We start from the raw sequence: 72,089 nt of genomic DNA, 5'->3' as shown, positions 1-72,089 counted from the left end.
TAAGCAACCAAGAAACACCAAAAGCAAGTTCAAAGAACTATAGCAACTAATGTACCTGAAAACAATCTAATTCAATCAGTATACAACTCAAAGAGCCAAACAGACAAACTAATGGTCAACAGTTAACTGTACACAGTCAAACAAACAAGCAAGCTATGCATCAAGGCAAAGCACAAGCTCAACTCAAAGGAGTTAATCCACCTACAAAACAACTCAATGTTAATCAACATCAATCAAATAGGCAACTCAAACCAATGAATCAATTCCTCAAGGCCATATGCTTCTTAACCTGCAAACCAAGCTCAAACATGAGAAGCAAACCACTAGGACAAGGCCTAGGGTCAAAGTGGGAGAAATAATTCAAAACAGAACATGAAAATTGGCAAGAATCAAATTCAATCAATTAAGAACATCATCCAAGTGGTCTCATGTTCATAGCATCAACCAATTTCATTTCACAAAGCAAATAAGGCAAAGCATGCAAGTTGAAAGCTCATTGAAGCAAACAGAATGAACCAATCCACATCAACTCAAAAATGATTCAATAAATCCCAAGAAAAATCATGGCTAAACAGCACACATCACATGATCATCATACCAAAAATCAAGGCATTTGGACAAGTGGAAGCATGGCAAATAAATTTCATAAGGCAAGGCAAGGCAAAACAAGCTCAAATGAGGCACAATTTCATACATCAACTTCACACAAGCCTAAAACAGAATTGACAAATGATAAATGTCTCAAACCAAAGCCATAATGAACTTCAATGTGCCTAGAAACAATGTACAAAATTTCAAGTTCATATGATAAACATCCATCATTTCACAAATCATCTAAGTTCATGACTCATCAAAAGGTCCACAAATGGTCAACCAGAAAGGAAAATCTCAAACAAATCCAAATTGAATCCAAAAATTCCACAAAAATTCACAAGCAATCCTAACATCCAGAAGTAGCATCATGCAAAAATTCACATCAATTGGCATTGAATTGGCATGGTAAAGAAATCCACAAGTTGGACAAGCAATGGTGTGACACACATTGTCACACCTACATTCAACAGATCATATCTCATCAACCAGAAATGGTAAAAATGCAAACTCTATACCAAAATGACCATTAGGATGTCTATTTTAAGCATGCAAAATTTCATAATCATTGGAGCAATATCCATCATTTTATGAAGCAAATGGAAAACAAGGTGCAAATTGGATACACATGAACAAACCCTAGGCAAGTTTAAAATTCAACCGTGCACAAATCATGGAAAAATAGCCAAAAAATTCTAGAGATCATGAGGAGAATAATTCAAAAAACCACAACTCAATTGGATCATTAATCATGGAGATATGAATTTTGGAATGAATGAAAAAAATAAAAAAAAACACATGAAGGCATGTACATGAATGGCATGGTGTATGGAATAAAATGAAACAAGGCAATGTGTGGCAATGTCCAAGCCAAGTATCGAACTGTGCACGAATTTAAACTAGGGCGTGCTTAAGTGAAACTTTGCGTTTCACTTAAGTCTACATGGCAGCGAAAATGAATCCTGGCCAATCAAATAGCCACGCTGGTTTCCATGCAACCAACACATGAGCTTAAACAGAAAAACACATGCAATAGGCGCGCTACAAGATCAAATGCCAATTCTGGAAAAAACCTAGTGTAGCACCTCAAATTTGCACCTATCATTGTACATACATTTTCATGTTAGGTCATAGCATATCATGGTCCATTGCATAGCATTGCATTGCCTCTTTTGCCTCAAGTGCAAGCCAATCAAGGAATTAGGTCAAACTGATCAGGAGATCAGTCAATCAAGCAAGCAAGCACAATTTTCATTGAGCCAAGGCCTTAGGGTTTGTACAACAAGTTCACATGACTTGGGGGTCCATTTGAAGTGTTTTGGTCAAAGATTGGATGTTCAGAAGTCATCAGTTCATGCACAGTCAGGCAAAAAACCCTAGACAGTCAACAGTCAGTCAAAGCAGTGGATGGTGGTCATTCTTGTGGAATTTGGGCACCATGATCAATGATCAAGAGTTCATACAACTTGGGACATCATTTGAAGTCAAGTTCTCAAGGAATTAGGGTTTGGAAGTCATCAGTCAATGCACAATCAGTCAGAAACCCTAAAAGTCAACTGTTGGTCAACTGTCCATTTAATCAGTGATTGGATGATTGGAATTGGTTTGTGAGAGTTCATTCATGATCTCTACTTTTTTATCATTATTTTTCCAGAATTTTTGGATGAGTGGTTTTTAAATGGCCTTAGGGTTTATGACATGTGACCAATTTTTGTACACTTTGCCAAATCAATTGTGAAATGATGAGAATGTATCCAATGACTCCCAAATTTTTTGTGCTTAAACTAGACACATTCATGGTGATTTTGGTGTAGAGTTTGTGCATTTATCATTTGTGGTTTGTGAGTTATGATTGTTTGAATTAGGGTGTGACAATTTGTGTCACACCATTGATGTCCAACTTCATGATTTTCATTACCATGCTTCCTTACATCCAAATGACCCCAAATTTTGCATGAACCTGCTCTTGTATGTCTAGTTGACTTGTGAATTTTCTTGGATTTAATTGAACTATTTTCCATTTGTTTGAGATTTTTATTCCCTGCCTAGTCAAATGTTGACTTTGTGTGACACATGTTCCCATTTCATTTGTGAAATTCTCATACTTTATTAGATGGACATGAAAATTTGCATGAGATAACTAGACATCCTCATCTTTGCCATGGTTTTGATCCCATTCATTTATCATACACCATCTTTGACTTATGATTTTTCTAAGTTGATGCATGTTTGGTTGACTTCTATGAGCATGTTCAAAATTGCTTTGACTTTCTGATTTTCATTGACTGCCTTCCACTTGTCCAAATGAGATGAAATTTGACATTCTTACCATGCTATGTGTTAGGTTTGATCATGATTTATTTGGTGATTTTTGGAAAATGTTTAGATTGCTTTTGATGCAAGTCTTGCTGTTGACTTCTATGAGCTTCTGTTTGCCATGTTTTGACCTAAATGGTTCATGAAATGATGATGATGATTGATATGAGTGTGAATCCAATTGGTTGTGTTTCCTAATTGTTTGAACATGATTTGGGATGCTTGCCCTTTGCTGTTTTAACTTTCTCATTCACTTTTGACCCTAGGCTTGCCCTAGTGGTCCTGTTACTCACCTTTGAGCTTGTGTTTTCAGGTTGACCATCAAATGGCCATTAAGACCAATTCTTTTGATTGAGCTTACTCAAGTATCATTGTCTAACCTCTTTGTTTTGTAGGTGGCTTGGCTCACAAGCCTTGAGCCTTGTGTCTTGCACATTCATTTGCTTCTGATTAACTGTTAATGTCTGTTTCCTTTTGCTTTGATTTGAAGTTGCATACTAACATCTGCTTGACTGTCTCAGGTACTTTAGTTGCTTAGTTCCTTGTGAACTTTTTGCTTTGCTTTGCTTGTATAAGCAATTTGCATTGAGGTATGTCCCTTTTACTTCATGTAGTCTGGAAGACCTGGCCTGTTACTTGGCCAGGCAACTGTCTGAAGTCCTCCTTAAGAGGCAATGTTTGTGGATGTTTAACTTTGTCCTTGCATAGAGTCAAAGTCCTCCTAAGTGAAGAGGCAATTGGTGGAAGGTAGGGATATGCAATCTATCCCCCACTATTCAGTGTGTCATCTGCTTTTGCTCACACCACTGTGTTGATGCATTGCGGATACAAACCCAAGATCTTGTACAATTGTACAGTTGAGTCAGTTTTAAATGTGTAGAAGGGTTCCCACTTTCTGAACCCACACATTCTTGTCTTGAGCTCTCCCAGGCCAGGGATAAGAGCTGTGAGGTCTCATCCTCACTTCATCCTTTCATCTGCTTCACCTTAGCCCCTCAATGGCAAGGTTAAGAGCAACACTCACCCCATTCCAGAGGTTTGTCTGTTGAGGTTGATATGACCCCTCGACTAAAACCTAACCCTTGTTTGAGCCACTTGTTTGTGCATAGCGTGTGTTATCTGTGCTTATAGGATTGTTTGACTTGCTTCATGTGCAAGTTAGGATTAGTTTAGACTTGCTTCCTGTGCAAGTTAGGTTTCGCTTGGCTTGCTTCCTGTGCAAGTTAAGTGTGTGTGGCTTGCTTCCTGTGTGAGCCATGCTTAGGATAGGTTGGCCCTTGTGCCATTTAGCTAGAAACCTTAACTTAGGGATGATTTGCATGATAACATCTAGGCTCGAGTCGTAGTCTCCCTAGAGTTGTGTCTCCCTCTGTTATCTGGTTAGGCTAGATCCTTTGTCCCTGCGTAGGGGAACTACATCGCCCTGATCTTCATACCAGATGAAGTATGTAGGCAGGAGATTGAGCTGATCTCTCCGGGCGCCCTTTTTCTTTTTGTGTGTGTTGTTTGACATTTGCTAGGCTCGAGTGCCTGACTCCTTAGCAATTTGTTGTCTGTTTGTTTGAGTGTGTGCTTGACAGTTATAGGCTCGAGTCCCCGACTCCCTATTAACTTGTTGTGTTGTTGTGTGCTTGGAAGCTGATATAAGTCCATCGAGTGGCATTTGGGTTCCAGTGTGCGTGTGTTTGGTTCGGATGCTGATGTAAGTCCAGCAATTGGCATTCAGGCTCCATGTTTGCCTTCTTGAGTGCGTTTTGGTTCGGATGCTGATGTAAGTCCAGTGATTGGCATTCAGGCTCCACGTTTGCCTTTGCCTGTTTTTGTTCGTATGCGTGTCAGCCGAGCTACGAATGCTCTGATTCTTCTCTCGTCCGAGAAGATACGTATGCATAGGATGCGATATCCTAGCGAGCATGTGTCGTTTCCCCAGTCCGAACTACTTCGACTCTGATGTCTATGCCTGATAGACTAAGTAGGCCCAGGATGCGACATCCTGCCGAGTCAGTTTTAGTCAGTTTCTTTTGTCTCTTTCAGCCAGTGTGTGTGAGTATTTGAGCAGTGTTTAGCAACCAATTTATCCTTCCTTTTGTGCGTGGATCCCGTAGAGTACTACGGATGCGTAGGGGTGCTAATACCTTCCCTTCGCATAACCGACTCCCGAACCCATTCTCTTTGGTCGCGAGACCATGTTCTTTCCAGGTTTACTCTGAGCGTTTCCTTTCCCTCTTTTGGGATAAATAACGCACGGTGGCGGCTCTGTTGTTTCTTTCTTTTCCCGCCGGTTTTTCGCGCGATGCGACAGCTGGCGACTCTGCTGGGGAATTAAGAGAAGTTGACCTATGCTGGTCCATCTTCCCTGAGCGAGTCTCTCCTAGCGCTCTCTAGGTTAGGGTTTTGGTTGCTTTGTGCTGTTATTTATTGCATTCGTTGTATATATGTGCATTTATTGTTTGCATTTATGGTTTGCATTAATGTTTGCATTCATTCATATTCATTTGCTGGCTGTGCTGTGTTTCTCTGTTTGGGGTGGGAGTTACTCGAGGTAAAAGGCCCAATACCCAGGCTATGAGTGAAATCTAGGAAACCTAGGAATAGAGTGATTCATGGGAAGCGGGTGGTGTACGCCACTTAGCGGAACATTGATATCACGAGCAGTTCAGACCCTGGTGGGATATTATCAGTGCATACATCGGGTGTGCACAGGATGATATTCTGCGAAAGGTTATTTATGCTGCGTTTCTTTCGACCTTACCCTGGCCTAGACGACACCCGTGAGTGGGGAAGGGTTTGATCATTTTAACAGGTACAGTTGGTGACTCCTGGTACTGATGGTGACTACGAGTTATATTTCTGGACGCCGGAGGTTTGACCCTGGTATTGATCAGAGGGTTCCGTTTATTTCGGATCCCTGGGCTGAATCTGTGGGTGCTCACTCAGATGGTGGCTCAGTTCTTCAGACTTGGGTTCAGATGCCAGCTCCTCAGATGACTTTGGGGTTTCAGATGGTTCCTCAGATGCCAGTTCCTGCCAGTCTTGGCTCCATCATTTGCATCATAGCATGTTTATTTTCAAAAAAATAGTAATGCATGAAAAAGTTAACTGGCATACACATATCCTTTATCAGGATCATTCATGACAAAATAGTACCCATATCATGCATATCACACATATCATGCACATAACATCCTTGCATTGCAGACATGGTTGGAAAGACTCCTCACTTTGGTTCCTGACTGAGAGAGGATTGCTGATTGTCGTCCACACCGCTACTCAACCAGACTCAATCATCAGAGGATTATGGACCAGGTTCAGACAGAGTTGGCTGAGATGAGGGCTAACATGGCCCATTTTATGACGATGATGCAAGGAGTTGTTCAGGGGCAAGAGGAGCTGCGTGCCTTAGCCCAGAGACTGGAAGCCGTGATTCCACCAGTCCACCGTGCTCCACCGGTGGATGTACCCGTTCATGAGAATGCTGCTGTCACTATTCTCGTCAATGATTATGCCGTGGGTGATGAATTGAAGAGGATCAGAATCAGAGAACATCCTCTTGCTGCAGAGACTGTTAATATCAGAGCAACCCGCGCTCCGGTTCGCCGTCCTGGCTCTTCAAGTTCTTCCGGTTCTAAGAAGACATACTCTGGGGCACCCAAAAGGGAAGAGATTGAAACAAATGTTGTGCACCATCGGAGGAGCGCAGACAGAGGACAGTACCGTCAGGCTGCTGCTGTGACTATTCCAGCAACTCAACCTCAACAACAGCAGAGAAGGCCAACTCAGCAATATCAGCATCAGCAACATCATCCTCAGCAGCAGGCTTCCCAGCCTCACAATGGTAATCAAGCCAATACAAGTAATGAGAGGAAGAAGATCCTTTTTGATCCAATCCCCATGTCCTACGCCGAGCTGTATCCCTCGTTGATAGAGCGGAACTTGATTACTCCCAGAGACCCGCCACCCATACCCGTCAACCCTCGGTGACGGTATAGGCCTGAACAACATTGTGTGTATCACTCGGGTGCTCCTGGTCATGATGTGGACAGTTGTTTCCAGCTGAAGATGAAGGTTCAAGACCTCGTGAGGTCAGGTATTTCGAACTTTGAAGACTTGGGTCCCTGTGATAATCAAGTCTGAAGATAACAAGTCCTGGGCTGGCGCCGACTTTGTCTTCAGAAGGGTTGTTCAGAAAACAGAAGCTGCTGATGCAAAGGATACTGACAGTTGTCATCCTCGGTGGGATCTATCACAATTGGGTCACTGTGGGCTTTCCTACAGTTGTTCATAAGTCAGAGTAATAATCACTTTGTTTAAAAAACCCTTCTCCCATGCCAAAAGGAGAAGTGATGACATTGTTGGCAGCATTTTGTGCAATGATATTTTCATTCAAATAATTCATGTTAAAACTTTTGTTTTTCCATTTGTTTTCCCTTTTCGCTTTTTGCATGAAATTGGTGATCACAAAAAACCTTTAAAAACAGGAATAAAAGCAGTCTTTTCATCTGCATAACGATTGTCTTGTTTGATTTTCAAAGAGCTTTTCATATCAAATCATTATGCAGGTTGTTTCTCAAACCCATTGAACATAGTGATCGGACGTCATCTCCCAATTTTGAATTCCCTGTATTCGAAGCGGACGAAGATGATGTTGAAGGGATTCCTGACGAGATTTCCCGACTTCTTGAGCAAGAGAAGAAGATCACTCAGCTGCATCTCGAGAATCAGCAGAACAGCCAACTGGGGCATTATCAAAAACAAAAAAGGAAGAAAAAAAAAGAAAAAAAAAAGAGGAGGGTGCAAAATCAAAAAAAGAAATCAAAAGAAATCAAAAGAAATCAAAAGAAAGAAAAAGAAAGGAAAGAAATAAAAGAAAATAGCACCCTCAAAGTCCCAAGTTGACTGATGCTGAATTCGATCGAAAAGAAGAGATCAACTGCCATGTGTTATGGTCAGTCATATCAGCAAAGAGTGAAAAAGCATTTGATAAGAAGGTCAAGCCTCGTGTGTTCTGAGAAGGTGACCTTGTGCTCAAGAAAGTCTTGTCTTTTGTGCCCGATTCCAGGGGCAAGTGGACTCCAAGCTATGAACGTCCATACGTTTTCAAGAGAGCCTTTTCAGGCGGTGCTTTGACACTTACAACAATGGATGAATAAGTTCACTCGTCCTGTGAATTCTGATGCAGTCAAGAAATACTTCGCCTAAAACGAAAAAAATCAAAAGCTCGCTAAGTCGAACACCCCAAAGGGCGACTTAGGCAAAAAGGAGCGTCTCGGTGGATTGAAAACCCGAAAGGGCGATCCGGGCAAAAGTTAGAGACATTGAAAAAAAGAGAGAGAATTTGCATCCCGCTAGATTGAACACCTCACACTGGGGCAATCTAGGCAAAAATTAGGGATTTGGCAAGTAACTGCATCTTGACAAGACTGTGCTCTATATCTGTCGTCCGTCAGGGATTCTAGATTCGTCATCGACTGAAGCTCTGAATACATCGAAAATTCAGAATGGTAGAGGAAAGGTCATTATGTTCAATGTAGCCCTCTCCAATATATATCACCGATTTCAAATTTGTACAGATCTATGGAGTCTCGCCCTTTGCAGACTACCATTCCATCACATCAATTTGAGCTTTTATCCAATTATTTGCACTCTTATTTTGTTTCAACTCAACAGATGTTTTGCATGTTTTAATTGATAAAGTATCATTGTTTTCAAAATAAACAAATTTTTCCCAAAATTGTTCTTAAACAAAGTGAACCTTCACAATGATGGAAAGATACTGAGGAGACCCACAGTGCTCTCCCGGGGGTGGTATGATTACCAACAGGTAAGACAATTGTTCGCATCTCAAGCGTGACTGTATCTTTGTCCTACAGAACCTCGTATGGTCTCTCCTCAGTGAAGTTGCCCGACGCGGTGTTGTTTGAAGATGTTCATCTTCATGTCCCCAGTAGTGCAACATTTCTCCCTCCAAGTCCCTATTAGCTCTATTGTGGGGCATCCCCAGTAGAGTGCTGTTTGAGCCTTATCATGGGGCATACCTGGGGCACGTTTTTATCTAACAATCTCTTGTACAAGTACTGTTGGATATATTCATTCGCTTGTCAGTGATGATGTGAAGCCTTTATGACAAGAAATCCCGGTAGAGCCTGATCAGGGGCAAGGGACAGTTGAACGGTGAAAAGACAGTGAAGGATTACGACGACGGTCCTGGAAAATTAATCAAGAAGACTCTTCAAAGTCTGATGATTGGAAAGTTTGTATGAATACCAGGAGTTCGATCCCCGTGGAGTACGGACGAGATTTGGAATACAAGATGATGGAGCAGAAAAGTCCAGAAGCGTCTGGGAGTTCGTAAAAGAGGAAAGCCGACACTGTGGGTGGACGATGGATGCCGATGTTCGGCGACTCGACAGGTGTTCCGTGTCTAATAAGTTGTATTTCCCCAGTAGGTGTGAGAGCATTACCTCCATAACAGATTCGAGATCAGTGTCTCCTCAGCAAGCCTAAAGGTGGCCGTATCCCCAGCGGAGTTGTGACTGTTTCCCAAGTCTGAAGTTGTCTTCACAGCAGAGGTTGTGTTGATGGTTTTTCCCCAGCAAGGTTTGTCTTTCCCCAGCAGAATGGAAGTTGACATGGTTATAGGATCCTCAGCACAGTTCCTGGAATTCCCCGGTGTTGTCTCTGAAGGAGACGTGTGTTTATGCATTCATCATTTAGATAAGCATAGCATATTGCATCATTAGTGCATAGCATTTCCATGATCATGGGGCATTGTGTAAAACAAGAAAAAACTCATGCATCAACGTTGCAAGCATATCCATTAGCCCTAGGCCGTGGTGACCAGCCGAGGTTAGGTTGTTGGAAAGAGTTTAGCATCGCGCCATTGGATCGGCTTCAGGATTGGGTTCATCAGCATGGTTGAGAGGTTGGTGTTTTCCCAACAAGTGATTCCTCAGTCGAGTGGGTATCCCCAGCAGTGTTGCTCCCTAATTGTTAGCGTCTTGCCAGCTTGGGTCTTTTTCCTTAAGCAGATATGGGTGTGTCTGATCTCTCCATGTAGAGTCTACCCCTTAAGCAGAAAGTGTCAATCTTTTCCTGCCATTTCCCCACTGAGATACTTCCTCGTGGATGACGGTTGCTTCCGTTCCCTCCCTAAGAGGATGGGTTTTCCCTATTGAGTTCTTTCCTCATTAGGATGGGTCTTGATTTAGTCTGCCTTTTTGGATCGATCCTAAATTGGCTTCTTGTTGACTATCTCTTGTGCTGCCCTGGGGCATAAATGAATAGTCGCTCACTAACCGACACTCATTCATCTTATCCTCGGCGGAATTTGTTTGGCTTCTACCATCAAACCGGTAGTTGTAAGTCCTATCTTTGTGGTTTTCTACCCACTAGCTGGAAGTTGTAAAATCCCACTTTCATCCCCTTGTTGGAGTTGACCGTTTGTGCTCATCCTATGGATGACTGGTTATTTTTCCGTGGTTTTCTGCCTACAAACCGGTAGATGTAATCCCCTCTTTGTGGTATTAATGGTCTTGTCCCCTTTGGATACTTGCCTTGATCAAGCAGTATTGTCCCCATTGGGTCTTCCCCTTCCTTTTGGATACTTGCTCCGAGTTAGCAGCTTTATCCCCTGTTGATTGGTCATCTTTTGCATACCTAGTCTGGTACCCAGATGCCTTTCTTTTCGGTCGATTATTCATTTAACAACCTACAACCCGGTTATGGATAATCTTCCATGCGAGTGTATTATCTACGTTTTGACGGCTATAGATAATATGTCTCACGTTTTTCCGGTATTCAGACCGAAGGAGTTTCCGACGATCAGGTCGATGTACTCATGGCACAAGGCCAATTTTCCGGTATTCAGACCGAAGGAGTTTCCGACGATCAGGTCGATGTACTCATGGCACAAGGCCAATTTTCCGGTATTCAGACCGAAGGAGTTTCCGACGATCAGGTCGATGTACTCATGGCACAAGGCCAATTTTCCGGTATTCAGACCGAAGGAGTTTCCGACGATCAGGTCGATGTACTCATGGCACAAGGCCAATTTTCCGGTATTCAGACCGAAGAAGTATCCTCCTCTCCGTTGGTGTCGATAAACGTCGAGTTTTTCCCGATCATCCGTTGATGATTTGGTTGTGTCCTTCTTCCCTAGTGAAGTATTCCTCCTCTCCGTTGGTGTCGATAAACGTCGAGTTTTTCCCGATCATCCGTTGATGATTTGGTTGTGTTCACTCTCCCCAGTAGAGTTTCCTCCTCTCCGTTGGTGTCGATAAACGTCGAGTTTTTCCCGATCATCCGTTGATGATTTGGTTGTGTCCTCCTTCCCAAGTGAAGTATTCTCCTCTCCGTTGGTGTCGATAAACGTCGAGTTTTTCCCAAACATCCGTTGATGATTTGGTTGTGTTCACTCTCTCCAGTAGAGTTTTCTCCTCTCTGTTGGTGTCGATAAACGTCGAGTTTTTCCTATTCGTCCTATGACGTCTAGTTGTACCTGTCCCCATGTGGATTTACCTCTCCGTTGGTCTTGGTAAACGTTGAGTTTTTCCCATTTCGTCCGTTGACGTATGGTTGTATCCCTTCCATTCATTCATTAATGTTTGGTTACCTCTCCGTTGGTCTTGGTAAACGTTGAGTTTTTCCCATTTCGTCCGTTGACGTATGGTTGTATCCCTTCCATTCATTCATTAATGTTTGGTTACCTCTCCGTTGGTCTTGGTAAACGTTGAGTTTTTCCCATTTCGTCCGTTGACGTATGGTTGTATCCCTCCCAGTTATTCAATAGCGTCTGGTTACCTCTCCGTTGGTCCCGATAAACGTCGAGTTTTTCCTAGTTGTCCGTTGGCATCTAGTTGTGATTTCTATTCCCATTCGTCATCGTTGTGATGTCTGGATGTGGCCATACCCTTTGAAAACCAAAAAACAAAACAAAATACCCAGTAATAAATATCAAATCCCAGTGGACGTTTCCATTAGTGGATCACTGTATTGTGCAAATTCTACGGTTCTTGGTATTCAATCCCTGTTTACCCTGAAAGTCTGACAGCCGTTGCTCTCATCCATTCGGGTTCCCAGCTGATTGAATAGGGGCAGCTGTAGCACCTCAAATTTGCACCTATCATTGTACATACATTTTCATGTTAGGTCATAGCATATCATGGTCCATTGCATAGCATTGCATTGCCTCTTTTGCCTCAAGTGCAAGCCAATCAAGGAATTAGGTCAAACTGATCAGGAGATCAGTCAATCAAGCAAGCAAGCACAATTTTCATTGAGCCAAGGCCTTAGGGTTTGTACAACAAGTTCACATGACTTGGGGGTCCATTTGAAGTGTTTTGGTCAAAGATTGGATGTTCAGAAGTCATCAGTTCATGCACAGTCAGGCAAAAAACCCTAGACAGTCAACAGTCAGTCAAAGCAGTGGATGGTGGTCATTCTTGTGGAATTTGGGCACCATGATCAATGATCAAGAGTTCATACAACTTGGGACATCATTTGAAGTCAAGTTCTCAAGGAATTAGGGTTTGGAAGTCATCAGTCAATGCACAATCAGTCAGAAACCCTAAAAGTCAACTGTTGGTCAACTGTCCATTTAATCAGTGATTGGATGATTGGAATTGGTTTGTGAGAGTTCATTCATGATCTCTACTTTTTTATCATTATTTTTCCAGAATTTTTGGATGAGTGGTTTTTAAATGGCCTTAGGGTTTATGACATGTGACCAATTTTTGTACACTTTGCCAAATCAATTGTGAAATGATGAGAATGTATCCAATGACTCCCAAATTTTTTGTGCTTAAACTAGACACATTCATGGTGATTTTGGTGTAGAGTTTGTGCATTTATCATTTGTGGTTTGTGAGTTATGATTGTTTGAATTAGGGTGTGACAATTTGTGTCACACCATTGATGTCCAACTTCATGATTTTCATTACCATGCTTCCTTACATCCAAATGACCCCAAATTTTGCATGAACCTGCTCTTGTATGTCTAGTTGACTTGTGAATTTTCTTGGATTTAATTGAACTATTTTCCATTTGTTTGAGATTTTTATTCCCTGCCTAGTCAAATGTTGACTTTGTGTGACACATGTTCCCATTTCATTTGTGAAATTCTCATACTTTATTAGATGGACATGAAAATTTGCATGAGATAACTAGACATCCTCATCTTTGCCATGGTTTTGATCCCATTCATTTATCATACACCATCTTTGACTTATGATTTTTCTAAGTTGATGCATGTTTGGTTGACTTCTATGAGCATGTTCAAAATTGCTTTGACTTTCTGATTTTCATTGACTGCCTTCCACTTGTCCAAATGAGATGAAATTTGACATTCTTACCATGCTATGTGTTAGGTTTGATCATGATTTATTTGGTGATTTTTGGAAAATGTTTAGATTGCTTTTGATGCAAGTCTTGCTGTTGACTTCTATGAGCTTCTGTTTGCCATGTTTTGACCTAAATGGTTCATGAAATGATGATGATGATTGATATGAGTGTGAATCCAATTGGTTGTGTTTCCTAATTGTTTGAACATGATTTGGGATGCTTGCCCTTTGCTGTTTTAACTTTCTCATTCACTTTTGACCCTAGGCTTGCCCTAGTGGTCCTGTTACTCACCTTTGAGCTTGTGTTTTCAGGTTGACCATCAAATGGCCATTAAGACCAATTCTTTTGATTGAGCTTACTCAAGTATCATTGTCTAACCTCTTTGTTTTGTAGGTGGCTTGGCTCACAAGCCTTGAGCCTTGTGTCTTGCACATTCATTTGCTTCTGATTAACTGTTAATGTCTGTTTCCTTTTGCTTTGATTTGAAGTTGCATACTAACATCTGCTTGACTGTCTCAGGTACTTTAGTTGCTTAGTTCCTTGTGAACTTTTTGCTTTGCTTTGCTTGTATAAGCAATTTGCATTGAGGTATGTCCCTTTTACTTCATGTAGTCTGGAAGACCTGGCCTGTTACTTGGCCAGGCAACTGTCTGAAGTCCTCCTTAAGAGGCAATGTTTGTGGATGTTTAACTTTGTCCTTGCATAGAGTCAAAGTCCTCCTAAGTGAAGAGGCAATTGGTGGAAGGTAGGGATATGCAATCTATCCCCCACTATTCAGTGTGTCATCTGCTTTTGCTCACACCACTGTGTTGATGCATTGCGGATACAAACCCAAGATCTTGTACAATTGTACAGTTGAGTCAGTTTTAAATGTGTAGAAGGGTTCCCACTTTCTGAACCCACACATTCTTGTCTTGAGCTCTCCCAGGCCAGGGATAAGAGCTGTGAGGTCTCATCCTCACTTCATCCTTTCATCTGCTTCACCTTAGCCCCTCAATGGCAAGGTTAAGAGCAACACTCACCCCATTCCAGAGGTTTGTCTGTTGAGGTTGATATGACCCCTCGACTAAAACCTAACCCTTGTTTGAGCCACTTGTTTGTGCATAGCGTGTGTTATCTGTGCTTATAGGATTGTTTGACTTGCTTCCTGTGCAAGTTAGGATTAGTTTAGACTTGCTTCCTGTGCAAGTTAGGTTTCGCTTGGCTTGCTTCCTGTGCAAGTTAAGTGTGTGTGGCTTGCTTCCTGTGTGAGCCATGCTTAGGATAGGTTGGCCCTTGTGCCATTTAGCTAGAAACCTTAACTTAGGGATGATTTGCATGATAACATCTAGGCTCGAGTCGTAGTCTCCCTAGAGTTGTGTCTCCCTTTGTTATCTGGTTAGGCTAGATCCTTTGTCCCTGCGTAGGGGAACTACATCGCCCTGATCTTCATACCAGATGAAGTATGTAGGCAGGAGATTGAGCTGATCTCTCCGGGCGCCCTTTTTCTTTTTGTGTGTGTTGTTTGACATTTGCTAGGCTCGAGTGCCTGACTCCTTAGCAATTTGTTGTCTGTTTGTTTGAGTGTGTGCTTGACAGTTATAGGCTCGAGTCCCCGACTCCCTATTAACTTGTTGTGTTGTTGTGTGCTTGGAAGCTGATATAAGTCCATCGAGTGGCATTTGGGTTCCAGTGTGCGTGTGTTTGGTTCGGATGCTGATGTAAGTCCAGCAATTGGCATTCAGGCTCCATGTTTGCCTTCTTGAGTGCGTTTTGGTTCGGATGCTGATGTAAGTCCAGTGATTGGCATTCAGGCTCCACGTTTGCCTTTGCCTGTTTTTGTTCGTGTGCGTGTCAGCCGAGCTACGAATGCTCTGATTCTTCTCTCGTCCGAGAAGATACGTATGCATAGGATGCGATATCCTAGCGAGCATGTGTCGTTTCCCCAGTCCGAACTACTTCGACTCTGATGTCTATGCCTGATAGACTAAGTAGGCCCAGGATGCGACATCCTGCCGAGTCAGTTTCAGTCAGTTTCTTTTGTCTCTTTCAGCCAGTGTGTGTGAGTATTTGAGCAGTGTTTAGCAACCAATTTATCCTTCCTTTTGTGCGTGGATCCCGTAGAGTACTACGGATGCGTAGGGGTGCTAATACCTTCCCTTCGCATAACCGACTCCCGAACCCATTCTCTTTGGTCGCGAGACCATGTTCTTTCCAGGTTTACTCTGAGCGTTTCCTTTCCCTCTTTTGGGATAAATAACGCACGGTGGCGGCTCTGTTGTTTCTTTCTTTTCCCGCCGGTTTTTCGCGCGATGCGACACCTAGCATGTTCTTCATGTTCATCAACATGTTCATAGGTTCAAGAACAAAGTTGCACAGAAATTCACAAAATTCATATCATTGGATAGATCCTTCCATGCACAACACGAATCAAAGCTTGGATTAACCTAATTCTCATTATATCACAAGATTCGATCAAAAGAAAGTTCATGCCTCAAACTTAGATTCAACATATCTCGCTCAGTTCTTGATGGAATTCCACGATACAAAGCTCAGTGCACTCTACATTCAAAGATCTACCACATGCATATCCTAATTTCAAGAATCTTGACATTCGAAATCTTACCTTCAAGCAAGTGCAGAACTGGAATCGTGGATTTCAGGCCTTGTAATGTCCAAACAGGTGTTCTCCAATGCTCATGTGAATGAATGGATGAATGTTGATAGCTCAATTGTGCTTGATGCAGCTCAAATCCTCAACTGCCATTGATGAATGCTTGTTTCAACAGTTCCCAAAACAGCTCAAAAATGGATGGATCTTGCTTCCAACACACTCAATTATGCTTGTAGATCAAGGATTGATCAAGAACAAAGCAATGTTTGTGAAGATTTTTGATGAAAAAGTGAGAGGAAAAATTGTGAAGATTTTTGAAACTAGATCTAGATCTGAGAATTATGCAATGTTAATCCAATTTATGTTATGCTTAGGCTATATATATGTGTTGTTAATGATTCTCTTAATCACAATTAGGCAAATGCAAGTGTATTAAGCTAAAACCAAGTGTAAGTGCAAATTGTGCAATTCACCTCATGTGCATGAAAGCAATGGAACCGTGCATGTTTTCTAAGTTAAATCCACTTGAAATGATATTTGGAGGCAAATGTAATTGGTGGAAAGTGAAAATAAAGCATACTTTTCAAATTACCATTTTCCCTCCAAAATTCAAATGGAAATTCAAATATTTTTGTGATCAAAATGCATGATATGTGATGCATGTTTTGGATAGCTCATGTCAAGATAGAAATGTTGCAAAAAGAACCACTTCAATTGGCCTTATGGTTCAAAAGTTATGCAGTTGTGAAGTTCAAATTTGCTTGACCAAGATTTGACCATAGCTTCTCAACCATACATGAGAAATTCATGTTCTTGGACTTTTTGGAAAGGTGAGAGCAAGATCTTAAAATTTCATGTTGAACAAAATTTCTTTTGAAGCATTTTTGATGATGTAATCTTGAGGAGAAAACCTTTCCATTTTTGGCAACTTTGAATTACAAGTCACTTTCTATTTTTGGAAAGTTTTGTCCTGACTTTATTTTCTTCAATGTTGATGTTTGAAATGTCAAATGAGACTCGTTTGGACATGAATGAAGTATTTCTAACCCTCTTCCACCTCCAAATCCATCAGTTGACTTTTGGTTGACTGATAGATGACTTGATCATGCACAGATGAATTTGAGCCTCAATCTCCTGATGAAATGGCTCCAAAATGAAACCCTAGCTTCCACAAGCTCAATATAACCATGGAATGATCCCCATCTCATGAAAGACCTCATCTCCTTGACAAAACCCTGATTGGCATAATGCAGCTGATTAGGGTGGACCAGAGGTCAAAACCCTAATCCCAAGGAACTGATCAAGCACAATGAACCTCTTGGTGATGACAAGACCATGATGATGATGATGTACCATTTCAACCAAGATGATGTCCACCCTCCTTGAGGAACCAAGAAACCCTAATTGAAGCACAAACCCTCAGATGGCTAGTGATCAATTCAATAAGATCCTCAGGCTTGAATCTTTTAACCCCTTTATCTTCTGAGAAAGACTTAGGAGGATGACTGGCTTATTGTCTCCACATGATATGCAAATATGCAATGACTAATGACCTAAAAACGAAATGCAATATGCTAAGCTAGTCCCAAGAGATGAGGGCAAATTTTGAGGTGTTACAGCTGCCCCTATTCAATCCACTGTGAACCTGTCGATATGAACAGCCTCGACTTTCAGATGATCAGGATGAAGAGTGATTGAATACCAAGAACAGACGAACAATTTGCACTCTGATGGGAAATAATTAACAATGCCTGTCAGAATCGGCGAAGAAACAATCTTGAAAGAAGAACCCGTCTGGTACGGAGAAAGTCGGCCTGAACACCGAAACAGAATGTTGATCTGGATACCAAAATAAATGGTAGCACAGGAATAACCATGGCCTGAACACCACTCATCCGTCTGACCACTGAACATCATAGTATGAGAGTATTAATGTCGGTCTGAACACCGGGAGATTAACCTGAACGCCAAAAACCTGGCCTGAACGCCACTTTGGTCTGGATACCACTTCGGTCTGGATACCGCTTCGGTCTGGATACCGGAAAGCTGACCTGAGTGCCACAAGCTGCATCGATCTGAACTTCGGAAGCTTCTTCGATTTGAGTATCGGAAACTGGCCTGACTGCCACAAGCACTTCAACCTGATTGTTGGAAACTTCTTCGATCTGAAAATCGGAAACTGCTTCGATCTAAGAATCGGAAACTGGTCTGAATACCACCTCGGTCTGAATACCGGCATCGGTCTGAACACCAGAAGATTAGCCTGGATGCCACAAGTACCTCAACCTGATTGTCAGAAACTTCTTCGATCTGAAAATCGGAACTTGGTCTGAATACCCACAAGTTCTTCAACCTGAACGTCGGAAACTTCTTCAATCTGGAAATCGGAAATTGGCCTGAGAGCCACATCGGTCTGAATACCCGCCTCGGTCTGAACACCGGAGAACTCTTCATGCCTATCAGTATCGACACGAAAGAATAGTGATAAATGAGTCGGCACGCGTGCCGACGACCCATGTTGGGGATAACAAGCCACGAACCGGCTATTCTCTATTCAATCCCTAACCAACGGACACTTCGCGTCTAGCTGGGGATTATTCTTTTTCTTGTTTTTCTTTTTGGACCCCGAAAACTCTTGGATTATCATTCCATCTCCGCCCGATAGAAACTCTTCCTCCAATATCGCGCTACTGGGGAATACTGTTAATCATGATGATAAACTCCGCAGAGTAACACCTTCACCTTCTGGTGAAACCACCTCTCAAACAATAACCACGGCTTGAGACTAGCTTATGCTAGCAATGATGCATGATTGATTTTTCAGCGTAATGCTCCATAATCATGGAAATGCTACGCAATTTATTATGCAATATGTTATGCTTATCTACATGATGAATGCATAAAAAGCATCCCCCTCAAGGGACTCTTCTGGGGAGCTCGAGGCCCTCTACTGAGGAACTCGCCAACACTCCAATCTCCACCCCGCTGGGGAATAGCACTGCTGCTGGGAAAAGGCAACCCTTGCTGGGGAAAACCTCCTCTGCACCCGATCCGCCTGGGGACATCGTTGGGGTAAGAACCACCAACGCACTCTATGGGGATAACAATAGTCTCTGACTTGCTGGGGATATAACAATCCCGACTCTGCTTGGGAAACCACCACCCACAGATGCTTCCTCTGGGAAACAGCAACCTTCAGGCCTGGCTGTTGAGGAAACATCGATCTCAAACTTGCTGGGGAGATAACCATACCTACCCTACTAGGGAAGCCACAGACCTTGAATCTGCTGGGAAATCAGTCATCCCGACTCTGCTTGGGGAGATGAGGAAAACCTGGTACTGAACACCCATCGACTCGTCGAACCATGTTATTCACCGTCCAAATCCACTGTCAGCTTTTCAATTTTGAAAACTCCCAGACTCGTCTGGACTTTTCTGATTCATCACCTTGCATTCCCCACTTCTCCGTACTACACGGAGAGCGAACTCCCTAGATTGGTACGAACTTTTTAATCTTCAGACTTTGAAGAGTCTTCTTGATTAATATCCAGGATCGTCGTACGTTTCTCGCCGTCTTTTTCACCATTCTTCTATTCATTCGTCCCTGATCGGACTCCACGGGGATTCTTTTGTCAAAAGCTTCCACATCACAACCTGCAAGTGAGTGAAAATACCTAACAGTACCTGCAAAAGAGATCGTTAGATGAAACCGTGCCCTAGGCGTGTCAAGATTTCAACACTTGGGTCATTCAACCTTCCGAATAAGATTTCAAGATTTCAATCTTATAAACATGCATTGGAAGGGACCTGTATGTCTTAAAAATGCAAAGATTCTTTATCACAAACAATTGGATGTTTTTGCAATCAAAGCGGTAATGAAAAACAAAAACAAAATTATTTGACTGAATATGCATTTTATTGATTGAAAAAGTGTGGCTCAAATTGAGCAATACAAAGAAGCAATTCCTGAAAAGAGGTAATTGCGCTCAAAAGTAAAAATCTATCCTAATGGCAATGTGGAACCGTGATCTCATCGAGTTCCAACTCGGTTACACCCCATATGTCCTCAAACTTTCCGTGCTTTCTGCCTTCTGAAAAAGACGCTTCCGACTGATCCCTACCGGGGATTATCCATGTGCCTTAACCAAAGTACAAACGATCATGCCAGACGCAGTTGTTCGTTTCAATCCCTCTTTTGCCTGGACCGCCCTTTCGGGTTTTCAGTCCACCGGGATACCCTTTTTTGCCCAAGTCGCCCTTTCAGGTTTTCGACTTGCCGGGTGTACATTTTTTCTTTTTTTTATCCCTAATTTTTGCCCGAACCTTTTCTTTCTGTTTTTTTGGTTCGTCGGGATGCCCATTTTTGCCTGGACTATTTTATTCTTTTCGTCCAGCGGGTCTCTTTATACGAAGTTTTTTTTAACTGCGTCTGCATTCACAGGGGATGGAAAATCCTCGCCATCCATGGTCGTTAACAACAAGGCTCCGCCAGAGAAAACCTTCTTGACCACGAATGAACCTTCATAATTGGGTGTCCACTTGCCCCTACGATCGTTTTGAGGAGGAAGGATCCTTTTCAGCACCATATCACCTACGTGATACACACGAGGTCGTACCTTTCGGTCAAAAGCTCGCTTCATTCTCTGCTGGTACAACTGCCCATGACAGATGGCCGCCAGCCTCTTTTCCTCAATCAGGCTCAACTCCTCGAACCGAGTCCTTACCCATTCCGCCTCTTGCAATTTCACGTCCATCAAGACTCTCAAAGAGGGAATTTGAACCTCAATCGGTAGCACGACTTCCATTCCATATACCAACGAGAAAGGCGTTGCCCCAGTAGAAGTACGCACCGAAGTTCGATACCCATGCAATGCAAAGGGCAACATCTCATGCCAGTCTTTATAGGTCACAACCATCTTCTGCACAATCTTCTTTAAGTTCTTATTAGCTGCCTCAACTGCCCCATTCATCTTCGGACGATAAGGAGAAGAATTGTGATGCTCAATCTTGAATTCCCGACACAGTTCTGCCATCATCTTATTGTTCAAATTAGAACCATTATCAGTAATGATTCTCTCGGGAACCCCATATCGGCAAATGATGTCTCTCCTGAGAAATCTGGCAACGACCTGTTTCGTCACGTTCGTATAAGAGGCTGCTTCCACCCACTTGGTGAAGTAATCAATAGCCACTAATATGAACCGATGCCCATTCGAAGCCGTAGGCTCAATCTTCCCAATCATATCGATGCCCCACATAGCAAACGGCCACGGAGACGACATCAAGCTCAACGGATTTGGAGGCACGTGCACCTTGTCAGCATAAATCTGGCATTTATGACACTTCCACACAAAATTAAAACACTGGGCCTCTATTGTCATCCAATAATAACCTGCCCTCAGCAGCTTTATCACCATTGCATTCCCACTGGCATGGGTACCAAACGACCCTTCGTGAACCTCTTTCATCAACTGGCTTGCTTCTCTATCATCAACACATCTGAGCAAGACCCAATCGAAATTTCTTTTGTACAACACCCCATCCTTATTCAAATAGAACACCATATCCAACCTCCGCAGAGTCTTTCGGTCCTTCTTAGATGCTCCCTCAGGATACTCTTGAGTCTCCAGATAGCGCTTGATATCGTAATACCACGGCTTCTCATCGTCAGGCACTGTGTCAACAGCAAACACATAAGCCGGTCTATCCAGACGTCCCACCTCAACACTGGGGAACTGATTCCACCACTGTACCTTAATCAAGGCAGCCAGAGTAGCCAAAGCATCCGCCAACGGATTCTCTTCTCTAGGCACATGATGGATCTTCACCTTGGTGAAAAACGTCAACAATCTCCTCGTATAGTCTCGGTATGGAACTAAATGAGATTGATGCGTATACCATTTTCTGTTAACCTGATTCATAACCAAAGTTGAACCTCCATATATAACAAGGTTCTTGATCCTCAAATCAATCGCCTCTTCAATCCCCAAGATACAAGTTTCGTATTCAGCCACGTTGTTGGTGCACTCAAATGTTAGCCGGGCAGCAAAAGGAATGTGGGATCCTTTCGGTGTAACCAAAACAGCACCAACACCGCTACCATTCACGTTAACGGCCCCATCAAACATCAGAATCCATTCGGATTCAGGGTCAGGCCCCTCCTCCGGGATTGGTTCCTCGCAATCTTTCGATTTGAGAAACATGATGTCCTCATCAGGGAATTCAAACTTCATCGGTTGATAATCCTCAATGGGTTGCTAGGCGAGGTAATCAGACAATACACTCCCCTTGATTGCTTTCTGAGAGGTATATTGGATATCATATTCTGTCAAAATCATTTGCCACCTCGCAACCCGTCCGATCAATGCTGTCTTCTCAAAAATGTACTTGATTGGATCCATCTTGGAAATCAACAAAGTGGTATGAACCAGCATATACTGCCTCAGTCGGCGAGCAGCCCAGACCAAAGCACAGCAAGTTTTCTCGAGCAGTGAATATCTTGTTTCACAGTCGGTAAACTTTTTGCTAAGGTAGTATATGGCATGCTCTTTTCGACCAGACTCGTCATGCTGCCCCAATACACACCCCATAGACCCCTCGAGGACCGTCAAGTACAGGATTAACGGTCGTCCCTCCACAGGAGGCATCAGAATCGGAGGCTCCTGCAAATACTCTTTTATCTTTTCAAATGCCGCTTGGCAATCATTATTCCACCTGACCGTTTGATCTTTTCTCAATAACTTGAATATAGGTTCACACGTGGCTGTTAGGTGAGATATGAACTGTGAAATGTAGTTCAATCTACCTAAGAAACCACGAACCTCTTTCTCCGTTCTCGGTTCAGGCATTTCTCTTATTGCTTTTACTTTAGCAGGATCAACCTCGATTCCTTTTTCACTTACAATGAACCCCAGCAACTTACCGGATCGCACCCCGAAAGTGCACTTATTCGGATTCAACCTCAGTCTGAATTGTCTCAGCCGGTCGAACAACTTGGCCAGATCTACCAAATGCCCCTCTTCTGTTTGGGACTTTACTATCATGTCATCAACATAGCATTCAATTTCATGATGAATCATATCATGAAACAAAGTCACCATGGCTCTCTGATAAGTAGCACCGGCGTTCTTGAGACCAAATGGCATCACCTTATAACAAAAAGTGCCCCACGGTGTGATGAACGTTGTTTTCTCCATATCATCTGGCGACATTTTGATTTGATTATAGCCAGAAAAGCCATCCATGAAGGAAAACACTGAGAATTGAGCTGTATTATCTACCAACACATCAATGTGAGGTAACGGAAAATCATCCTTCGGACTAGCTCTGTTCAAATCCCGGTAGTCCACACACATTCTCACCTTCCCATCTTTCTTCGGCACCGGCACAATGTTCGCGACCCAAGGCGGATAATTAGTGACAGCAAGGAAACCAGCATCCCACTGCTTCTGCACTTCCTCTTTAATTTTCACTGCCATCTCAGGTCGAGTTCTGCGCAACTTCTGCTTCACTGGAGGACAATCTGCTCTCAACGGTAGCTTGTGCACAACGATATCAGTATCCAACCCTGGCATATCTTGATAAGACCAGGCAAAGATGTCAACATACTCTTTCAGCAATGCTACCATTCTGCTCTTGACACTCGCCTCCAAAGCAGCTACAATTTTCACTTCTCTTTTGACCTCTTCGGTACCCAGGTTCACAATTTCGACTTGCTCTTCATGCGGCTGAATCACCTTCTCCTCTTGTTTCAACAACCTGGCTAATTCCCCTGGCTGTTCACAATCTTCTTCGCCTTCTTCTTCGGCATGATAGATCGGATTGTCGAAGTCATATGAGGGTGTAACAGGATTGTTATCAATGAGATCCGACGAAAGATCGCATCTGCATGAATGTTGATTCATGCATTGCTTTAGAAACGGAGCGAGACAAATTGAAAAGGAAAATGAAAACATTGCCATTTTTATTTTTTGTCTTTAAACTGCAAAAATAAATGAAAAACAGGGAACACCGCTTTTAATTGAAAAACATCCTTTTATTTATGATGCAAATTTTGCAAAATGAAACATGAGGTGGCCCTTACAATGAACCATTACGTGTCGGGCAATACGTATGGCTTTCATGCACATAAAAATTGAAAACAGAAATTATTACTCTTCCAGTAGAGTGACAGTGATGATCTTTTCAGCCTTCCAGTTCTGGACTCCCATCCCTGGTGCGCACGGCTTTATCCATCGATCTATCTCGCAGTCACTGTCAACTTCCCCATCCACCATACAGATGTGATCTGGATCTAGCATTCCAGCACTGGTGAATGTGACTGACGGACGACGTCCTCTGCCTTGTCCAGACGAGCCTCGGCCCGGCTGATAACCCACTCCAAATCGATCTTTCTTGGCGGAGATGTCCATCATCTTCCCCCAACCCGGAGCCTCCCCACTCTTCACCACCTCGGCAGCCTGTTTATATGAAGAAATGGACGGTTTCTCCTCTTCCTTGGCAAAAAGAGCATTCTCCACCTTGACGGTTTCGAATGCTTGACTCGGGGTCTCCCATATTTCACCGTCCATCTCCACATATTTGAATGATGAAAGGTGGCTGACGAAGATGTCTTCCTCTCCGCAAACGGTGACGACCTGCCCGTCCCAGATGTATTTCAGCTTCTGGTGCAAAGTCGAAGTCACTGCCCCAACAGCATGAATCCACGGGCGACCCAACAGGCAACTGTATGCCGGCTGGATATCCATGACATAGAATACCGACTTGAACACCTCGGGCCCAATCTTCACCGGTAGCTCAACCTCTCCGAACACCGCCCGCTTTGAACCATCGAAAGCCCTTACTATCAGGTCAGTGGGCGTCAGGATCAACCCTTCACAATTCAGCTTTGCCAAGGCTTTCTTTGGCAACACATTTAATGAGGAGCCAGTATCAACCAATACATGTGAGAGCACTGCTTCTTTACATTCCATCGCAATGTGTAAAGCCCGATTATGATTCCTCCCATCCACAGTTAGATCCATATCGGTAAAACCCAACCCATGACTGGCATGAACATTAGACACCACCGTCTCCAACTGATTTATCGTTATCTCTTGAGGAACATAGGCTCTCTTCAGTATCTTCAACAAAGCCTCTCTATGCCCCTCGGAGCTTAACAGCAAAGATAGAATTGAGATCTTGGATGGGGTCTGCTGCAGATGGTCAACAAGCTTATACTCAAACTTCTTGATGATTCTTAAAAATTCTTCCGCTTCGTCATCAAGTTCTCTCTCCGGCCCACCAGGCGCCGGTGTCACCACAGGAGTATCTTCATTGATTACTTGTTTTCCTCTTGCCCTGGCTAAAGCCTCGGCCTTTTCTTTCTTTTCTTTTTCTCCTTCTCCACCCCTCAAAGCATCCGGAGCAAACAACCTCCCACTACGAGTGAAACCACTGGGTCCGGCATTATCCACCTTTGAAATGGTGGTTTCACTTGTAATCTGATCATCCAATTTCTCTCCATTACAATAAACCTCCCCACCATAATGCCACGGCACGACATCATCTTTGTCATAAGGAATTGGCCCAGGTACTGTGATAGTAACTGGAGCCGCCTCAGCCAGAGTTGACAAATCAACCGGGTCGAAGTATATAGTTATGGTGGAGACATCCTCCTCCCCCAGATCAACCTTCTCAAACCTGAGACTTCCTTCGTCCATCAGCCTCTGGACAACCTCCTTCAAGAAAACACACCCATTAATAGCAACAGTGCACGCAGCACAACAATTGTCACAACCCGGAAAGACCCCAGTTAACAACAACTGCCTCTTGACCTCAGCCAAAGGAGTCTTCAATTGATCAACATTCAACAGCCCGATTCTGCTTTCCTCAGAGATAACATTCACCCCCCTTTGACCATGCGCGGGCATGGGATTAGCATTCACATTGGGAGACGGTGCAAAGTTGATAGCTTTTGAATCCACCAAGTCCTGGACTACATGCTTAAAAGCTTTGCAGTCTTCTACATTATGCTCGGGAGCACCTGAATGAAATTCACATTTAGCATTCTCATCAAAACTGGCTGGCCTCTGATCAGGTCTCAAAGGAGCCAAAGTTCTCAACTGGACCAACCCCAAATCTTTCAGCTTCTTCAATAGGAAAGAATAGGTCACAGGTGGCCTATCAAACTGCCGATCATTCATTCTTCCCCTGACCTGATACCCATCCCTCTGAGGTCTCTGCTGAAACGGCTGGCGTTGCTGTTGCGGTTGTTGCTGTTGTTGTGCAGGCTGATTGTTAGCAGGAATAGTTACCGCAGCAGTGTGCTGAAAGTAACGATCCCTACTTTGTCCTCTTTGCGTGTACACAGCACTGGTATCACCCTCTTTCTTCCTTTGGCCATTTTCGAAGGGCTTCTTCGATCCTGATGACGAAGCGTTACCCTGTATCTTCCCCAGCTTCAACCAACTCTCTATTCTTTCACCAGCCACCACAATGTTTGCAAAATTGGTCACCAGGCAACCAACCATTCTCTCAGCAAATGCCCCCTGCATAGTACCCATAAACAAGTCAGACATCTCTCTGTCCACCAATAGAGGTTGAACTCTGGCGGCCAACTCCCTCCACCTCTGAGCATACTCTTTAAACCTCTTATTGGGCTTCTGAGACATACCCTGCAGCTGGGTACGACTAGGAGCCATGTCAGTGTTGAACTGGTACTGTTTAAAGAATGCGTTACCAAGATCCTGCCAGCTCTTAATGTCAGCAGATTTCAGCTTAGTGTACCATTCCAGGGATCCTCCGGACAAGCTGTCCTGGAAGAAGTACATCCAAAGCTTTTGGTCCATCGTATACGCAGAGATCTTGCGGACAAAGGCCTGAAGGTGAGTCTCTGGGCAGGAACTCCCATTATATTTGTCAAATGCAGGCGCCTTGAACTTCTGTGGGATCACAATCCCCTCGACCAGCCCCATATTCGACATATTCATAACCCCTGGAGTGGCATAGCTTTCGAGAGCCCTGATCTTTTCCGCCAGCAACTGGATCTCCTTATTCGGTGGCTGGACACCATATTGACCAAACGGCTCATTATGCATGGAGAATTGATCAGCTTCTCTGTCTTCCTTCCTATCATCCTCAGCCCCAAAGAACGAAGGGAACAGACTATCCTTCATATTATTACCCATCTGACCGGGTCCCCCACCCGTGGCAACACCAAAACCACAGAAATTATTCACTATACCCACAGTCGTCCTCTTTCCACCTTCCCTAGAACCACCAAGCCCCTGGTTGGAGAGACCATCCAGGTTGACACCGCTGTTGGCAGCTGAAGCCCGCTCGAGCTTTTCAACTTTATCGGCAAGTGCCTTCTGGCCCACAGCAAAACCTTGCATGATGTTAATCAGCTCATTCATCTTCTCTTTCAGCTCGAGAACATCTGTATTTGGGAGATCCATCAGGCTGGGTATGTTGCGTCTGGTGAAATATCTGTGTGGACGTGTTAAGTGCAAAGGTATAACTCTACGAGCACGAGCAATGATTCCTGAAACAATCAAGCATGTTAGAACTGATACCTGCAAAATAGAAAACAAGTTACTATGATCATGCATGAATGCAATATCTATCCATATGAGGAACACCCTGTCTTTCGATCCTGGCTTCATCGAGACAGATAATAATCCGGCAGCAATATTCTGACATTCATCATTTGATTTCATCATACAGATCAGAGATGTATGATTTAGCAAAATATCACCCAACCATGTGTGTGCTGTGTGAGTGCATACAGGAAAGCAAATAAAGCTTGAAGATCAATCACTGAATGAAAATAACCATCGTATAGCAAAAAGTGCACAATAAGTGCAATAGTCATACATCCGAGCTGATACAAATCAAGTACAATTCTCCAGAATCAGAAAGGAAATACAAGCAAATGAATTCCGTCAACAAGCCTGACGGTAATCCACACAAATGAGAAAGGTCTAGCCTGACGAAGGTCCCACAGAAGGCCCTACATCACCAACCATCCTAGCAAACTCTGCGGCAAACCTGAGCTCGGTGTTCTCCTGCTGCAATCTCCCCACCTCCTTCTGGTGAATTTTCATCTGCCTGAAGTAATGATCTCTCTCAGCAATGTAGTGATCTCTCTCGGCGATATAATGATCTCTCTTAGCAATGATCTTCACGTTCTCTGCTTCCTTAATCTTCAGCTTTGCCTCCCACTCAGCGATAAGGACTCTGACTCTGTCTTCCCTCTGATCCCTCACGAGGATTTGCCTCCTCTTCTCATCTTCAATGACCTTTGAAGCTCTGGCTAGCTTCTCCTTGGTAATGTCGTGCTCCCTTGTAGACGACTCTAATGCTTGCCTGACCTTGCCATAGTAAGCGGTATCCATCTCAAAGCGCTTCACTTCAAGAGCATATCTCTTATCCTGATCTTCCATCCTCACTCTAATCTCCTGATTAGCCATCTGAATTCGAGCAACACTCATCTCTAATTCAGTCTTCTCTGCTTGCAACTGATCTCTGGCCTTCTTCATCTCGAGGAATTCTTCCATGCTGACAGAAGAACGCGGACCCTCAATCAAAGGACACCAAGGATCACCTCCAGGAAACGGCAGATGTGTGAGCTCGATCCTCTTCCTAAGCCAATCATCGAATGGAGGAAAAGACATGTTGTTAATCTTGCCAAAAGGAACCTTGCCCTTTCTCTGAATATCACGCCACTCATCCAATACTTGTCTTAGCTTGGCCTGATTACCCTTAATTGGGAAGTAGAAAGACTCCTGGATCTCTCGCCCGAGAGGAGGACCCTCCATAGCAAACCCCATCTGCCTCCTAAGAAGAACCGGGTTGTAGTTAATGCAACCTTGAACTCCTATAAGAGGTACATTGGGAAGACTCCCACAACTGTATATGAAATCTCGTCCAGCCATACCGTTGTGAGTCCAAGCTATATCCTTGGCCCGCAAACCCATCAGCCTGAATGACCACTTGACAGTAGGATCAAGAAAGGCAAAGGCACCTCTGGAAGGCAAGTACCCCATGAACCACTTATACAGCAGCTGAGCACAACATCTGATCAGTCCCTCACGCCGCTTCTCGTTCCGATTATGGACCGAGTAATAGACATCTCCAACCAGAGTAGGAATAGGATTCCTCTGTATAAACAATCTGATGGCATTAATGTCCACAAAGTTCTTCTGGTTAGGGAACATGATGATCCCATAAATGCTCACAGCAATCAAGGCACAGACAGTCTTCCAATTACCCACAGCAGCATGTTCCTTGGCTTTAGCCTCCAAGAAACTCAGATGAAAACCAGGCAACTTTCCCTTCTCTTTCAGACCTCCCTTAATCACCTCCGGGCTCAAATAAAGAGCACGAGAAATCTCAGCAATATCAGGCTCCCCCTTAGTGGCATAGAAAGGAATCTGATCTCGGATCTGAATACCCAGGATACTGGCATAATCCTCCATCAAGGGCCCCAACAAGTAATCTGGAAAGACAAAGCACCTCAAACCCGGGTCATAAAACTGGAGAAGAGTATAGATGACGCTCCTATCACTGTCTGTGAGCCTGAAAACCAACTTCAGAATACCACCGTATGCCTCTCGGAACATCCCCACATGGTCGGGTGTAATCAATGCTATCATATCTCTCAACACACCAATCTCTGGGTCGAAGAAACTGTAGACAACATCGTCCTTCAAACCGGTCCTCATGTCTGGAGCAAAGAAGTCTCTCAACCAGGATCTCAATCAAAAATGTCCCTGCATATGGATAAACATGAGTTAGATGCAGGTAAATGCAAAATGTGAATGATGCTGATGTATGAATGCAATGCATTGTGCCATCCTCCAAGTCATCTGATCAACTGTTGCACTGAAGCCTGATCTCTGAACTGATCCCAACCATCTGAGGTACTGATTAACCATAAATCTGACTCGGGAGTTCCGAAATAAACGGAACTGAAAGATACATCACCATCATCACCAGAGATTCTCTGAACAAATAACCACAAAATCATCTGAACCAGCCCAGGGAATCCTGAAATAAACGGATCCCCACTAATAAATACCACGGACAGCACTCCGGCGTCTCGGAAATAAATCCATAAATCCGACTTATAAATAGAACTCTGATCAACGGAACCATTAGTCACCATCAGAACATGCATCTGTAAGAATCACCCTCCCCTCACAGGTAAATTCTAATCAGGTTATCCTAAGGCGGATAATGGTCTCGACAATCGGGCAAAGATACTCAACGGGTTTGCCCTTTCGGGTGTGCCGTTGTAGCTCCCTTAAGATCGTCTAATCCAAAGATCCGGGAATGAACGGTCACCGAAGTCAATAGTTCAGATGAAGTTACTCAACCAAAGTGGATACTCCACAAAGGAAGAGCTCCCTCAAAGAACCTCGTCCGGCTTGTGGTATGTCACGTTGCCCAAAACATGTTGACCTAACATGAGAGGCAACATGAGACCACACTAATCCTAGGTGTATACTCGGGCCTGGGTTTTAGCCCCACTCAGAACACCCACCCCAAATCAAAGGAACCACCTGTACAGAGGACAGCAACATGATAGTATGATGCATGCAAATATTTATGCAAATATACACAACATAATAATCATAAATGCAATAAATAGAGCAACACAAGCAACCTAAACTATCCTAGAATGCTAGGAGAGACTCGCTTAGGGAAGATGGACCAACAATAGGTCAACTTCTTAAGTCCCCAGCAGAGTCGCCAGCTGTCGCATCCACGAAAAACAACCGGCGGGTTAAAACAAAACAAACAGAGCCGCCACCGTGCGTTATTTATCCCAAAAGAGGGAAAGGAAACGCTCGAAGTAAACCTGGAAAAGACATGGTCTCGCGACCAAAGAGATGGGATCGGGAGTCGGTTATGCGAAGGGAAGGTATTAGCACCCCTACGCATCCGTCGTACTCGACGGGATCCACGCTCAGAAGGAAAGAATAAGGTTGCTAAAACTGCTCACAAACACCACACACGCACACTGGAAACAATACAGGTGGGGGAAGAGAGGAACGGGCTCGCTAGGATATCGCATCCTATGCCTACGTATCTCATCTGGAATGAGAATCAGAGCTACCGTAGTTCAGCTCACGCACGCCAAACAAAACACACGCACGGAAGCTGAGACGTCAAAACAAACACACAAACAGGCAAACATGGAAACCGAATGCCAATCGCTGGACTTACATCAGACTCCGAACCAACAAACACACACTGGAAACCAACTGCCAATCGTTGGACTTACGTCGGACTCCACACAAACAAACACCAATAGGATACGGAATGCCAATCGCTGGCCTTACATCCATCTCCTAACACACACAAGAAGGTCAACAAACAACAAGTTACTAAGGAGTCTGGCACTCGAGCCTAGCAACTGTCAAGCAAACACACACAAAAAGAAAAAGGGTGCCCGGAGAGATCTCGTACGATCTCCTGCCTACGTACCTCATCTGGTATGAGGATCAGGGCAACGTAGTTCCCCTCAACAGGGGAGAAACTTTCTCCTAACCAGAGACTGGGAAATGACTAACTAGAAGGGAGACTAACTCGAGCCTAATAGTTATCATGTATTCCACAATGGTCCTAGGTTGAGTTTTCTATCTAACTTGCACAGGCAGTAAGCTATCTTAAACAGCACAATCAAAACAAAGCAAACATACACACAATTAGCACACACTATATACAAACAAAGTGGGCTCACACAAGGTTAGGCTGTGAAACACAAGCCAACTGGAATCGGGTGATGTTAGCTCTTAACCCTAACATTGAGAGTTAGGGTGAAGCAGAAGAAATGGGAAGTGAGGGTAAGACCTCACAGCTCTTATCCCTGGCCAGGGAGAGCTTCAGACAAATGAAAGTGTGGGTTCAGAAAGTGGGAACCCTTCTACACTTATGACTGACTCAACAGAGATCTTGGGTTAATATCCACAATGCATCAACACCAGTTGTGTGAGCAAAGGGATGACTCAACTGAATAGCAGGAGATGGATTGCACATCTCTTGTATCTGCCAATTGCCTTATCAAAGGTCTTTTCCTGCTTGGCACAAAGATAAACAAACACAAGCATTGCCTCTTAAGGAGGACTTCAGATAGGTGCCTGACCACATAACAGGCCAGGTCTTCCAGACTACATGAAGTCAGTGAGTTATACCTCAATTGGTTAAGCAACCAAGCAACAGCAAAAGCAAGTTCAAAGAACTATAGCAACTAATGTACCTGAAAACAATCTAATTCAATCAGTATACAACTCAAAGAGCCAAACAGACAAACTAATGGTCAACAATTAACTGTACACAGTCAAACAAGCAAGCAAGCTATGCATCAAGGCAAAGCACAAGCTCAACTCAAAGGAGTTAATCCACCTACAAAACAACTTAATGTTAATCAACATCAATCAAATAGGCAACTCAAACCAATGAATCAATTCCTCAAGGCCATATGCTTCTTAACCTGCAAACCAAGCTCAAACATGAGAAGCAAACCACTAGGACAAGGCCTAGGGTCAAAGTGGGAGAAATAATTCAAAACAGAACATGAAAATTGGCAAGAATCAAACTCAATCAATTAAGAACATCATCCGAGTGGTCTCATGTTCATAGCATCAACCAATTTCATTTCATAAAGCAAATAAGGCAAAGCATGCAAGTTGAAAGCTCATTGAAGCAAACAGAATGAACCAATCCACATCAACTCAAAAATGATTCAATAAATCCCAAGAAAAATCATGGCTAAACAGCACACATCACATGATCATCATACCAAAAATCAAGACATTTGGACAAGTGGAAGCATGGCAAATAAATTTCATAAGGCAAGGCAAGGCAAAACAAGCTCAAATGAGGCACAATTTCATACATCAACTTCACACAAGCCTAAAACAGAATTGACAAATGATAAATGTCTCAAACTAAAGCCATAATGAACTTCAATGTGTCTAGAAACAATGTACAAACTTTCAAGTTCATATGATAAACATCCATCATTTCACAAACCATCTAAGTTCATGACTCATCAAAAGGTCCACAAATGGTCAACCAGAAAGGAAAATCTCAAACAAATCCAAATTGAATCCAAAAATTCCACAAAAATTCACAAGCAATCCTAACATCCAGAAGTAGCCTCATGCAAAAATTCACATCAATTGGCATTAAATTGGCATGGTAAAGAAATCCACAAGTTGGACAAGCAATGGTGTGACACACATTGTCACACCTACATTCAACAGATCATATCTCATCAACCAGAAATGGTAAAAATGCAAACTCTATACCAAAATGACCATTAGGATGTCTATTTTAAGCATGCAAAGTTTCACAATCATTGGAGCAATATCCATCATTTCATGAAGCAAATGGCAAACAAGGTTCAAATTGGATACACATGAACAAACCCTAGGCAAGTTTAAAATTCAACCGTGCACAAATCATGGAAAAATAGCCAAAAAATTCTAGACATCATGGGGAGAATAATGCAAAAAACCGCAGCTCAATTGGATCATTAATCATGGAGATATGAATTTTGGAATGAATGAAAAAAATAAAAAAACACATGAAGGCATGTACATGAATGGCATGGTGTATGGAATAAAATGAAACAAGGCAATGTGTGGCAATGTCCAAGCCAAGTATCGAACTGTGCACGAATTTAAACTAGGGCGCGCTTAAGTGAAACTCTGCGTTTCACTTAAGTCTACATGGCAGCGAAAATGAATCCTGGCCAATCAAATAGCCACACTGGTTTCCATGCAACCAACACATGAGCTTAAACAGAAAAACACATGCAATAGGCGCGCTACAAGATCAAATGGCAATTCTGGAAAAAACCTAGCATGTTCTTCATGTTCATCAACATGTTCATAGGTTCAAGAACAAAGTTGCACAGAAATTCACAAAATTCATATCATTGGATAGATCCTTCCATGCACAACACGAATCAAAGCTTGGATTAACCTAATTCTCATTATATCACAAGATTCGATCAAAAGAAAGTTCATTCCTCAAACTTAGATTCAACATATCTCGCTCAGTTCTTGATGGAATTCCACGATACAAAGCTCAGTGCACTCTACATTCAAAGATCTACCACATGCATATCCTAATTTCAAGAATCTTGACATTCGAAATCTTACCTTCAAGCAAGTGCAGAACTGGAATCGTGGATTTCAGGCCTTGTAATGTCCAAACAGGTGTTCTCCAATGCTCATGTGAATGAATGGATGAATGTTGATAGCTCAATTGTGCTTGATGCAACTCAAATCCTCAACTGCCATTGATGAGTGCTTGCTTCAACAGTTCCCAAAACAGCTCGAAAATGGATGGATCTTGCTTCCAACACACTCAATTATGCTTGTAGATCAAGGATTGATCAAGAACAAAGCAATGTTTGTGAAGATTTTTGATGAAAAAGTGAGAGGAAAAATTGTGAAGATTTTTGAAACTAGATCTAGATCTGAGAATTATGCAATGTTAATCCAATTTCTGTTATGCTTAGGCTATATATATGTGCTGTTAATGATTCTCTTAATCACAATTAGGCAAATGCAAGTGTATTAAGCTAAAACCAAGTGTAAGTGCAAATTGTGCAATTCACCTCATGTGCATGAAAGCAATGGAACAATGCACGTTTTCTAAGTTAAATCCACTTGAAATGATATTTGGAGGCAAATGTAATTGGTGGAAAGTGAAAACAAAGCATACTTTTCAAATTACCATTTTCCCTCCAAAATTCAAATGGAAATTCAAATATTTTTGTGATCAAAATGCATGATATGTGATGCATGATTTGGATAGCTCATGTCAAGATAGAAATTTTGCAAAAAGAACCACTTCAATTGGCCTTATGGTTCAAAAGTTATGCACTTGTGAAGTTCAAATTTGCTTGACCAAGATTTGACCATATCTTCTCAACCATACATGAGAAATTCACGTTCTTGGACTTTTTGGAAAGGTGACAGCAAGATCTTCAACTTTCATGTTGAACAAAATTTAATTTGAAGCATTTTTGATGATGTAATCTTGAGGAGAAAACCTTTCCATTTTTGGCAATTTTGAATTACAAGTCACTTTCTATTTTTGGAAAGTTTTGTCCTGACTTTATTTTCTTCAATGTTGATGTTTGAAATGTCAAATGAGACTCGTTTGGACATGAATGAAGTATTTCTAACCCTCTCCCACCTCCAAATCCATCAGTTGACTTTTGGTTGACTGATAAATGACTTGATCATGCACAGATGAATTTGAGCCTCAATCTCCTGATGAAATGGCTCCAAAATGAAACCCTAGCTTCCACAAGCTCAATATAACCATGGAATGATCCCCATCTCATGAAAGACCTCATCTCCTTGACAAAACCCTGATTGGCATAATGCAGCTGATTAGGGTGGACCAGAGGTCAAAACCCTAATCCCAAGGAACTGATCAAGCATAATGAACCTCTTGGTGATGACAAGACCATGATGATGATGATGTACCATTTCAACCAAGATGATGTCCACCCTCCTTGAGGAACCAAGAAACCCTAATTGAAGCACAAACCCTCAGATGGCTAGTGATCAATTCAATAAGATCCTCAGGCTTGAATCTTTTAACCCCTTTATCTTCTAAGAAAGACTTAGGAGGATGACTGGCTTATTGTCTCCACATGATATGCAAATATGCAATGACTAATGACCTAAAAACGAAATGCAATATGCTAAGCTAGTCCCAAGAGATGAGGGCAAATTTTGAGGTGTTACAGCTGCCCCTATTCAATCCACTCTGAACCTGTCGATATGAACAACCTCGACTTTCAGATGATCAGGATGAAGAGTGATTGAATACCAAGAACAGACGAACAATTTGCACTCTGATGGGAAATAATTAACAATGCCTGTCAGAATCGGCGAAGAAACAATCTTGAAAGAAGAACCCGTCTGGTACGGAGAAAGTCGGCCTGAACACCGAAACAGAATGTTGATCTGGATACCAAAATAAATGGTAGCACAGGAATAACCATGGCCTGAACACCACTCATCCGTCTGACCACTGAACATCATAGTATGAGAGTATTAATGTCGGTCTGAACACCGGGAGATTAACCTGAACGCCAAAAACCTGGCCTGAACGCCACTTTGGTCTGGATACCACTTCGGTCTGGATACCGCTTCGGTCTGGATACCGGAAAGCTGGCCTGAGTGCCACAAGCTGCATCGATCTGAACTTCGGAAGCTTCTTCGATCTGAGTATCGGAAACTGGCCTGACTGCCACAAGCACTTCAACCTGATTGTTGGAAACTTCTTCGATCTGAAAATCGGAAACTTCTTCGATCTGAGAATCGGAAACTGGTCTGAATACCACCTCGGTCTGAATACCGGCCTCGGTCTGAACACCGGAAGATTAGCCTGGATGCCACAAGTACCTCAACCTGATTGTCGGAAACTTCTTCGATCTGAAAATCGGAACTTGGTTTGTATACCCACAAGTTCTTCAACCTGAACGTCGGAAACTTCTTCAATCTGGAAATCGGAAATTGGCCTGAGAGCCACATCGGTCTGAATACCCGCCTCGGTCTGAACACCGGAGAACTCTTCATGCCTATCAGTATCGGCACGAAAGAATAGTGATAAATGAGTCGGCACGCGTGCCAATGACCCATGCTGGGGATAACAAGCCACGAGATACAATTGGAAGGAGTTCCTACCTAAATAACCTAGTTTTGTGTAATCCGCCTACGCGGACTTAAAACAAAGTGAAATGTGGATCTCCACCCACTAGAAAATCTTCCAACGAAATTTTTTGAATCAAATGATGAGGGTCATTTGTTTTGAGTAAAATAGTGGGAGCATGTTTAATTAAAGGCATAATTAAATATGTTATTTTAATGATACTTATATTTTCATATTTTTCATGTAGATTACCATGACAACAAACACCTCTAACAATATTTTGCGATCAGTCCTTGATAAGGAAAAATTGTTTGAGACAAATTTTTTGGATTGACACCAAAATATGAGGATTATCCTCAATCATGATAAAAAGTTGTATGTCTTGGAGGAACCTGTTCCTAAAGAGGAACCTCCTAGTTTTGCACCTAAGGCAGAAATATATGCTTATAAGAAGCATGTTGATGATGCCAATGAAGTTGCTTGCCTCATGCTAGCTACCATGAACTCGGAGTTGCAAAAGCAACATGAGAACATGACAACGTTCAATATGATCAAACACCTGAAGATGCTCTATCAAGAGTAGGTAAGGCATGAAAGGTTTGAAGTTTCAAAAGCCTTTTTTCAAGGCAAGTTAGCTAAGGGAGCCCCTTTAGGTCCCCATGTGCTCAAGATGATTGGGTATGTGGAGAACCTTGAGAGGTTGGGTTTTCCCCTCGAAAAGTAACTTGTGACTGATTTGATTTTGCAATCGTTGTCATAGAGCTTCTGTTAACATGTCCTTAATTTCAACATGAATGATATGGAAAAAAACTCTTCCTGAACTGCTAGGCATGTTAAGAATTGCTGAGTAGAATCTGAAGTTAAAATGGAAGTCCATTCTGATGATCGAAAATGGAAAGAAGCAGAACAAAAGACCCACCAAGCAGGGTGGTAAAGGGAAAGGCAAGGAAGTTGTTAAACCCAAACCCACTGCTCCTGCTTTGATGCCTAGTGGAGGCATATCAATGAATGACACCTTCTTCCATTACGGTAAGACCGGACACTGGAAGAGAAACTGCCCAAAGTACCTGGAAGATAAGAAGAATGGAGTAGAGACTTCAACTTCAGGTATTTTTTTATTAAAATTAATTTATCTACTTCTGCATCATGGGTATTAGATACTGGATGCGGTTCTCACATTTGTACCAATGTGCATGCGTTAAAAAGGAGTGGAGATTTGGCAAAAGGTGAAGTTGACCTACGAGTTGGCAATGGAGCAAAGGTTGTAGCTTTAGCCATATGAACTTATGCATTGACTTTACCTAGTGGTTTAATAATTCAGTTAGAGAATTGTTATTATGTATCTGCAATTAGCAGGAATATTATTTTCGTTTCTTGTTTGGACAAGTTTGGTTTTTCATTCATAATAAAGAACAATTGTTGCTCCATTTATTTGAATGGTATATTCTATGCTACTGCACAAATGAATAATTGACTATATGTCATTGATCTTGAAATGCCTATTTATAACATTAATACTAAAAGTATGAAACCTAATGAGTTAAATTTAACTTACTTTTGGCATTGTCGATTAGGCCACATAAATGAGAAGCGCATTCCCAAACTCCATAAAGATGAACTCTTGGACTCTTTTGATTATAAGTCATATGAGACATGTAGATCCTGTTTAATTGGAAAGATGACAAAGTCTCCATTCACAGGAAAATGTGAAAAAGTTAATGATCTTTAGGCCATCATACATATTGATGTATGTGGACCACTGAACATACCAGCCAGAAGAGGTTTTTAGTACTTCATCATATTTACTGATGATTTCAGTAGATATGGTTATGTGTATTTAATGGAACATAAATCAGAGTCCTTTTAAAAGTTAAAGGAATTCAACAATGAAGTAAAAAACCAACTAGGTAAGAATATTAAAACTCTTCGATCAGATCGAGGTGGTGAATATTTAAGCCTAAAGTTTGATGACCATCTGAAAGAGCGTGGGATTATATCCTAACTTACTCCTCTTGGAACACCCAAATGGAACGGTGTATCTGGGAGAAGAAATCGAACCTTGTTAGACATGGTCTGATCCATGATGAGTCACGCCGATCTTCCAAACTCCTTTTTGGGACATGCATTACTAACAACAACTTACACACTTAACCGTGTTCCATCCAAAAAGGTTGAGAAGACACCGTGTGAGATATGGAGTGGTAAGAAACCACATATGTCTTATATGAAGATTTGGGGTTGCGAAGTTTATGTGAAACGATAAATTTCAACTAAGCTTGAGCCAAAATCTGACAAATGCTTATTTATGGGGTATCCTAAAGAAACAAAAGGGTATTGCTTCTACAATCCTTCTAAGGGCAAAATGTTTGTCGCTCGAACTGGAGTCTTCCTAGAAATGGATTTTATTTCCAAAGGAATCAGTTGGAGGAAAGTAGAGCTTGAAGAAATTCAAGAATCATAAAGCGTTGATACACCTATGGAAGAATTAGAGCAGGAAACACAAGTAGTTGTGGAAGAGAAACCTGCTTAAGTAAAATAAGACCAGCATAGGTCAAGCAGGATACATCACCTACCTGAGAGATATGGATATCTCATAATTGATCAAGGTGATGTATTACTCATGGATCAAGATGAGCCTGTGACCTACCAAGAGGCCATAACCGGTCTCGAGTTTGAGAAGTGGCTAGAAGCCATGAAATCTGAAATGGATTCCATGTAAACAAACAAAGTTTGAACCTTGGTAGAGCCTCTTGTAAGATTTAACCCTATAGGATGCAAGTGGGTCTTCAAAAAGAAGGTTGACATGGATGGTAAGGTACATACCTATAAGGTAAGACTGGTTGCAAAAAGATATAAACAAATTCATGGGGTTGACTATGATAAAACCTTTTCACCAGTTGCAATGCTTAAATCTGTTCGAATTTTACTTGTTATTGCTGCATATCATGATTATGAAATATGGCAGATGGATGTCAAAAATTCTTTCCTTAATGGGATTCTTCTTAAGGATGTGTACATGACACAACCTGAAGGATTTGACATACCAGAAGAAGCCCAAAAGATATGCAAGTTGCAGAGATCAATCTATAGATTGAAGCAAGCTTCCAGAAGATAGAATCTTTGTTTTGATGAAATAGTAAAACAATATGGATTCATCAAGAATGAAGATGAGCCTTGTGTCTACAAGAAGGTTAGTGGAAGCATGATCGTCTTCCTAGTATTATATGTAGATGACATATTACTCATTGGAAACGATGTCCTTACCCTGCAACAAGTAAAGACTTGGTTGGGGAAATGTTTTTCTATGAAGGACCTAGGTGAAACAACCTATATATTTGGAATCAGGATCTATAGAGATAAATCACAAAAACTGCTTGGCCTAAGTCAGAGTACATACATAGACAAAATGCTGAGACGCTTTAATATGCTTGATTCCATGAAAGGATTCATACCTATGCATATGGCATGTGTCTATCAAAAACACAGTCCCCTTCAACTAAGTAAGAAAGGGATCACATGAATAAGACTCCACATGCATTTGCAATAGGATCTATCATGTATGCCAAGTTATGTACTCGACCAGATGTCCTGTATGCTCTAAATGCAACGAGTAGGTACCAATCTGATCCCGATGATTCTCATTGGGTAGTTGTCAAGAATATCCTTAAGTATTTGAGAAGGACTAAGGACTCATTATTAATATATGGAGGTCAGAAAGATCTTGATGTAATTGGATACACCGATGATAGCTTCCAGATAAATAAGGATGGCTTTAAATCGCAATTTGGTTGTGTGTTCTTCTTAAACGATGGCGCTATGAGCTAGAAAAGTTCAAATCAAGATACAATTGTTGATTCTACAACCGAGGCCGAGTATATTGCTGCCTCAAGTGCAACAAAGGAAGTTGTTTGGATCAAAAAGTTCATTGGTGAACTTGGCATAATTCCTAGCATTGTGGATCCTATTGATCTCTATTGTGATAACAATGGTGCTATCGCACAAGCTAAGGGGCCTAGATCTCACAAACGATCCAAATACATACTTAAGCGTTATCACCTCATTCGAGATATAATAGATAGAGGAGATGTGAAAATATGCAGAATACCTACACTTGACAATATTGTTGACCCACTGACAAAACCTCTTACGCAGCAGAAGCATGATGGCCATATTAAATTTACAGGCATTAGGGGTATGCTTGATTGGCTCTAGTGCTAGTGGGATATTGTTAGTGTAAGCCTTATAGGCCAATACTTTTGGTACTTATATCGAATTATTTATTAATAATAAAAGGCTTTTTCTTTATTATGTTTGTTTAATAAAGTCCCTAGAATAGTTAGTCCGTTTAACGTATCAAGTGTGACTTAATCATAAGATCCCATTAAACATAAGGGCATTGTTCTTAAAGTATCTGTAGTCGAGCTTTATTGTGAAATGAGATAACATTAAAGCATTAAGACTATTGTGTATATAGACTGATGATCACATATAAGGAGTTATCAAGTCTTAAACATATGTATGAATATTAAGAGTAATATTTATACTGGATTGGCCCGCTATGAGAATACTACATGAAATGTTATGCAAAGTGTCATAAGTTATTCTCATGGTGATAGTGATGTATACCACCCTCCGATCTGAAACCACTATGGACCCTAGATGTAGAGTCGAATGCTTTATTGCTGATCAAACATTGTTCGTAACTAGATGACCATAAAGATAGTTAATGGGTACTCCACGAAGCATGCTGAGGGACATGAGTGACCTAGATGGAATTTGCCCATCCCGCATAACAGGATAAATGTCTAAGGGACCAATATTGAACTGGACGAGGATGACACAATTTATGCCTTGTGTTCAATATAGATATAAGGGAAAAAAGGGTAATTGTACACATAAGTATTATCACAAAAAAGGATTTGTCAGGTCACATGACATTTTCGTGTCTTGGGTAGAAATGATGTGTTGCTAGATACCGCTCACTGTTTATTATGTTAAATATGTGATTTAATATAATTGCCAATGTCGTGAAAACCTACAGGGTCACACACAAAAGAACGAATTGATGAGAGATAGAGTAAATAAGGAACACCGTAAGGTACGATGCACTTAAGTGAATTGTAGAACATCGTATGGTACGATGCACTTAAGTAGAATACAAAATGTGGCAAGGTACCACACTCTTAAGTGATTTTTGGTATATCATAATATATGGCCCACATACACTTAAGTGGGCTTTTTAGCTTGTAGCCCACACAAGTGGTTCTATAAATAGAACCCTTGTGCATAAGCATTTCATTAGATGAAATCTCATTTCTCTCTCTCACACACTCAAAGCCTTCATTCATAGCAACTAGCACTGAGACTGAAGGAATCTGTTCATGTGGATTGAGTAAAGGCGTTGTCACCATTCAACGCTCGTGATCATTCCTTAAATCTGCATCAAAGGTTTCAATCGTCACAAGAGGTAACGATTTCTATCACTGATCATTCCCATTCTTAAGGATCACTAAAGGAGAATTTTTTAATTTTCCGATGCATTTTGGATTGCAATTTTCCTTCATCATCCTCACACTAGTTTCGAGTTGTGTAAAAGAATATATGAGTTCTTGACTGATTAGGGAATAGATAAGAAGGTTTTTACCACTACTTTGGATAATGCTTATGCAAATGATGCCATGCAGCAAACTTTGAAGAGTCAACTAGCCTTGCAAAATTGGTTGTTGTGTAAATGAGGGTTCTTTCATGTCAGTTGTTCTGCACATATCTTAAATATAATTATGCAAGAGGGTCTTAAAGTAGCTTATGGTGCTTTACAAGAGATCATGGAAAACATTAAACATGTAAAAGGTTCAGAGAGTAGGATGGTAAAATTTAAGCAATGCATTGATAGGGTTGGTAACATTGATGTATCAAGTGGGTTGGTTACAGATGTGCATACAAGATGGAATTCAACATACTTTATGCTTAAAAGTCATCTTAAATACCAACATACATTTGAAATATGTACTTCTTGAAAATTTGGAAAATTCAACGTCTTTTGATAGACAACCAAAACGATATAGATGGAATTATAAAAAAAATGGTTGAAAGCATGATTTTGAAATTTGAGAAGTATTGGGATGAATATAGTGTTATTCTTGCATTTGGGATTGTCTTAGATCCAAGAATGAAGTTGGACTCATTGGGATATTGTTATAAAATGATTGATCCACTAAATTGGGAATTGAAGTTGGAAAACATAAAGCTGAAATTGTACAAACTGTTTGCAGAATATTCTAGTTCTTCTTCCAATGCTTCAAGTATTCCTGCTACTACCTCTTCAACCATGTCAATTGAGCCAAACCAATTTGATGTAAGTGTTTTGTTTATGATTTACTAACTGGTTTCTTATAAATAATATGAAACCATGATTTACTAATTGGTTTCATTTAACTTTATGTTATTATTCAATTGTCATAATTTTTGGAAATTAGATTGGATAAACAACAATCTAGTAAAGCTAAAAGAAATTGTCAAAGTCAGCTTGACATGTATTTGGAAGAGTCGACTTTGGGTCTTGATTACATAGAACATTTGGATGTACTACAAGGGTGGAAGAACACTGGACATAAATTTCCCGAATTTTCAGTAATGACTCGAGACTTGTTAAGCATTCTTATTACCACTGTTGCAATCAAATCTTCCTTTAGTATTGGTTCTAAAGTGCTTAACAAGTATATAAATTGACTATTTTTTGAAAACGTTGAAGCATTGCTTTATTCTCGCAATTGGTTGTATGTCTTTGGTGAAGGTAATTATTTTTAGTATGAATATAGTTATCTACTACTTTTTTAATATATTTTTTACTAACCGTTTGTGAGTGCAACTTCTATTAGATGTGTTTTGTATGATGTTAAAACTAGGATACTTTAGCGTTAATGTATATTAGACGGTATCCTCTGAATCTCTATATGAATATTAGCATTAGGAAACATGAAAGTATTTAGAAACAATGTGGAAAAGGTCTCGTGCATCAAACATACATGAAAAATCATTTTTTGTGAAAAATAGCATTACAAGTCGACACATGCAACTATAGGTCGACCTATGAAAAAAAATCCCGTCTATAGGTTGACACATGCAGCTTATAGGTCGACAAATATGTTCTTCTATTAAAGCATGTAGCCTATGTCTCATGTGCCGAGTTTTCAGATCGACACATAAGGAGCGCTGTCATACGGTGAACTGGACTTTTTGTGTTTTTTATCGCAATGTCGCGGTTAGCAAGAGTCGCCACCGACTTTTCTTTTATCCAATAAGGAAAGGTGGAAAAGAACAGGAAAGACCTTAATTTAGATTTTGGGTTCGGGAGGTACATTATACAAAGGGAAGGTGTTAGCACCCTTTGTATCCATGGTTATCCATGGGCTCTTAATTGCTCGATCACTTATATTATTTTTGTCTGAAAAAAAGTATTTGTGAATTGTTTGGAAAATTGTTTTTGGAAAGAGAATTTAACTTTGTAATGATTCTTGTATGAATATATACAAAGTAGTTATCTCGTTTAGTTTTGGAAATTGTTTAGAAAAATATAACTCGGTAATGATTCTAGTATGAATATATACCAAGTGGTGATTTTCTAAAGATATTTTGAAAGGTGTGAGGTGTGAAAATTGTTTTTAGATTGTGAGCCAACAATTAAGAGTTATACCGACCCAAGGTCTTTATGAGCATTTCCTATCCTTATGAGGGTAAAACTGTCCTTATTATTGAGAAATAAGTAGTTTTATCCTTTGGATGTAAAAGGGTCATCGTAGGGTCATCGATTGGTCATTGAAGGCAACAGTTACGAGGATACCTTAGCATTCGAAGGGACTATCATCTTTTAACCGTAGGCAACATCGGAGGGTCATCGAGGGACAAAGTTGTATATTCGAAGGCAACATCCGAGGGACTATAATTTATTTTATGATGATTTAACCGAAGGGTCTTTGCTAAGGGTATCCCCACGTTCGCGGGACATGACCGTAATATCGTAATCGTAAGGCAACAAAGAGAGGTCCAAGATCACTTATTCAAAGGCAAAATTTTACAATTAATTATATAATTAGGATGAAACTCCACATTAAAATTATTAAAAATAATATATTAAAAAATTAATACATTAGAAATTAATACATTAAAAAATTAATTTAGGGTGAAACTCCACAAGGGTATCCCACAAATAAAGTGGAATACCTAGCCAATAACCTTTTCCTGGGATATGTGAACCTTTACGAAACTCAAAAAAAAGAAACATGTCAGAACACCAAATCAGGGTGCAATCGAAGATTACACCGGAGAAATATCATAACAATAAATAGGATAGGATAAATAATGCATGGCTATGATAAAAACATAAAAAAACAGACTAGAAGAATCAGGTACTGTCTCGTTCGCCTCTGCCTCGCCTATCGAAGGCCACGGATTTTGAATTTGAAAACAGCCCCATGTTAGGAACTTTGAATTTTATGGCATTTTATCACAGGAATAACATGGTCAAACATTCAGGGTATTCAGGCATATTTAAATTCCCATACGAAAGCAAATTATATATCAACATTTAATCATGATGCATTATATATGTAGATATGGCCAATTGAAAGTATAAACAATAGAGATACGCAAACCTGTTTGCCAATTCAAGGTTGAAGGGATTGACCACTTGTAGTATCGGAATAAGTTAGGCAGCGGGAATTGGACGGCGATGGCTTCGGTGCAGATGGGCTGCCTTCAGGGTTTCTTTACTCTGAATTCTCCGGGTAGGCAGGGTTCCTATGCCAAAGTTTCTATCCGTCCTTCTCTGTTCTCTCTCTTTCTTTTTCCTCAAGGTTTTGTTCCAAGGAAACCTCAGAGTGTTTTGCTTCTCTTCCTTCTTTCTCCAGTGAATCTCCCAGTGTAAACTCCAAGTGTAACTCCAAGTGTGTCTCCCCTACTGAAACTTCAGTATTTATAGACTAATTTCGTGGGTAATGGGCTTGGAATGAGGGAGACCCAAGTCCAAAATAATTTGTTATATTTTATTTATTTATTTATTTTAATTATTTAATTAATTAATTAATTAATTAATTAATTAATTAAATTTTTTTTTTTTCGTATTTTTTTTTTTTTTTTTTTTTTTTTTTTTTTTAGGAAAAATGATGGGTAACTTTTGGGGTATGACAGCTGCCCCTGTTCAATATTCTTGAACCGAGAGAGTTAGGATGGCGTGTATGCCATTCGTGGTCTGGAGGTGGAAGATTATTGAACACTAGAATGCCCCAAAAATTTGCACTTGAGAATCGACAGTTGGTCTTGATGGAGATGGGCTTAAAGATGCCATCCGGGAGGTTTAATGACGAAAGCTTCAGATCGCGCCGTATATTAGGCCAATTTGAAGACATGGGTGCCACACTGGGTCGTACGTTAGACCGTATAATGAGTCATCCATTAGGCTGCCGACTTCGCTGGGGAGTCGGAGTGTGTCATATGCTGTTGGGGATAAAGGATCAGAATGGACCATACGCTAGATCGTATCTGAGTTGCAGAATGAGTCGTACGTTAGGCTGAATGTTAGACTACACTTCAGAAATGTACCGTATGTTAGGTAGGATCTGATGATGAAAGGGGTAGTCGTACGTTAGACTACACTTCAGAAATGTACCGTATGTTAGGTAGCATCTGAGGGGATGGACATCCAAACGGGTCGTACGTTAGACCGTCGCAGAATGAGTCGTCTGTTAGGCCGCATCTGATGATGAAAGCGGTAGTCGTACGCCAGACTACACTTCAGAAATGTACCGTACGTTAGGTAGCATCTGAGGGTTGTAAGATCCAAACGGGTCGTACGTTAGACCGAGTTGGGGTTGTTTGAAGTTCAGAATGGATCGTACGTTAGATCGTATCCGAGTTGTAGAATGAGCCGTCCGTTAGGCTGTATCTGAAAAAGAAAGTAGTCGTACGCTAGACTACACCCCTGAATGTACCGTACGCTAGGCAGCATCTGAGGATTTGAAGGTCCAAATGGGTCGTACGTTAGACCGCATTGGAGTTGCTGAAGAAGTCATATGTTGGGCTGAATCAGAATGAACCGTACGTTAGGCTGTATCTGATAACCTGTATATGTTGTACTTGCAATAAATGTCTGGGATGGGCTTAGAGATGCCATCGTTAGGAGGATATCGAAGTGTTGTCAGAATGAATGTTCCCATGAACTGTATTTGAAATATGTATCTGAATCTTGAATGTGATTGATAAAGGTGTCTGTCTGAATGAACCTTCTACTTTGACTATATCAGGAGGATAAATAACCTGCAAAGAAAAGTTAGCTTCATGCTATGTCATGATGTATGAGATGTTTCGTGTTATGCTAAAATAAATGCGAATGTTGTATGCATGTGTATGCTGTGAAAGGATGTAATGAATGAGTTATGCGTATGAGAAGTTCTGCTTGGGGACTCTACTGGGGAAAATAAATCCCCATCTACTGCTTTGAGACATTTGTGTCGATGACCCTTTCTCGGCTGGGGATGCTTGATTCTGTCTGATGGTAGAAATATTCCACAGATATTGGCTGAGGATGGATGAGATGATCAATCTGTCTGATGATGCCGACCTCTGTTGGGGAGTAACTGGCTGTGCCGGGGAATACTGCTAATTTCTTCTGAGGAATAACAGACTTGCTGGGGGAATAGAATTGGTAGCGGATTCATTGGAAGCATGGTTAGACCTTCTCCTCGATCCTGAAGTCGGGTAGTAATTGCTATTGCTATTCTACGCATATATTTTGGTAAACATTTATCATATTCAAATGCACATATTAATTCAAATTAAATCAATGGACATTTACGCAACCAAAACAGAAAAGTAAAAACAAAAGCATCTTTTTTTTGAAAGAGGGTTGTATTGATTTTGAAAGGAGGCCTATAAACAGGCAATTTGTGTACAAGGAGACAGAAATCCTAGTAAGAGGAAATTGTCGAAAACAAAGAGAAAACTATGTGGAAGAAGTCCTATTGATTTTAAGCCTACTACTGTCATTATGTCTTCGAGCATCTCATCCCTTGCTGTCGGATAGAAGTGATTGGCTTGGTCAGTCCCTCGAACTTGGATGAAAGTTGACTGAGAACGGGACATAGTCATACGCTTTAATCCCTAATTTTTGCCTGGACCGCCTTTTCAGGTTTTCAGTCCACCAGGATACCCTTTTTTGCCCAAGCCGCCTTTTCAGGTTTTCGACTTGCCGGGTGTACATTTTTTTTTATATATCCCTAATTTTTGCCCGAACCCTTTTGGTTCGCCGGGATGCCCTTACTTTTGCCTAGATACGTCGATCTAGCGGGTCTCTTTTATGCGTAGTATTTTTTAACTATGTCCGCGTTCACGGGATGTGGGAAGTCTTCACCATCCATAGTAGCGAGTATCATGGCTCCACCAGAGAATACCTTCTTAACTACAAATGGCCCTTCGTATGTGGGAGTCCATTTGCCTCTGGGGTCAGTTTGTGGTAGGATGATACGCTTGATCACCAAGTCGCCAAGTTGGTACACCTGTCTCTTAACTCTTTTGTTAAATGCCTGGGTCATGCATTTCTGATATATCTGCCCATGACAAACAGCCGCAAGTCTCTTCTCATCAATCAGATTTATCTGATCGAGTCGAGTCTGAATCCATTCATCTTCATCTAAGCCCGCCTCTTTCATGATTCTTAGAGAGGGAATCTGAACTTCCACTAGTAAGATGGCTTCCATTCCATAGACTAAAGAGAACGGAGTTGCCCCTGTCGTAGTGCGCACTGAAGTGCGATAACCGTAAAGAGTAAAGGGTAACATCTCATGCCAGTCTTTGTATGTTACTGTCATTTCTTGCATGACCTTCTTGATATTGTTAGCAGTCCCCACGACGCCGTTCATCTTTGGCCGGTACGGAGAAGAGTTATGGTGTTTTATTTTGAACTGCGTGCAGAGTTCAGTAATCATCTTGTTGTTCAAATTAGTACCATTGTCAGTGATAACTCTTTCAGGAGACAGCAGGTTTCTCAAATAGGTATTTGATAGAATCCATCTTAGAAGTCAATAAGGTGGTATGATTCAACATATACTGTCTTAGTCGGCGAGCAGCCCAGGCCAAAGCACAGCAAGCTTTCTCGGGCTGTGAGTATCTTGTTTCACAGTCGGTACCTTTTGCTAAGGCAGTATATGGCATGCTCTTTTCGACCAGACTCGTCATGTTGCCCCAACACACCTCATTGAATTTTCTAACACGGTCAAATACGTAATTAAAGGTCTTCCTTCAACTGGTGGCATCGGAACTGGAGGTTCTTGGCGATATTTCCTGATTTTGTCATAAGCTTCTTGGCATTCATCATTCCATACCATCTCTTGATTTTGTCTCAGTAATTTGAAGATGGGTTTGCAGATAGCAGTCAAGTGTGGAATGAATCGGGCAATGTAATTCGAGTGCCCCAAGAAACCTCTGACTTCTTTCTTGTTTATTTCAGTACCCAGATTTACAATTTCAATTGATTCCTCATGCGGCTGTATAGTCTTTTCTTCTTGCAGTAGTCGGGCAAGTTCTCCAGGGACTTCACAATCTTCCTCGCTTCCATCCTCGGCTTGGTAGATCGGATTTTCAAAGTCATAATGAACAGTAGCAGAGTCATTACCAACAGGATCCAGAGTGGATATGGATCGGCAAATTGTTACGTGAGTGTGTGCAAGAAACATAGCTTGTTTGAAAAATGACAGGAAAGATAAAGAGCGCAATATTTGAATGCAAAAAGTCCATTGATCTATTGAATATGAATATGCTTATGAAAATGACAAACCCCTAACAAATTAGCCATTGTGCCTCGGGCATAGACACAATGCTTTAAGAAGTTTGATTGTAAAAGAAAATTAAAATTTGCAATTCTAGAATAAACAATAACAATTACTCCTGACTAAAGGAAATCGGGATAATGTCTTCAGTCTTCCAATTGTTGAGTCCGTCACCAATTGTTGGGAAAATCCAGCTATCCAAGTCGCAATCACTATCAGCATCTTCCATAGCATTAATCTGATTTTTGACTATCTTTCCAGAGTTAAACCCCAGGCCAGCTTTATCAGACTTGTACGGTACATTGATCAGTTGACCCCAACCAGCACGATCACCATTTTCAACCGCGGCTTAAGCATCTTTCAGAGAGATCATGACAGGGGGAGCACGAACAACCTTGGGCACAAGGGGAGTTGGCTTAAGGACAGGACTGGGTGGAGGAACCACTTCAAATGACTGAGAAGGAGTCTCAAAGAATTCACCATCCATCTCGACGTATTTGAAGGCTTGCACACTACTGACAATATACTCTTCTTCTCCACATACAGTGACAACCATGCCTGCTATTGGATACTTCAGCTTTTGATGAAGCGACGAAGCTACCGCACCTGCCCCATGGATCCAAGGGCGCCCCAACAAGCAGGAGTAGGCGGGACGAATGTCCATCACGTGAAAGGTAGTGCTGAAGACTTGAGGTCCTATCTTGATAGGGAGAACCACTTCACCATAGACAACACTCTTCGCACCATCGTAAGCACGCACCACAACATCACTAGGTTTCAGTTCAATGCCTTTGTAGTCAAATTTATCGAGTACAGCTTTCGGGAGCACATTCAAGGAAGAGCCGTTGTCGATCAACACGTGAGCCAAGGTGATCCCCTCACACTCGATGGAGATATGCAGAGCTTTATTGTGATTCTTTCCTGCTGGCGTCAGGTCAGCATCGGAAAAGCCTAGGCCATTGTCAACAGTCAAATTAGCAACATAATGTTCGAATTGATCGACGGATGTTTCTTGAGGCACATGAGCGGTCTTCAAGAATTTCATCAATGCATTGGCATGGGATTCAGAGGATAACAACAAGGACAACATTGAGATTTTAGACGGAGTATGCCCCAATTGTTCCACTACATCAAAATCGCTCTTACGGATGATTTTCAGCATCTCTTCCATTTCCTGTTTGGCAACATCTTCAGAAGTAACTTCGACCGATGTCTCTGACTGAGGAGGATTGACTGGTCTTTTTCCTCGAATTTCGGGAGCGGGAGGTGAGATTTCTGGGGAGTAGATCCTTCCACTTCGAGTAACTTTACTAGTCCCCACAATATCATTAGGATTAGCAGAACTACCAACTTGCTTTATGCCATGGATGTAAACGTCGCCTCCATAGTTCCACGGAATAGCTTTGCTGGAGGAATATGGCACGGGGCCAGGTGCGGTAATAATCAGGGGAGCCACTTTGGGCTCAGCGGTAATCTTCACAGGCACTCTAGTAGCGGTAATCTTCACTGGAGCTTTGGACCTAGCAATCACAGATACCTCTTCAATAGAGTTGTCCACCTTAGGAACCCTTTCAAATAGAATTGTACGATCATCCATCAGCCGTTGAATGCCGTTCTTCAACTTCAAACAATCATTGGGTCGGAGTACACAGAGATCGCAATCTTCAGCACAACCTGGAAATAAACCAGCTTGCAATAAATTCTTCTTAACGATCAGGAGAGGAGATGCTAAATCAGCAACGTCAGTAACGTGAGAATTGTCGTCCACAACATTAACATTCTGGTCATGATTAGGCATAGGTGCTGTGATGACATTGGGGGTCGCCGGAGGATCAAATTCAATTTCTCCAGCGTCGATCATATCCTGAATCTTGTTCTTCAACAACCAGCAATCATTCGTATCATGCCCCGGGCTATCGGAGTGATAGGCACACCTGGCGTTGGGATTATAACGAGGAGAAGTAGTGTTGGGATTTGCAGGAGGGCCTCTGAGGGTAATCAAATTGGCCTTTAACATACTCTGCAGTGCTTGGGTTAAAGTCATATTGATCTTGGTAAACTGTCTTCTCGACCTGTCTTGTCTGTGTTGGAAGTTCTGAGATGGCGGTGCGGCAATTGTAACTGCCCCAACAGTATGGTCACGATTCTTCTTGTTATGCTTCCTCTCACTGTACACAGCATTTGATTCACTCTTTCCCTGATAGGACTTTTTGGTGCTTGCAGAAGTAGCTGCCTGTATCTTTCCACTTCGAATGCCGCTTTCAACCCGTTCACCTGTCAAGATAAGTTCAGTGAAACCTGACGAGGAACTTCCCAGTAGATGGCTGTAGAATGGGCCAGTCAGTGTACCCATGAACATGTCCACTAACTCTCGATCAGTCATAGGGGGTTTGACTCTGCCAGCCAAATCTCTCCACTTTTGAGCATATTCTTTGAAACTTTCTTTAGAGCCCATAGTCATATTTTGTAGCTGTAGCCGAGTAGGCGCTAACTCAGAATTATACTGGTAGTGCTTGTAGAAAGCTGTTGCTAAATCAGTCCATGTGCGGATGTTAGAGCTCTCAAGCTGATAATACCACTCTAACTGTGTGCCAAACAGACTCTCTTGGAAGAAATGGATCCACAGTTTCTTATCAGTAGTGTGCGGCTGAATCTTTCTCACATAAGCCCTTAGATGCATCTGAGGACAAGAGGCACCATCATACTTAGTGAAAATGGGAACCTTGAATTTGCGGGGAATGACCACATCAGAGACCAGACCCAAGTTTTCGAAATCCAGACCGGGCACTTTCTGCCCCTCCATAGCTAGCATACGTTCTTCCAGCAACTTGTACTTATCATCCTTCGGAGAGTACTGTTCATGTTCATAATCTTCGTCGTCGTCCTCAGAATTGACGAGATTAGGATTCTCATCTTCCGAATCATTCTCGGTCTCTTCTTCTAAATCCTTCGGAATTCTAATCTTGACTCCTGTAACCTGTCCCTTAAGCCTTCTCCCCGGGTTGATGTAACCCACAGGTTTCTGGTCCTTCTTCTTCTCCATCAAAAGAGCTTTCAGTTCTTCCTGCCCCTTAGATAAGCTCAGCATCATTTCCTGGAATTGAGCATTCTGGGCCTGGAGATCTTTGACAGTTTGTTCGAGAGCCATTGTTCAATCTGTTTGAATCTGCTGGAATCTGTTTGATAGGAAAATCGTGAGAACACTGATCCTTTAGAATACCTGTTATGCGATGCAATGCAATGTATGAAATGTTTTCAAGGACTTTCGGGATTTAACTTTGCATAAACTACCAAAAAGAGCTTTTTTTTCTTTTCTCTTTTGTTTTTGCTTTTGTTTTTGTTTTTTCTGTTTTTTTTTAGCAGAGTTAAATCCCTAAATCCTTGAAATGGTTAGTACAATGCCATGATGTTATGATGTTATGTTGTTATGATGCCATATTGTTAGATAAATAACAAGCACAAGCAAGTCACACAACAATCATTCCTAGGTTTTAAGGCTTGCGTGAGTTCCATAGGTAAATACCCTCCCCACTGAAGTTTGGTTGGTTCAACCTGTCTTAGAATAGTAACCGGGTTCTAGAAGGATCTCAAATCATTGACCTTTCCTTAAGTCCACTTCAGTGCAACACCAAGTGGTTGACCGAAGCTTCCCTAAAGTCCAATCTCAAAGAGTGTAGTATCGAGTCTCAACCAACTCCAGTCGGAACCGAAGCCAGTTATCTCACTACTTTCTAATGGCCAGGATGAGTCAATTAGGGTTCTAAAGGTCTGGTTAATGCTTTTATGACACCACGCGAATGCCAAATATTTCCTCAACTAACATGAGGAACATCAGGACATCCAAAGTGCCACATTAACCGTAGCCATCATTTTGACCATTCCAGTATACGCCGGACAGTCGCGATGATCTCTTGCTACTTACCTAAGGTACACTAGATCCGGGTGTAGGATCTTTCACTCAAGCATAACATACCCAAGCAATCCCTTAAAAATAAATCAGACAAATTGAATAAGTGATCTTGTTTTTAAGGTAACCTCTCTTTTTAAATATTTAGGGTCCCCAGCAGAGTCGCCAGTTCTGTCATACGGTGAACTGGACTTTTTGTGTTTTTTATCGCAATGTCGCGGTTAGCAAGAGTCGCCACCGACTTTTCTTTTATCCAATAAGGAAAGGTGGAAAAGAACAGGAAAGACCTTAATTTAGATTTTGGGTTCGGGAGGTACATTATACAAAGGGAAGGTGTTAGCACCCTTTGTATCCATGGTTATCCATGGGCTCTTAATTGCTCGATCACTTATATTATTTTTGTCTGAAAAAAAGTATTTGTGAATTGTTTGGAAAATTGTTTTTGGAAAGAGAATTTAACTTTGTAATGATTCTTGTATGAATATATACAAAGTAGTTATCTCGTTTAGTTTTGGAAATTGTTTAGAAAAATATAACTCGGTAATGATTCTAGTATGAATATATACCAAGTGGTGATTTTCTAAAGATATTTTGAAAGGTGTGAGGTGTGAAAATTGTTTTTAGATTGTGAGCCAACAATTAAGAGTTATACCGACCCAAGGTCTTTATGAGCATTTCCTATCCTTATGAGGGTAAAACTGTCCTTATTATTGAGAAATAAGTAGTTTTATCCTTTGGATGTAAAAGGGTCATCGTAGGGTCATCGATTGGTCATTGAAGGCAACAGTTACGAGGATACCTTAGCATTCGAAGGGACTATCATCTTTTAACCGTAGGCAACATCGGAGGGTCATCGAGGGACAAAGTTGTATATTCGAAGGCAACATCCGAGGGACTATAATTTATTTTATGATGATTTAACCGAAGGGTCTTTGCTAAGGGTATCCCCACGTTCGCGGGACATGACCGTAATATCGTAATCGTAAGGCAACAAAGAGAGGTCCAAGATCACTTATTCAAAGGCAAAATTTTACAATTAATTATATAATTAGGATGAAACTCCACATTAAAATTATTAAAAATAATATATTAAAAAATTAATACATTAGAAATTAATACATTAAAAATTAATTTAGGGTGAAACTCCACAAGGGTATCCCACAAATAAAGTGGAATACCTAGCCAATAACCTTTTCCTGGGATATGTGAACCTTTACGAAACTCAAAAAAAAGAAACATGTCAGAACACCAAATCAGGGTGCAATCGAAGATTACACCGGAGAAATATCATAACAATAAATAGGATAGGATAAATAATGCATGGCTATGATAAAAACATAAAAAAACAGACTAGAAGAATCAGGTACTGTCTCGTTCGCCTCTGCCTCGCCTATCGAAGGCCACGGATTTTGAATTTGAAAACAGCCCCATGTTAGGAACTTTGAATTTTATGGCATTTTATCACAGGAATAACATGGTCAAACATTCAGGGTATTCAGGCATATTTAAATTCCCATACGAAAGCAAATTATATATCAACATTTAATCATGATGCATTATATATGTAGATATGGCCAATTGAAAGTATAAACAATAGAGATACGCAAACCTGTTTGCCAATTCAAGGTTGAAGGGATTGACCACTTGTAGTATCGGAATAAGTTAGGCAGCGGGAATTGGACGGCGATGGCTTCGGTGCAGATGGGCTGCCTTCAGGGTTTCTTTACTCTGAATTCTCCGGGTAGGCAGGGTTCCTATGCCAAAGTTTCTATCCGTCCTTCTCTGTTCTCTCTCTTTCTTTTTCCTCAAGGTTTTGTTCCAAGGAAACCTCAGAGTGTTTTGCTTCTCTTCCTTCTTTCTCCAGTGAATCTCCCAGTGTAAACTCCAAGTGTGTCTCCCCTACTGAAACTTCAGTATTTATAGACTAATTTCGTGGGTAATGGGCTTGGAATGAGGGAGACCCAAGTCCAAAATAATTTGTTATATTTTATTTATTTATTTATTTTGATTATTTAATTAATTAATTAATTAATTAAATTTTTTTTTTCGTTTTTTTTTTTTCGTTTTTTTTTTTCGTTTTTTTTTTTTTTTTTTTTTTTTTTTAGGAAAAATGATGGGTAATTTTTGGGGTATGACAAGCGCATAACAATCATAGGTTGATGCATGACTTTGAACAAGTTGACCTATGCATCGAACATGTCGACACATAACTTCTATAGGTAGACATATCCGATGTAATTTTTCAAAAATTCATATTTTTCCCAAGTCCTTTGCATCTCCTTTTTCCCTAAATAACCCATGCATATAAATACTTCGTACATGCATCATTCTCTAGTAAGGTTTATAGAGTGAGTAAAACCTACATGAATCCAGGATTTCAAAGCATCTCATCATCTTTAATTCAATATATGCATATGTAACACCTCAAAATTTGCCCTCCTCTCTTGGGACTAGCTTAACATATTGCATATCATTTTCATAGGTCATTAGGCATTGCATATTGCATATCATGTGGTTACATTGTGCAAATCGTCCTCCTAAGTCTTGGTCAGAAGATAAGAGGTGGAGATGCAAGCCTAGGGTTTTATTGACTGATCATTAGCCATCTGAGGATTGGGCTATGAATTAGGGTTTCATGATTTCTCAAGGAGATGGATCTTTATCTTGGTGGAAATGATACATCATCATCATCATGGTCTTGATATCATCCAAAGATTCAAGAAGTTTGATCAGGTACCTTGAGATTAGGGTTTTGACCACTGGTCAACCCTAATCAGTTGTATTGGGCCAATCAGGGCATGGCAAGGAGATGGGGTCTATAATGGATATGAGGATCATTTCATGATTGTATTAAGCTTATGGAGGCTAGGGTATCATCCTTGAGCCATTTCATCAGAGGATTGGGGCTCAGCTTGGTCAGTGCATTGCCAAATTCATCTATCAGTTGAAAAAGTCAACTGTGGTCCACTGTGCTTGATTTTATGGATTTGGAGGTGGGAGAGAGTTGGATACACTTCATTCATGTTGAAACAAGTTTCATTTGACATGTCAAAGCTCAAGAATGAAGAAAATAAAGTCAGATAAAAAGTTGCCAAAAATAGAAAGTGACTTGTAATGGAAGTTTCCAAAAATGGAAAGTTTTTCACCACAAAATTACGTGTCCAAAAAAGCTTCAAATGAAAATTTGTTCAACATGAAAGCTGTAGATCTTGCTCTCACCTTTCTAAAAAGTCCAAGAACTTGAATTTCCCATGTATGGTTGACAAGTTATGGTCCATTCATTTTCCAAAAATGCCTATAATCAAAGTGGCATAACTTTCACATGGAATGTCCAATTTGAGTGATCTTTTTGTGAGCAAACCCATTTCACATGTACTTTCATGGTGTGTGATCAAAATTCATCAAAAATGGTCAAGGCAAAAAGTCAATTTTCAAGTGGACTATGTTGAATTTTTGGTGTGAGATAGTGAATTTGAGCAATACTTGGAATTTGGACATGAAACCAATGCCAACACACTCCAAATGCAAAATATAACTTGTGCCAACTGGTTTTTGCTGTCACATTGCAATATTTGGAAAGGACCATTTTGCCCTTGCACTTAAATGCACATTTTCACTAATCAATTGGTTTTTGCTAATTATGATTAACAAAGTGATTAAGGAGATGGTATAAGTTTCTAATCCTAACAGAATCATAATCACAATTCCATATTCCAAGATCTGTAACTGTTTTTCCCTCCAAAACCACAAAATTCTCTCAAACTTTCCAAAACTTCATCAAGCTTTTTTTTCACAATTCTCCATCAAATCTTCATCAAACTTGTTCATTCTTCGTGGATCCATGCTTCATAATCCTTGGTGAAGGACTGTTTTGACAAATCAAGGCAAAAGCATAGCTAAATCTCAACTGTCCAAAGCTTGCTCATCAATGGAAATTTCTTCATTCTTGCAATTGGAGCATCCTTGAGCTGAGCTAGCTTCTCCATTCACCTTCCTTACCATTGTACTACATCTGTTTTGGCAATTTGCACGTGGATACATCCAAATCGAGCACTGCCATCTTCTACAAGGTGAAATTCGATTTCCTCCATTACATGAATTGTGATATGCGTTCTGTAGGTCTTTGATTATAGGTTATCATGATGCTTATAGTTTGTGATTTGGTTGAGTGAAGTGAGAGAAATCGTAATTGAAAGTTTGATGTTCATAACTTGTTTTGTTCGATCCGTGCCGTATGTTGAGAGTTAGAAGAAATTATTTGCATATTCATAATCCTTGTTGAAGGACGGTCATGATGATATATGGATTGTTGCGTTTGGTTGATTTTTGTTCTTGACCAAATCTGGAAAATCTGGATTGTTTTTTGTTGAAGAACATGAACAAAAGCGTGTTTGATCCAATCTTTGCCTGGCTTAATTTTGAAACATGTTTACCGCCAGTAGCGTCCAATAGAAACGCGCCATTGCTTTAAATTGAAACTACGTTGTTTTGGCCTGGCGCTTTAGTATTACAAAAATGCCACTGGTTCATAATTATTAATATTATTTCATTTCTTTTTCATTTTCATTTTACATTTTGTTACATGAACTTCAAAAATTCATAGAGAACTCATTTTTTATCCAAATTGAGTGAGACTTTTTTCATGATGATCCTTGAGATGTGTAGAATTTAATCATGATTTTTATTATTTTTATGCACATGTGAAAAATTAAAATGTCTAGGGATTGATTCAATGTGTCACATTTGAACATGTCTTACCATATCCTTCATGAAATGATGATGCTTTCAAAGAAATGGATGAAAATTTTTGTGCTTATTCTGGACATCTTAATGGTGATTTTCATGTAGAGTTTGTGGTTTTTAGATACCTGGTTGAGGAGATATAAATTTTTGAATTAAGGTGTGACAATTTGTGTCACACCAAGCTAGGTCAACTTCATGATTTTATTTAAAATGCTTAGGGATGTTTATTTGAGCTGAAATTTTGTATGAATGATCATATGTATGTTGAGATCACATGTGATTTTTTCTGGATTTATTGGTTGCATTTTCTAATTGATTGAATATTTTCTTCCCTGTGTGCTCATTTGGTAACATTGTGTGACACATGTTGGTATTTTGTTTGTGAAATTCTCATAGTGTATTGGATGAAGATGAAATTTGGTATGAGGATTGTAGACACATTATAGGACATTATGGTTTTGATCCCATTCATTTCTAAATTGTTGTCACTGTTTTGTGATTTTTGAAAGTTGATGTTTGTTTGGATACCATGTGTTGACTTGTTTGAACTTGTCTGAACTTTATGATTTTCATTGACCTACTTCCTTTTGTCCAATTGAGCTGAAAATTGACATGCTATACATTGAATGTGTCCTGTTTAGGTGTGAAGTTTTGTGGAATTAATTGAATTGTTTTGGTATGCTTTTGATTGAGATAGTTCTGTTTGGTCATTTGAAGTTGCAAATTGCATGTTGGATACTAAATTGTGCGTAAAATGATAATGGTGATTGATATGAGCATGGGACCAATTGGTTTTGTTTTTAATTTGTTTGATTGTGATTTTGATAATTTTCACTTGCTGTTTTGGATTTTTCATCCCCTTTGGACCCTAGGCTTAGCCTAGTGGTCTAGTTTCTCATGTTTGGTTTGGATTTTCAGGTTGAAATGCAAAAGGCTTAAGGAGAAAATTGCAAGCTGATTAAATTGAGTTTTGTTTGATGTTGTAAACTAACATTGGCTTTATGTTGTAGGGTTTGATGCTTGAGTTTGAGCTCATGGCTTGCACTTATGTGCATTAACTTGTGTTGACTGTACAAATTGACTGTTTGACTTTTGCTGTTTACTGTTGGTTTGTCTGAGTACTGATGATACTTGATTGATTTCAGGTACATTTAGTTGCTTACAGTTCCTTGAGAACTTGTTTGCTGTTGCTTGGTTTTTAAACCAGTTGAGGTAGAATCTCTATACTTCATGTAGTCTGGAAGACCTGGCTTGTTATTTAGCCAGGCAACTGTCTGAAGTCCTCCTTAAGAGGCGATGTTTGTGATTGTTTACTTTTGTGCCAAGCAGGTAAAGACCTCTATGAGGCAATTGGCGGATCATAGGGATATGCAATCTATCCCCCACTATTCTGTTGAGTCGTCCCTCTGCTCACACCACTGTGTAGAGGCATTGGGACACAAACCCAAGATCTTGTACTTTGTACAGTCGAGTCAGAGTCTTGAGCGTAGAAGGGTCCCTCCATTCTGGACCCACGCTCCTTTGTCTGAAGCTCTCCCTGGCCAGGGATAAGAGCTGTGAAGTCTAATCTTCACTCACCTTTCATCTGCTTCACCCTGACTCTCAATGTCAGGGTTAAGAGCGAACACTACCTTGTACAGATGACTTGCTTCGGCAGTCAAACCCTTTGTTTGAGCCCACTTGACTGGATATAGTGTGTGCTACTTGGACTGTTTGCTTTGTTTTGTTTATGATTGCATGCTTGTTTTTCCTGGTTAGGATTAGCTTGCTTATGCAAGTCAGGATAGAAACCACAACATAGGGCAATGATGCATGATAACACTAGGCTCGAGTACAACTCCCTGGTAGTGTGTCTCCCCTTGGTTTCTGGCTAGAATCTCTTTCCCTTTCAGGGGAACTACATCGCCCTGATCCTCGTTCCAGACGAGGTATGTAGGCAGGAGACCGCGCGAGATCTCTCCGGGCACTTTTTTTCATTTTGTGTGTGATTGCTTGTTAGCTTCTTGTGTGTCAGGATATGGATGTAAGCCCAGCGATTGGCTGTCCGTATCCTGAGTGTGCTTGTTTGGTTCGGAAGCCGATGTAAGTCCAGCGATTGGCATTCGGGTTCCAGGTTTGCCTGTGTTTGTGTGTGTCTTGTTTGGCGTGCGTGAGCCGAACTATGGCAGCTCTGATTCTCGTTCCAGACGAGATACGTAGGCATAGGATGCGATGTCCTAGCGAGCCTCTTCCTCTTAACCCCACCTGTGTTGTCTTCGGTGTGTGTGTGTGTGATGTTTGTTTTAGCAACCTATTCTTTCTTTTAGAACGTGGATCCCGTCGAGTACGACGGACGTGAGGGGTGCTAATACCTTCCCCTTGCGTAACCGACTCCCGTACCCTTTCTCTTTGGTCGCGAGACCATGCTTTTCCCAGGTTTACTCTGAGCGTTTCCTTTCCCTCTTTTGGGATAAATAACGCACGGTGGCGGCTCTGTGTTGTTTTTGTTTCAGCCCGCCGGTTGTTTTTCGCGGATGCGACAGCATATACACAATCAAACTATACATAATCATTTTTTGATTAGGTGTCATTTATATTAGGATTGATAACGTCCAATTAGGTTTGTTGTACCGAGAATATTTGGTTAAGATCTTTGAAGGATTCAAATAAGAAAACCAAGGTGAGGTTTTCCTTCAAGACCTTTAGGGTTTGAAGGTTTTGGATAAGATTGTGCAATTCGAATCTGATTGAGTGAAAGCCTTAAGGCTAGGTGTATCATGCAAGGGAGTATCGTGAAACAGTGGATCGTGTTGACAAATATTGGGTTCAACAAGTGTGCATTTGGGATTAATTCAGTTGAGTGAAATCCTTAAGACAAGGAAGTTGTGCAAATAAGTAACAATAACAGGTGAATTGAAGCGACATTGTTGGTGACTTGATCAATCTTTGATCAAGGTCTTGGAGGTGCTAGAGTCAAGAACAAACTTAGGGTTTGTGGGATTTGATTTCTCATCTCTTGTATATATACATTTGCAAAGTAAGATTTATTATAATAATATCTTAATTCATGTTTAAATTGAGGGCAAACGTACCCATAACGAGGTCTATTGGGGAACTGCCTAAACAAATCCATATGTACTCTCTCTCTCTCTCTCTCTCTCTCTCTCTCTCTTATTTTTCAATTCATAAATTGTTTATTAATTTGATCTCTTGATCAACATTGTTTAGATAATAGATTTTGAATAATTTTTTTAATTTGTGTTGTTATAGTAAGCCTCTCCCTGCAAACTGACAAATGTTGGGACACATAAGTGAGCCTCAAATTGACCTAGTTTTCCACCCTTGTACCTATAATACAAACGAAAAAACCATACCAAAATCAAAATGTTACAAGCTAGCGAAATCCAGAGATGCATCTCCGTAACATAGGAAAGAAAAAATTTGGAGATGCATCTCCGTAAAAAGTTACGATGGGAGAAAATGCAGAAACCCCTATGATGCCTTAAACACCAACAAATGTGAATACATGTATATACAATCTACCTATATTGAATGTAACTACAACCAAATTTATCTTAACAACCTATTTTACCTAATACATCCATCATAACTAAAAAAAATAAAGGAAATGAGAAACTTGTCTATTGAGAGTTGTTGTGTGAAAGCTTGAAGGGAGAGAATGGAATGTCCTGGGATTGATTGTAATAAGGTAGAAGTAATGTTGAAGCTTGAAAAATGGCCTAGTTGATTCTTGCTCACGATCTCTTTGAAGGGTGATCGGTCACCATTTCCATTGAATTCCCACCGTTAATCCGACATATTTTCATCACTTTGGTAAGATTTATGTTTGTTTATAGTTGTTTCATAGTCATTTCTCATGTTTTGTTAGTTTGTTATCACATTTCATTTTATTACATGTTTATGTCAAAAAGGTCTCTTTTACGCTTCGTTTTGGTAGTGTTATTGTTACAGGCCGTTGCACAGGTTTAAAAGCACTAATAGTGGAGTTGTGGATACTCAGAAAGGCAAAAGTATGAAGAGACAGCAGGTCAACACGGGCCCCCGTGTGCTACAACACTGCCCGTGTTGTTGGTTAGGCAAAGCAAACTTGGAGAGAAAAAACAGAGAGTAACACGGGCACCCGTATGGTGACACACGACCGTGTTATTTAAAACAGTGCATTAACACGGGCACCCATGTGTATGAACACGGCCTGTGTTGATGCCTCTATAGCTTGCTTTAAAAATCACAACTTTTGAAGAGCAACACGGGCACCCGTGTGTATACACACTGCCCGTGTGAATCAACACGGGCACCCGTGTGTGTACACACTGCCCGTGTTGATGAGCGCGGCTGAGAAATTTCACTTTTTGTTGTGTGGATCTGCCTTGTTCATTAAGGGTAGTTTGGACTTTTTGTTGGGAAAAATCCATTGAAGGCTATTAGAAGACTTTAGAGAGATAGAGAAAACACTTTTTGGACGTATGAAAGAAAATACGGCATTGAGAAGATAACTACTACGGAGGATTCGAAGACGGCGAGATTCAAGGGTTCCGACCATTGAAGATCTAAATATCCTAGTTCTTTGTAATGTCTAATTTTCATACTATGATTTCGTTTCCTACTATGAGAGGCTAAACCCCCTATGTTAGGGGGGTGGTCCTGATTTGATCGCATGTTATGAATTTGAACAAATGATTTCCTTATTACTATGTTACTTATTTCAATTCAATTGTGTGATGTTATTATGCATTTGTATCGGACAAATACAAATTTTTCTATGACTATCAATAACAGGATTGTGATTGTTAGGGTTTTCACACAATTAGGTTTATGATTGCATCATCTAGGACTAGTAACTTTTGTAAACCACCACAAACCTTGATATTGTTTATGATTAAAACCAATGATTAATTGAATGGACATTTGAGTAAGAATTGGTAGTTTAATAGTTTCTTCCTTATGGACTTAAGGAAGAACATTCTGAGGTTAGGTAATTGAATGTGTCATATGTATTAAGGAAACCTTGACTGAATTCATAACTGGTTAAATCAACCACTTCCCCTAGCATGCTTTAACTTAATCAATTACATTTTTACTGTCTTTTGTGTTTATTGCTGAAATTCCTAAAACAACCAAACCATTATATTTTTGTTCTGATAGAATTAAAGTTAAATAAGTATTTCCTACGCAATCCCTGAGATCGATACTTGGAAATAAAACTCCTTATTACTACATCGGTAAAAATAGTACACTTGCTATTTTTCCGATCAAGTTTTTGGCGTCGTTGCCGGGGATTGCCAAAATACCGATTTTAATTTTTATTCTATTTGAAATTTTGTTGCTCGTCAACCAAAATTTTATCTGTGACAATTTTGTTATTCAATTCTAATCTTTGTCTAACTTGTTTATGCGAGGTAAGGCCTCATCGGATTTTCCTTTTGACGCAGATCCAGAAAGAACTCTTCGCGCTAGGCTAAGACAAGCTAAGAGAGAAAAACTGAAATTAGCAGAGAAACCGGAGGGAGAAGTTGTTTCAGTGCACTCAGAGAATTCAGATTCAGACGCGAAAACAGTTCCTAAAATCATGGCTGCAAACCCACCACCACCACCACCAGAGAGACTCCTCGGTGACTATGGTGGAAACAACACTCCGGGTGGTCGTATGACAATTGTTAACCAACCGGTAAATGTCGACCAATTTTAGCTGCATCCCAGCACAATTAACCAACTCGAAAGGCGGTCCTTTTCTGGAAGAGTGAATGAAGATGCCAACAAGCATCTCCAAAGGTTTTTAACTATGAGCACAACGCTGAAAATGCCTGGACATAGCGAAGAAGCAATCCGACTTCGTATGTTCCCATTCACTTTAGCAGATGAGGCCGAAGAGTGGTTCTATTCCTTACCTGCTGGTAGTATCACTACATGGGAGCAAATGGAAACAACATTCTTGCAGGAGTATTTTCCCGCATCTGTGTCATTGCGAAAAAGATATGAGATCCTAAACTTCAAGCAGAAGGAGGGTGAGTCACTAGGAGATGCCTACAAACGATTCAAGAGAATCCTAGTGGCTTGTCCTACTCATAACATGGATGAAACTGAATAGATGCAAATGTTTGTCAATGGTCTTCGAATTCAAACGAGACAAATCCTTGATTCAGCAGCTGGTGGCTCAGCCAACTTTGCAACAGCCACCGGTATGAAGAAGATAATTGAAGTTATTGCCTAGAACGAGCATTTGGAGTTATATGACAGGGTATCAAGCAAATCTGCAGTTATTGACTTGAAGCTTGAAACAAACAAACAGGTGAAAATTGAAGAAGTTGTTGCTGCGGAGGTAGAGAAAAGGTTGAAGGCACTAAACATAGGTGCTCAGAAAGTGGCTCAAGTACAACATGCACCAAATGATGTGTGTGGCATTTGTAATGGACCATACAATATTGTTCATTGCTTTGCAACACCACAACAGATAGAAGATATCAAAGTTTTTAAAGCAAACCAATCCCTAGTCCAACACATACAATCCAGGGTGGAAGAATCATCCCAACTTTGCGTGGAAAGATCAGAAGGGGAATGGGCAACAGCAAGTACAAGGCCAATATCAAAACCAATATCAGCAACAGCAACAACAAGTCCTAAAGAAGGAAGATTGGGAGATTGCAATTGAAAGCTCAAAATATGCAATTTGAAGAAGAGACTAGAAATAATCAGAAAAACACCACCACATCCCTAAAGAATCTCGAAGTTCAGTTGGGGCAGATAGCACAGCAAATGGCAAGTTCTCGAACACCATGTTCCCTACCAAGTGAAACAGTGCAAAATCCGAGAGGTCATGAGAATGTTAATACTGTCACGACGACAGAGAAAAAGGATGCTAAAAAGAAAAAAAGTACATCACCGAGCGAGCCGACTAAAGAAGAAACTACAAAAGGAACTAAACCGGTGATTAAGTTGCCCTACCCTCAGAGAATGACAAAGAAGGAACCTAGTGAGTCAGACTTGGAGAAATTCATGACAATGTTTAAAAGGATTGAGGGTCATATGGCCTTGTTTGAAGCACTTGAAAGGAGGCCCATGTACAAGAAATTTGTGGAAGAGGTAATGGCTGAAAAGAAACCAACCACTGAAGAACAGGTATCCGGTAAGGAACAATATAATGCAAACTCCCTGGAGCAGAACATTCCTAACAAACAAAAGGATCCAGGAACCATCACAATACCTTGCACAATCAAAGAAAGAACCTTCAAAAAGGTACTGATAGATTCTGGAGCTAGTGTGAATCTGATGCCATTATCGATTTATCACAGGCTGGGTATTAAAAATATCAGTGATATAAAGACTAATCTGAAGTTTGCTGATCACTCAAGAAAAGATGCATATGGTATAGCCGAAGATGTGCTGGTAACAATAGCGGACTTGACTTTCCCAGTCGATTTTGTAATCCTAGACATACCTGAAGACAATGAGGCACCCATCATTTTGGGTCGACCTTTCACGAAGACGAGTCGATGCAAGCTCGACATGGATGAGTACACGTTAACCTTGAAAGTTCACAACAAGGAAATAACATTGAATGCTATTGAAGACCAAGAGATGGAGGAAGATACAGAATCTCAGTATTAAGTAGGCTTAATCAGGACATTGAATACTATCAAAGTCTTACCGCTGCCAGTAGCCACCCGAAACAGAAAGATTCCTGACACCGAAAGGAAGGTTAAAAAGGAATCGTGGCACAAAGGAGTCCACACTGATAAAAGAGACAACGTCCGAGTTGTAGACAAGAGGTGCAACAAGGTTTTGAACCGGAAATACCCCCCATGATAAGGGAAATGAACCGTCGAGCCATGCGACGTTAAACGAAGCGCTTCGTGGGAGGCAACCCACGCGTTTGATTTCTAATTTATTTTGTTTTTCTTTTTCTTTGTGTGTAAAATTTTGTTGTAGGGGAGGAGGAGAATTAGAAGGGCAAAGTCACAAACACCTCAAAATGGAAGGAAACCACACAAGTGCAATAAAACAACAGGAGTCGCTGTGAGTCCCCTTTGTATCTGGATTTAAACATTGAGGTCAATGTTTGGTTCAGGTGTGGGGGGGAGGTTTTCCTTTCATGTTTTATTTCGTTTTCATTTTGTTCATGTTTTCCTTCATCGTTTTTGGCTTTCGTTTTTGCTTTTGTTGTCGTATCATTTTTTTTTACCTGTGTGTACAGAGTGATGAGAAATGGTTGGACGAATTCAAGATGAATGGTAATGGATGAAAGACACCCCTCATACTTATTCTGATAAGGCACCCCGAAATTTGATGCAACCATGAGAAAAATAAAGTCGGACACAATTTGGTGACACCAGACCAAGAGAGCGGTATGGAAGAACCGAGTCAGAAAAGAAACCACATAACACGAGGAGGCTTCAGAGCTTGTAAAGCTAACCAACATGGTGAGATTACAAAAAGCCAGACACTAAATATCAGCATGAGAGTTCAGCCAGGTATGACTCTACCACTCTGATTTTGCATATGTCCTTTTGACACTTCACAACATGACAACACACACTGAGGCAAGTTGTTTGTTAGCCAGGGCCTTTCTTGCTTTCCCTATCTGTATGTTTCCCTTCGTAAACCCCGTTGAGCCTTAGCCATTTTATTCATCATAAACCCCATGTTACAAACTAATCATTCATTTCTTCCATCACTCGGTATGATTATTGTGAGTTGCAAGATGTGCATAAAACTAAGTTTGGGGTGGTAATCTTGAAAGATAGGGCAAGTGCATAATAAGAGATCATACAAAAAGAAAAGAATTGTGTATGTCCAACAAGAAAAAAAAAAGAGAAACAAAAGAGAATAATGCACTTGCCGAAACTTAAGACTCTAACACCTATAAAATGCTCGCAAAAAAAATTTGAGTAGAAAAAAGAGTCAAAAGAGTGAAATTAACCCCCAGAGTATACGTGATGCACGAGAAAAAGAGAAAGAAAAATCACACAACATGAATGCCGAGTTCAAAACCCTTTGTTATCCATTTTTTTTGTTTATCCCACCGTACCCAAGCCCCGTTACAACCTAAAAGACCTCGTAAAGTGTGTGGAATCTGCTGTTGTCGTGAAATTAGAATGTATTCAAATTTAAGAGTCTGGTATTGCATACTGCGCTGTGAGTGTACACACCCTAACCATGAGAGATGTTGTGAGTGTATGAAAAGCTTGCAGGTGACGAGGCTTCTGATGTGGAAATGTGGCAAACTGTCTGAGTCGGAGATACCTGAAACTTGATTGGAAAGGAATAACACAAATTGTGAAAGACTAGGTTGCATTGGGGAAAATGAATTCGTGGGTGACCTTTGTTTGAACTCAATATATCACTTGAGGACAAGCAATGAGACAAGTTTGGGGTTGTGATCGGTCACCATTTCCATTGAATTCCCACCGTTAATCCGACATATTTTCATCACTTTGGTAAGATTTATGTTTGTTTATAGTTGTTTCATAGTCATTTCTCATGTTTTGTTAGTTTGTTATCACATTTCATTTTATTACATGTTTATGTCGAAAAGGTCTCTTTTACGCTTCATTTTGGTAGTGTTATTGTTACAGGCCGTTACACAGGTTTAAAAGCACTAATAGTGGAGTTGTGGATACTCAGTAAGGCAAAAATATGAAGAGACAACAGGTCAACACGGCCCCCCGTGTGCTACAACACTGCCCGTGTTGTTGGTTAGGCAAAGCAAACTTGGAGAGAAAAAAACAAAGAGTAACACGAGCACCCGTGTGGTGACACACGATCGTGTTATTTAAAACAGTGCATTAACACGGGCACCCGTGTGTAGGAACACGGCACGTGTTGATGCCTCTGTAGCTTGCTTTAAAAATCACAACTTTTGAAGAGCAACATGGGCACCCGTGTGTATACACACTGCCCGTGTGAATCAACACGGGCACCCGTGTGTGTACACACTGCCCGTGTTGATGAGCGCTGCTGAGAAATTTCACTTTTTGTTGTGTGGATCTGCCTTGTTCATTAAGGGTAGTTTGGACTTTTTGCTGGGAAAAATCCATTGGAGGCTATTAGAAGACTTTAGAGAGATAGAGAAAACACTTTTTGGACGTACGAAAGAAAAGACGGCATTGAGAAGATAGCTACTACGGAGGATTCGAAGACGGCGAGATTCAAGGGTTCCGACCATTGAAGATCCAAATATCCTAGTTCTTTGTAATGTTTAATTTTCATACTATGATTTCGTTTCCTACTATGAGAGGCTAAACCCCCTATGTTAGGGGGGTGGTCCTGATTTGATCCCATGTTATGAATTTGAACAAATGATTTCCTTATTGCTATGTTACTTATTTCAATTCAATTGTGTGATGTTATTATGCATTTGTGTCGGACAAATACAAATTTATCTATGACTATCAATAACAGGATTGTGATTGTTAGGGTTTTCACACAATTAGGTTTATGATTGCATCATCTAGGACTAGTAACTTTTGTAAACCACCGCAAACCTTGATATTGTTTATGATTAAAACCAATGATTAATTGAATGGACATTTGAGTAAGAATTGGTAGTTTAATAGTTTCTTCCTTACGGACTTAAGGAAGAACATTCTGAGGTTAGGTAATTGAATGTGTCATATGTATTAAGGAAACCTTGACTGAATTCATAACTGGTTAAATCAACCACTTCCCCTAGCATGCTTTAACTTAATTAATTACATTTTTACTGTCTTTTGTGTTTATTGCTGAAATTCCTAAAACAACCAAACCATTATATTTTTGTTCTGATAGAATCAAAGTTAAATAAGTATTTGCTACGCAATCCCTGAGATCGATACTTGGAAATAAAACTCCTTATTACTACATCGGTAAAAAATAGTACACTTGCTATTTTTCCGATCAAAGGGTTTATGAGAGTGTAGCAAATGAAGAAGGAATGGTCTGTCTAGAGATGTATCTTCATAAAATTCATTAAGCTTTGAAATAAGGTTTATTACAAAGATACACATGCAGATTCACACATTTATGGACAGTATGAGATGACTGACTCACGAAAGCGTTAAATGTGTATAATTTGGGTCGTCAGTGTTGGGGAGTCCAGGAGAGTCAGGAGAACCAATGAGCCTAATGCTCAAGGACCACAAAAGAGGAAGACGCTACATCTTAACCAAAGCCTTAAGGTGTTAGATAAATGAGTTAGCTCTCTTATAAACCCAACATTTCACGCATTCATAGGCAATGTAGGATTTTAACCATTCACACTTACAACCACAACTCTGATACCATTGTTGGAGAGTCCAGGAGAGTCGGGAGTACCAACGAGACTGATACTCCAGGACTACAAGAGAGAGAGAGAGAGAGAGAGAGAGAGAGAGAGAGAGAGAGAGAGAGAGAGAGAGAGAGAGAGAGAGAAAGAGAGAGAGAGAGAGAGAGAGAGAGAGAGAGAGACGCCACATCTTAACCCAAAACCTTAAGGTGTTAGGTAAATGAGTCATCTCTCTCTTATAAAATCGACATTCCACTCATTCATAGACAATGTGATACTTTAACCACCCACACTTGCACTCAACAGTCCTGAGATGTATTTTTAGAATCTAAGAACATTTGTGACTTTCACCGTGGTGAACTAACACTCCATGGGTATACAAAGTAGCCCTCTAAAATACTCTCTCCGTTTTTTATTATAAGTCGTTTTTGACTTTTCACACATATTAAGAAATGTAATAATTGTGGTATAAAAAAGAGAAATTATGAAGGGTTGTACAAAATTGTCCTTCATTAATAATATTGGAAAGATAAATTGATATAATTTAAAGGAGAGGGAATAATAAATATTTAAGGGTATAATAGAAAAAGTAACATTAATGATTCATTGATATTATAAAACGACTTATATTGTGGTACAAAATATTTTTCTAAAACGACTTATAATAAAAAACAGAGGTAGTATATTACAAGATGTTATCCAAGATAGTTTCTCACATTAAACATCTTATTTTATACTGATACCATATATAAAAATCATAGTAAAAAGATGAAATTATAAAAAAAATTATTTAAATTAATTTTTCATTTAAATTTTAACTATTTAAACAATAACAAAAAGAAAAAGAAATTAGAACAAACAAGTTATAATTTATTGGAAAAAAATAGGTAAAAGTTGTTGTATATTATTCCTCACCCTTATGTTGGTTTATATAGTGAAGATACAATTATTACACTCAATGGAGAATAAAGGAAAATAAAGAAAAATAAAAGTAGTATTAAAGGAAATAATAATATTGGAAATAAAATATTTTCCAACACCCCCCTCAAGTTGATGCATAGATATCCACAATACGCATCTTGTTTATCAAATGCTCAAAAGTAGGTCTTGCCAAACTTTCGGTCAGGATATCCGCAGTTTGTTGATTTGAAATCACGAAGGGTAGACATATGATTACGGCATCTAACTTCTCCTTTATGAAGTGTCGATCAATCTCGATATGTGTGGTTCTGTCATGTTGAATTAGATTATGAGCTATGCTAGTAGCAACTTTACTGTTATAGTACAATTTCAATGGAAGCTCAATTTTCATCTCAAGTTCTTCTAGGATTCTAAGGATCCATAATCCTTCACAAATACCTTGAGACATAGCTCTAAACTCGGCTTCTGCACTACTCATTGCTAGAACTCCTTATTTCTTGCTCCTTCATGTCATAATATTACTCCAAACATATGTACAATATCCAGAGGTTGATCTTATATCTGTGATTGAACCTACCCAATCAGCATCGGTGAAGATAGACACATTTCTTCCACTAGTCTTCTTAAAAATATTTTTTCCCCATGATTTTCCTTCAAACATCTCAGTATCCTATAGACTGCCACAAGATGTTCCTCAAAAGGAGAATACATAAACTAACTCACTACACTAACTAAGAAAGAAATATCAGGTCAGGTGTGTGACAAATAAATCAGTTCCTAACCAATCTATGATATCTTATAGTATCAACAGGAACATTACCTTCTCCTCAAAGTTTAGCATTAGGTTCTATAGGGGTATCTGCAGGACGATATCCACTCATTCTTATTTCTTTCAACAAGTCTAGAATGTATTTTTGTTGTGAAACCATAATACCATTCTTTAATCGAGCAACCTCTATACCTAGAAAATATCTCATGAGTCCCAAGTCCTTTATTTCAAAGTCTACTGCCAATTTCTCTTTTACTCTTTCCATTTCCACTGTACCGTCTCCAGTAAGGAGAATATCATCAACATAAACAATCAGGGCAACAACTTTTCCATCGTGGGAGAACTTTGTGAACAAGGTGTGGTCAGTCTGTCCTTGGATGTACCCTTGTTTCTTCATGGACATAGTGAATTTTTCAAATCAAGCTCTAGGGGACTGCTTTAGTCCATACAAAGACTTATTTAATTTACACACATTTGATTCAAATTTGTTTTCAAAACCAGGAGGAATGTCCATATATACTTCTTCTTATAGATCTCCATTAAGGCAGGCGTTATTAACATCTAACTAGGGGCGGCAAACGGGCATACCCGTCCCGTTTAGGCCCGCTCCGCAAAAGCCCACAAAAAAACGGGGCGGAGCGGGGCAGGCATAATTGAGGGCGAGAGCCTAAATCCTAGGCCCACCCTGCAAAAATAAAAGAGTGCGGGGTGGGGAAAGCCCGCGGACACTGCACATTTTAAGCCTAAAAATACAAAATTTTATGTTAATGCTCGTGCCCGTAAAAGTCCGCAAAGAAATTGGGGCGGGGCCTGCACATTAGAGGGTGAGGGCCTAAATTCTTAGCACGTCCCGCACTAAAGTGCGGGAAAAATGGGCATGCCCAACGAACTGGACACGTTTTGCCATCCCTACATCTAACTGATGTAGGGGTCAATCCAGGTTAGCAACAAGAGATAAAAGAATTATGACAATGTTCAATTTTGCAACAGGATCAAAATTCTCTGAGTAGTCTATACCATAAATTTGAGTAAAGCCTTTAGCCACCACCTTTTAATTGACTCATCTGAATTATACTTCATAGTAAACATCCATTTGCATCCAACTGTATTCTTTCCATCTGGTAGTGACATAACACTCAAAGTTTTGTTTTCTACAAGAGAAAATATAGGCTCAAATTCACAAG

Source organism: Lathyrus oleraceus, chromosome 3 (genome assembly GCF_024323335.1).
Source record: "Lathyrus oleraceus cultivar Zhongwan6 chromosome 3, CAAS_Psat_ZW6_1.0, whole genome shotgun sequence".
Classification (NCBI taxonomy): Eukaryota; Viridiplantae; Streptophyta; class Magnoliopsida; order Fabales; family Fabaceae; genus Lathyrus; species Lathyrus oleraceus.
This window is presented reverse-complemented; position numbering follows the sequence as displayed.